The 72,089-nt window shown below is 42.0% G+C and overlaps 2 protein-coding genes across 3 annotated transcripts; both read left to right on the forward strand.

The window, feature by feature from the left end:
• The first annotated feature begins 12,013 nt into the window (after nucleotides 1–12,013).
• LOC139376151 (dual specificity protein phosphatase 22-B-like) lies at nucleotides 12,014–17,250 on the forward strand. Its single transcript, XM_071118397.1, has 7 exons — nucleotides 12,014–12,136; nucleotides 13,157–13,190; nucleotides 13,380–13,462; nucleotides 14,297–14,346; nucleotides 15,433–15,507; nucleotides 15,898–16,069; nucleotides 16,710–17,250. The coding sequence occupies exons 1-7, from the start codon at nucleotides 12,116–12,118 to the stop codon at nucleotides 16,860–16,862; spliced, it is 588 nt and encodes a 195-aa protein (XP_070974498.1). The 5' UTR covers nucleotides 12,014–12,115; the 3' UTR covers nucleotides 16,863–17,250.
• Nucleotides 17,251–18,055: 805 nt separating this feature from the next.
• LOC139376150 (interferon regulatory factor 4-like) lies at nucleotides 18,056–28,989 on the forward strand. 2 transcript variants are annotated; one of them, XM_071118396.1, is made up of 9 exons: nucleotides 18,056–18,162; nucleotides 18,669–18,868; nucleotides 19,272–19,458; nucleotides 20,142–20,227; nucleotides 20,380–20,566; nucleotides 25,832–25,924; nucleotides 26,416–26,814; nucleotides 27,295–27,407; nucleotides 27,758–28,989. In XM_071118396.1, the coding sequence occupies exons 1-9, from the start codon at nucleotides 18,153–18,155 to the stop codon at nucleotides 27,905–27,907; spliced, it is 1,425 nt and encodes a 474-aa protein (XP_070974497.1). In that variant the 5' UTR covers nucleotides 18,056–18,152; the 3' UTR covers nucleotides 27,908–28,989. The 2 variants fall into 2 exon arrangements, with proteins under 2 accessions (XP_070974497.1, XP_070974496.1); XM_071118395.1 differs by lacking the exon at nucleotides 18,056–18,162 and having other exon boundaries at nucleotides 18,653–18,868.
• Nucleotides 28,990–72,089: the final 43,100 nt, after the last annotated feature.

Genomic DNA, 72,089 nt, shown 5'->3' on the forward strand with positions numbered 1-72,089 from the left:
ACCGTTGCTGGACCAGAAAGGACTGGCAAAAAGTTATCTTCACTGATGAGTCGCGGTTTTGTCTCAAAAGGGGTGATGGTCGGATTTGCGTTTATCGTTGAAAGAATGAGCGTTACACCGAGGCCTGTACTCTGGAGCGGGATCAATTTGGAGGTGGAGGGTCCGTCAAGGTCTGGGGCGGTGTGTCACAGCATCATTGGACTGAGCTTGTTGTCATTGCAGGAAATCTCAATGCTGTGCGTTACAGAGAAGACATCTTCCTCCCTCATGTGGTACCCTTCCTGCAGGCTCATCCTGACATGACCCTCCAGCATGACAATGCCAGCAGCCATACTGCTCATTCTGTGCGTCATTTCCTGCAAGACAGGAATGTCAGTGTTCTGCCATGGCCAGCGAAGAGCCCGGATCTCAATCTCATTGAGCACGTCTGGGACCTGTGGGATCGGAGGGCTAGGGCTAGGACCATTCCCCCCAGAAATGTCCAGGGAACTTGCAGGTGTCTTGGTGGAGGAGTGGGGTAACATCTCACAGCAAGCACTGGCAAATCTGGTACAGTCCATGAGGAGGAAATGCACTGCAGTACTTAATACAGCTGGTCGCCACACCAGATACTGACTGTTACTTTTGATTTTGACCCCCCTTTGTTCAGGGACACATAATTCCATTTCTGTTATTGACATGTCTGTGGAACTTGTTCAGTTTATGTCTCAGTTGTTGAATCTTGTTATGTTCATACAAATATTTGCACATGTTAAGTTTGCTGAAAATAAACGCAGTTGACAGTGAGAGGACATTTCTTTTTTTGCTGTGTTAATATATTTAAAAGTTTGTGAGGGTTTTAGATGCCAAGCCAAATTTCTTCAGCCTCCTGAGGTTATTTTCCTGGCACCACACTCCCAGGGCCCTCACCTCCTCCATGTAGGCTGTCTCATCATTGTTGGTAACCAGGCCTACTACTGTTGTGTATTCTGCAAACGGGATAATTGAGTTGGAGCTGTGCGTGGCCATGCAGTCATGGGTGAACAGGGAGCACAGGAGGGGGCTGAGCACACACCCTTGTGGGGCCCTATTGTTGAGGATCAGTGAAATGGAGGTGTTGTTTCCTACCTTCACCACCAGGAAGTCCAGATGGCACCAACAGATAGGGCAGCCGTGCTTCTAGTTCCTAGGCAACTTTGCAGTATTTTGTTTTTATCTGTTATTTCATAATTATTAGCTCAGATTTTTTGGGGTGTAATTACATACAGCCGGAATAACTTTTAGATATCAGAGCAGAGGTAACTCACCAGCATTACAACCAGGAATACGACTTTCCTGAATCGGATCCTTTGTTTGTACCACTCAGGGAAATTTAACTGATTCGAGAGGCTGATCTAAAATACTGGCAGCGGAGAAGAGGTATTCGGAGTGGACTTCTAATCCACCGCTTCCAAGTATATTACTCGCTAATGTTCAGTCTCTGGATAATAAAGTTGATGGGCAAGGATCTCCTTCCAGAGAGACATCAGGGATTGTAACATACTCTGTTTCACGGAAACATGGCTCTCTCAGGATATACTCTCTGAGTCCGTACAGCCAGTTGGGTTCTTAGTTCATCATGCAGACAGAAATAAATATCTATCTGGGAAGAAGAAGGGCAGGGGTGTATGTTTCATGATTAACTACTCATGGTGTGATTGTGATAACATACAGGAACTCAAGTCCTTTTGTTCACCCAACCTAAAATACCTCACAATCAAATGCCGACCGTATTACCTCCCAAGAGAATTCTCTTCGGTTATAGTCACAGCCATGTATATTCCCTCTCAAGCCAGTTGGATGACGGCCCTCAAAATAACTTCACTGGACTTTATACAAACTGGAAACCACATATCCTGAGGCCGCATTTATTGTAGCTGGGGATTTTAACAAAGCACATTTTAGGAAAACGCTATCGAAGTTCTGTCAACACATTGACTGTAGTACTCGTGCTGATGAAACACTCGACCACTGCTTCTCCAACTTCCGGGATGCCTACAAGGCCCTCCCCTGCCCTCCCTTCGGGAAATCTGATCACGACTCCATTTTGCTCCTCCCTTCCTATAGGCAGAAACTCAAAAAGGAAGTACCAATGCTAAGGACTATTCAATACTGGACTGACCAATTGGAATCCACACTTCCAGATTGTTTTGATCACTCAGACTTGGATATGTTCCGGGTAGCCTCTGAGTATAAGATTTACGAATACACTGATACGGTGGTGACTGAGTTTATCAGGAAGTGTATAAGAAATATTGTACCCACTGACTATTAAAACCTACCCTAACCAGAAACCGTGGATAGATGGTAGCATTCGTGCAAAACTGAAAGTGCGAACCATTTCCTTTAACTATGGCAAGGTGACTGGGAATATGGCCAAATAAAAGCAGTGTAGTTATTCCCTCCATAAGGCAATCAAACAGGCAAAATGTCAGTACAGAGTCGCAATTTAACAGCTCAGACACAAGACGTATGTAGGCAGGGTCTACAGACAATCACGGACTACAAAAGGAAAACCAGCCACGTCTTCCTTCCGGACAAGCTAAACACCTTCTTTGCCCGCTTTGAGGATAAGACAGTGCCACGCTTTGAGGATAACACAATGACACGGCCCGCTACCAAGGACTGTGGGCTCTCCTTCTCCGTGGCCAACGTAAGAAAGACATTGAAGCATGTTAACCCTCCTAAGGCTGCCGGGCCAGATGGCATCCCTAGCCGCGTCCTCAGAGCATGTGCAGACCAGCTGGCTGGAGTGTTTACGGACATATTCAATCTCTCCCTATTCCAGTCTGCTGTCCCCACATGCTTCAAGATGTCCACCATTGTTCCTGTACCTTAGAAAGCAAAGGTAACAGAACTAAATGACTATCGCCCTGTATCTCTCACTTCTGTCATCATGAAGTGCTTTGAGAGACTAGTCAAGGATCATATATTTTCTACCTTACCTTACCTGACACCCTAGACCCACTTCAATTTGCTCTCTGCCCCAATAGATCCACAGACGATGCCATCGCCATCGCACTGCACACTCCCCTGTCCCATCTGGACTAGAGGAATACCTATGTAAGAATGCTGTTCATTGACTACAGCTCAGCATTCAACACCCTCCAAGCTCATCGTTAAGCTCGAGACCCGAATAGGAGTCGTGACAGAGACCCTGGGTCTGAACCCCGCCCTGTGCAACTGGGACCGTGACTTGCTGACGAGATGCTTAATCGAGATTTTTTAGATAGTAGATCTTATATATAGGATATGTTTCTTCATTTATAACACTGTGTCGTGATTTCCATGTATGTTACAGGATTCAGCACATCAGTTAGGCTACACATTCTGTGTGTGGGTGTGTGTGTCCATGTCCTGTTTTGGACAATAAATATAAAATGTACATGTTATCTGACAGAGTTGATAATATTGTGGTGCTTTTGTTCTGTAATAATATGTGTAATTGGGGGGGGGGGGGGGGGTTACCTACTTTTCTTTATCAACTTTTTTTTACCGACCTCAAGACTCCCTCCATGTGTCTATTGAACTACATTGATTGGTTGGGGTATATTGGTGGCCCTGATAAGGGCCTACATTTCTTACTGTAAGGGATCTCGTCCTCCTCTTCCGTTGTAAGTGTCCATAATTTAATGAAGCAAAATGAACACTGAACAAAAACAATAAACAACAAACGAACAGTCCCGTAAGGTGAATGACAAAATACTAAACAGGAAATAAACACCTACAAAACCCAGGTGGGTTTTAAATCCAAGTTTTATCTGGAACTGATATGCCTCCCTCCTATTTAGCTATTGAAATTAGAATAAAATTACTGCATGCATTATGTTAATTGCTTAAAAGCTACAAGGGAAAAAATAATAGTCATGATAGTTATTTAGTCAAGATTGTGTAAATTCTGGTGGATTGTTGTAGGATATTGAAATAAAAGACAGAGGCCTGCATGTTATCTGTTAAATTCTAAAAACAAATTGAGTTAATCAGAATAGAACTTCAAAACAGCATTCATTGGAACAGAAGACAAGGTGCAGCACAATAAACAGTACAATTAGCTAACACACATAAAAGATGACCATCAGAAGCCAACATCAAGCGATCCGATGTCATTAATTAAACAACCATTATTTAATTGTACTGCAGTTTTACTGTATTTTAAAATGGCAGTGCAGTTTTTGTAAATGTATCCTGTATTATTGTGCATGTTTATCTTACATGTTGGTAGCCTAGAACAAATGTTATGGAAGTGAGTGTGCCCTTTTTAATTGGGTGGACTGCAACTACGAAAAACACCGGCATAGCCTGTAGCAAAAGCAAAAGCATTTATAGCATCAGAGATTTTCTAAATGAGGGACCATCTCTGATAGCTATAGGACCATAGAGACTGTCACAAATGTTGTGTTTTTAATGAACTAGCAAATTCCATGACTTGGGGGTGAAATATATCACATTTCTTTGTTTGAAAAAAATGGGTATTTCAACACCTGCCGAATAAAAGCCTAAAATGGCCCTACTCCTGAAAAATATGATTCTGCCGGACCTTGGTCCGCATGAAGCGCCCCGAGTCCCCCAAGTCTCAGATTTATCCCGTTGTGTTGACTGGGTACGTTATGCCACGATACCCTAATCTGCTTTTGTTGCACTCTGCCAGCTGATGTTTGCCAAGTGCTGAATCATACAAACCCTGCTGAAAAATAACTTTAATAATTGTAATGATTCGAGTGTCTTACATGCAATGGGTGTATGGCCCACGAACAATATGCCCGTGTTTATATAGATTGATGTCTATTAATTGAACAGCATTTATATAACTGGCCAGATGTTCAATCATATTTCAACCAGAAACCAGATATCAACCAAAAATACGTCTTGATCTGTTTGTGATTGCTTATAAGACTTCCAGACCAGATTTCAACCATGTATTTTGGGTGGTTTATGTTAAAGTGTGAATGCAGCTGAACATTTTGGTTAAAGACAGACTCTTAGCCTGTGCAGTAGGCTAGGTTACACACAATGATGTCACAGTTAAGACAACTTTTTTTTGTTCCAAAACAATTCACATGTTCATGGAATTACTTAGCTATGGATGTTCTTGCATATGTTGAGTCTTGACAGTGTTTGCAACATATGTAACAAATGTTGTTACAATCCGAATATCTGTGACTGATTTATATGCATTAATGTGCATCATCCATGTGTATATTTATTGATCAATAGCTGCCATGTTGTTTTAGGTACTAGTCTGGGAAATATTGCTTTGAGAGATGTGTCCTTAAATGACACATATCAATTGTCATGCAGAGCCGTCATTCAGTGCCAGAGGAGTATCGTTTTAAGTATTTTTCACAAAATAAAAAATTGCGGAAAATCCATCATGGCGGACCAGAGGCAAATATGTTCCTTGTGAGGAGAGGGATTTATGTACTCTGTGTCCTAACCTTAGATCAAATGGGGTGAGGGGAGTTATAGCGCCCCTATCTGGCCAGTCAGTGTAAATGTTGTAAATGCCAGATCTCTATGACTGTTTTTTGTCTAAATCGGGACAGTGCTGTCTGAGCTATTGTGTCATCCACAGTCTCCTTCCCGATTTGATTGTGGGGGACAATAAAGATAGCCCAGTAAAAATAGACCACTATCACCACCTACTGGTGGAATACATTTTCTCACAATTAATCTACCAAAGAGAATATAACGTCTTACTACATAGGCCTATGCACAACCACACACCTCCTGACTATTGGGAGTTGCACATTATAGGGTGATTGTCATTCTAAAGATCTATCTTTTTCTAAGTATTACAGCATGCTGCTTCAAGTCACCTCTCCAGCCTACAGTATAACAGAGAGTGTTGTGTGGCACTTCCTGTTGCTGCAACATCATATTGTTAGGGAGCTTAGAAGACCTGTTGGCGCTGACCGCAATGATATTTTGTGTGTGTGTGTGCGTGTGTGTGTGAGAAAGTGTGTGAGTGTGTGAGTGTGTGCGAGAGAGAGAGAGAGAGAGAGAGAGAGAGAGAGAGAGAGAGAGAGAGAGAGAGAGAGAGAGAGAGAGAGAGAGAACATGCATACACATACAGTGCATTCGGAAAGTATTCAGACCCTATACCTTTTTCCACATTTTGTTGCAATACAGCCTTGTTCTAAAAAGATTTCCCATCATCAATCTACACACAATACTCCATAATGAGAAAGCAAAAACAGGTTTTTAGAAATGTTAGCAAATGTATTACAAATAAGAAACAGAAATACCGTACATAAGTATTCAGACCCTTTGCTATGAGACTTGAAATGATGGTCACTCTGACAGAGCTCCAGAGTTCCTCTGTGGAGATGGGAGAATTTTCCAGAAGTACAAACATCTCTGTAGCACTCTACCAATCAGGTCTTTATGGTAGAGTGGCTAGGCGGAAGCCACTCCTTAGTGAAAGGCACATGACAGCCCACTTGGAGTTTGCCAAAAGGAACCTAAAGGACTCTCAGACCATGAGAAACAAGATTCTCTGGTCTGATGAAACCAAGATTGAACTCTTTGGCCTGAATGCCAAGCGTCACGTCTAGAGGAAACCTGGCACCATCCCAAAAGCATTGTGGTGGCAGCATCATGCTGTGGGGATGTTTTTCAGCGGCAGGGACTGGGATACTAGTCAGAATCGAGGCAAAGAATAACGGAGCAAATACAGAGAGATCCTTGATGAAAAGCTGCTCCAGAGCACTCAGGACCTCAGACTTTCAGTATGTATTTATTTTCTGAAATTTGCTAAGATTAAAAAATATATATATATATATATTTTTTTTGCTTTGTCATTGTGGGGTATTGTGTGTAGATTGTTGATGATTCTTATTTTTTAAATCCATTTTAGAATAAGGCTGTAATGTAACAAAATGTGGAAAAAGTCAAGGGGTCTGAATACTTTCCAAATGCATTGTAGAGGAAATATTGATTGTGTGCATGTGTCTGTCTGTGAGACAGTAGGCTAGCCTAATTCTTGAAACGTGTACCATCCAATATGGATGTGAAGATTGTCTTGATTGCTCAGAGAGAGAGAGAGGGTCATGGTCATCTGAATCACGTAGGCCACTTTACCACAGCCTGGCTGTTCCTGGAAGTCAATGGACATTGATATATAATGGGTCATGCTGCGCAAGCATACAGTGTATCAGCCATGGCATTGTGAAAGACAGACTGCACTAGATTGTTTTTTTATAAGGATCGTTACCAGAAGGTTTTGTTTTTGGACACCGTCTCAGTTTGACTTTTTTATGACTACTTTAACCTTTTCGACCTATCAAGTAATGACATACAGTATATCAACAACACTTATGACAGTGAAACACACAGGCAGCAAATGTCATATAATAATACAACATAAAAATAGCAAACCCTAAAATTACCAGATTTTTTTTAAAGAATCTATTTCAGAGTACTTTACAGACAGTAAGAAATACCCGACAAGACACTTTCACTTACCTTCAAAATGACTCAACACAGCCAAATCACACTGAATTAAAAAAAAAAACGCAGTCACAAAACAAGAGAGATTATGATCCATTGATAAAATAAGATTTTCTCTGAAACCAGGATGGGAAACCACCTGAATTGTAGCCCATCTGACTGTGTGGGTGACATGTGACTCGACTGAAACATGCGAAGTTAGACCTAGGCCTAGATCTGGAGTGTGATGTACGCTGTAAACGCCCCCTACCTTAGCTTCATTCTCTTTCTGTCCCCACACACTAAAGCCACAACAAAGTATTTCACATCATCATTTGCTATGGCTCTGGGTTCTCTTTCATGAGTCATGGTCATTACGGTAACCCTGACGTTCCACTGTTTTACTGGATCTTATCATCTGCCATATGTAACAGAGTTAATCAATTTGGTTTAAAGACGCACAATGCAGAAATCGCTCTGCCATTTCCTGGTTGCTAAAATTCTAATAGATCGCCTAATATCAGTTTATGTGACCAACAAGCAAGTATAGTGTAGAGAATCCTTGTACTTTCTAAACTGATGTGAAATATATTTTCCATAAACAAAAATCTTGTATTTTCAGCTGTTTGAAGCTGGTGTATAAAACAGAAAGTAAAAGACGCACAAATTAAACTTAAGAACAGGCAGCATAGAAATAGTGCACATAGAACAAATCTAACGCTTCTTAGACTTGCTTTCAATGAGAATGACAGATACAGTATATAACACACATTTCTATGTGAATTTGGTCGGGTTGCCCAAAAAGTTACATATTGCAGCTTTAATCAATACAATGCCTTCAGGAAGTGTTCTAGCCCCTTTACTTATTTCACATTTTGTTGGTCTGGTCTCTGTGGTTGAACCTTTGTTTGAAATGTGTGGGGTACAGATATGAGGTAGTCAATCAAAAATCATGCAAAACACTATTATTGCACACAGTGGGTCCTTATTACTTATTATGTGACTTGTTAAGAGTATTTTTACTCCTGAACTTATTTAGGCTTGCCATTTGTATAAGTCAGCATTTTAACCACTTCGGCCCACAGCAAAGCTCTTAATACGTTTGGTAAGCATTTGATTCAAAGCAAATAACCCTCAATATGTGTTTAAGCTTCTGGTCATGATGTAATTACAATTATCACACAATATATACACAGAGTACAAAACATTAGGAACACCTGCTCTTTCCATGACATAGACTGACCAGGTGAATCCAGGTGAAAGTTATATTCCCTTATTGATGTCACTTGTTAAATCCACAATCAGTGTAGATGAAGGGGAAGAGACAGGTTAAAGAAGGATTTTTAAGACTTAAGACAATTGAGACATGGATTGTGTATATGTGCCATTCAGAGGGTGAATGGGCAAGACAAAATATTTAATGGCCTTTGAACGGGGTATGGCAGTAGATGCCAGGCGCACCGGTTTAAGTATGTCAAGAACTGCATCGCTGCTGGGTTTTTCATTCTCAACAGTTTCCCGTGTGTATCAATAATGGTCCACCACCTAAAGGACATCCAGCCAACTTGACACAACTGTGGGAAGCATTGGAGTCAACATGGGCCAGAATCCCTGTGGAATGCTTTCTACACCTTGTAGAGTCCATGCCCCGACTAATTGAGGCTTTTCTGAAGGCAAAAACGGGTGCAACTCCATATTAGGAAGGTGTTCCTAATGTTTTGTACACTTCGTGTACATTAGTTGTCTCATATTAAGATAGAGAAAGACATTGGCAGCATCTCACTACTTTCCACATCTCCAAAATAATAAGTCATTTAATTAAGAGTGATAAACACATACGTAGAGTTAGTGGCTTTTAACAAAAATGCATTTGTATGTTGTGAAATTGGAAAACTTTTGTTTTGACACTGTGTTGACACGTTCATTCATTGGTTGAGAGATCTATGACTGTATAGGTATGGCCTACCCATAGCGTCTATGGCATAAACGGTAAACAAAAAGTGAGTAAGAGTACCGTCCTTAATTTGCAGAGCGCAGACCTCTCTAGATAAGAAAACACTACATATCCCAGGAAGCATTGGAAAGATCGGGAGCTTTGGCACTGGTGATGGGCATTCCGGCTCCTAAACTGCTCGTTCAGCAAAATATGTTTTGTATTTTATCAAGTCAAACAGTTTGCGATAGTTTGTCTATGATTGGTGTTAAAGCAATTCTTAAATTAAATTATTAAATGAAATCATACTCTACCTTAACCACAATGTATTTAAAAATGCATGGTTTGTTATGAAAAAGAATGCTATTAAACATTTGCATTTAAAGTTGAACTTTTTAATGTATATAAATATAAACAAACTGCATTTAAATCTAACACACTCAAAACTAATACAATCTGAAGAGCATAATAGAATATTGCACCATATCAAAGAAAAATAAAGAACAATGTGCAAAACTGCAGCATCCCACGTAAAACATTAAACTGGTCCCTCTTTTCTCTCTCTTCTTTATTGCCATGTTATAACCAGCAGCACACAGCAATGCTGACCATATTTAGCTTTTATGAGAGATTTGCATTCAGAAATGCAAGCTGCCTCACTTTCGAGGGGCTGATGCGGTTTCTTCTCTCGGTAATTATTTGTCCCGTTTTCCAGAAGACCCTCTCAGAGGGAACGGATGTGGCCACTATGCAGAGTCTTCCTGTCATGACTATAGTAACCCATGGGTAGACAGAGGCTTTGCTCTTCCATCAGCTCAGAGGATCTGCAGATCTTGGAGGGGCTCCTCCAAATAGGATCGCACCTCCATTATGGCATCTGCTGAAGGATTCCTTCATGCTGCATCCCCAGTTGCTCTCTCGTCAAACAGCATCCAAACAGAAGACGTTTGTGGCACTACTGCTGGTGCTTCTGCTCCATCTGATCCCTCTTCTTCCTGTTGCCCTGGTGCCTGAGCCAGCTGACTGCTGGGGCTGTCCCTCCCTGCTGCTGAGGTTATTCTTTGAAGAGCCTCATCAATCGCTCTGGCATCACTGAAGGCTAACTTCTTACACCTGGGGTCAAGTGCAGCGGTTTCTGATTGCACATGATTATATTCCATTCTGTACAACTTTCTGTCTATTGATGGACATAGGGTGTACATCAACTCGGTCACATGTCCTGTGGTTACATTTGCTTCTCTCTGGCAGCTGGCTGAGATTCGCTGCAGACCCTTACACAGGAGTATCAATTTTGAGGCTGTCACATAGCTGAAAAGAGAGAACAGTAACTTATTAGTTAATGTTTTGTCTACTGATACTATATTCTCATCTACTGCTCATATACAGTGGGGAGAACAAGTATTTGATACACTGCCGATTTTGCAGGTTTTCGCTAACACGACAGAACACTTTTCCATCTACTTGCCATTCTCTGGCCTCTCTCAACAGTTCCTCTGCCAAGTTATCTGAGGTGTGTCTGTCGCTGACCTCAGTCCAGAAGACCAGAAGACAGACAGCTAGACATAAAAAAAAACCTTAAATGAAGTGACATGTAACCAACATGTAAGAAGTGGTTACCCTTGATGTCCAGCAGTCAGTGGTAAGGCAAACTGCAGTCGCTTTTTGTACTCTTTCCTGCACTGAAACCTGTGTGCTCTCTACAGTTGTGGAATAGGTGATTTTGAAAGGGGTTTCCTGCTTGGAATTGTGTACCTTTGATTTAGACTATTGCTATAATTTCTAAAACCTGTCCTCCACAATCGAAAATGGCTGAAAATCGGTGGCAATCATTTTTAGCCAATGCAATATCAATTTGGCCTTGTTTTGCTACAGACATAGACTTTGACAAGAACTGGTCCATAGAAGACTGAGTTGCTGTGGGTCGCGGAGTAGGCCTCCTTGACTGAGTGGATACATCTCCACCTGTGGAGGTGCTGGCTCCACCACTATCACTAGCAGGCCCGCTAGTTTCTCGAAGCTCCGCTACAGCTAGCTTCACAGTTGGGTGCACAGTTCGCATATGCCGGTGTAGGTTGTGCGTAGAACCAGCTTTATATGAGATTTTGTTTTGACAAATTCTACACTTTGCTCTAACATTGTCTACATTATTAAAATGCATCCAAATGCTACTGTGCTTCCGAATCATTTTCCAGCTGTTGTTTTCACAGCTGTCCTTCCTCTCTCTCCTCAGCTGCTAAGTGTGTGACTGTGAGTGAGTTGGCTCGGCCCTCCCTCACGCATCTTTGGTTCATTGGTTGACACTGCGTGTCTGATTGACAGGAACAACAGATTCTGAGCACAGTCAGAAAGAATGTGTGTGCGCATGAGCATTTAGGCCTATATTATTTTATTTATTTTTTCGATCTTTGAGTTAGTTAATTCTATTCATTTAAATATTTTGATTATTCATATATATTTTTTTAAATATATATTTTTAGAAATAGATTCGGCTCTTCTGATATGCGAGCCAGCTTCCAACGTTCACCTACAAGAGCCGGCTCTTAGAGCCGTTCGTTCGTGAAAGACCCATCACTATTTGGCACCACCACGCTAATTGCGGACTGTGTGAGGTACTCGCTCGCAATTTGGGGAGCTTTTGGGAAAGCCTTTGGAGAACTACTTCTCGAGACAAGAGTGCAAGAATATTTTACGTAATTTTCCTTCCATTCGTTGGTTTTACAGACGTATTTGATTTCAATGGGTAATGGGCTCAATAAGGTATGTTATTTGTTGAAATGTAGCCTACGTGCATGCGCTCATATATACTCGGTCTTCGCGTACACTAGTTCGGTAGACCGCAGGTTTCAATTAATTATACGATGTCAATCAAGAACGCGTAGTCAGCTGTGTTTAATGTGTGTGTTCTATTGCTGCAGTAAAAACATATTACGCCTAATGTATTATATTGAATCAGGTATACACTTGCGTAATATCATTTCCACTTTATGCCATAAGATTGTCACTTTGCTGCTCTATGTACTGTACACTGTACACTTGAATTAATCTAGGTGTCTTTCAAAGCAGCTTTCACACACACCCGGTCTGTAGGCGTTGTACTTTTAAATTCCAACTCCTTGGCTCCACAGTGGACAAATTCCATCGAAAACAAACCACATGGTTTGGTGATATTACTTGTTCTGGGTGTAATGCATTGCTGTGTGTTATCGCATACTGTAGGCTACATGTCATGAATACTTTAGCGATTGACCTTTTCAAAAGTTGGCTTGGTACTTGTTGTACACAACAGGCGTCATCAACTCATTTCAATTGGAAAATATTTCTGCAACCCTCATCAGTGTTATTCCAGCTGCGGGATGAGGGATAAAGACTTTTACCACGCACACGCACGCACACACACGCACACACACACACACACACACATATCCCCATTAACATTTCTTATTATCACCATTATTTTGTGCGGAGTCAGAGTGACACGTATCAGTTGTCTGAGCTCACTCGCCTCTGGTATTTGGTGTCAAACTAAATATACTGTCCCTGCACCTCCACATTGTCTTTCCTGGAGTACACAGGCTATATATTTGAGTTTCGTCTTTGATGTCAGTAATGGTAGAATAAGCCAGGGGGCTTGTATTTTGACTAGTAATATGGTTACCTAGCCTAGCTATTTGGGTAATGATTTTAATGCGTGTTGTAATTATGTTAGGTTTATGTACACCAGTGAATGAATGTAAACAAGAGGTCACACATTAATATTCTATGCTTACCTTCCCATAGGTCCTGCCTGACTTGTACTTGGGAAACTTCAAAGGTATGTGTTTCTTCCCCCCACTCTGCTGGTCAAAGGCTTGAGCTAAGGACAAGACAAGCGTCATCCGTCACTGTTTTCCCCTTCCAGTACATTTCAGTGGCACATTCATTTTGAGAACGTTCTATGAATATTTCAAGATTCTAATGGATATTTCTAGTTTGTCATTCGATACCTTTTTTTCTCTCGCAGATGCGAGGGACAGGGAACAGTTAACGAGGAACAACATCACACACATCCTCTCCATCCATGACAGTGCAGCCCCTATCCTGCCGGTAAGAAAACACTTCCCAGGGCGCCATTTACTAGAACGAAGCTAAATACCACCTCAGAAATGTTTTACGCATGAGGCTATTATATGAATGAATGTACACGTGATGTAATGATAGCCGACGCATGCATTTACACACGTTCATTCATGCTTATCCCTTATCATGCACGCTTAAAATCCAGTTTTGAAAAAAATCCAATTTAGATGGATGTCAAACATATCAATCATGTTTATACCATCGAAATATGCGCGCACAGTTTGTTTAAGGAAATGAATTGCATGTATGACAGTCATGGGAAGAGTATGGTGCGTGTTTGCCCCTGGACCTGTCTGTCAGGTAATTCCAGACTGCAGTATGAGAGGCTTAGCGTGTAGCATTAGACTATGCCCCATCCCAAACCAACCAGGTTCCCATGACTTCAATAGAAATCATCTGTTGGAGCCTGTATGAGCTCTGTGGGAGAGTGTAGGCGGGGGATTAGGCAGAGAGGAGTTTCATTTGAGTTTCTGACCCGGTGCTATCGCTCGAGCTTGTGTGGAACTCGGTGCTCTCGCATTCTACTACTCCCTCTAGCAACTAGCAAGGTCTGTCCCCTTCCATCACTTCCTCACTACAGCTGCAATCACACCTTCACAAACACAGCCTATAGGCAAGGCCCTTGTGTGTAAGCTTACATAATGGTTATTGCTGTTTGCAGAAACACTTGTAAGACTGAGGATTCAGCATGGATGTAATAGTGTGTAGTGAGTGGTGTTTCCAACGATCCTGTTGTCCGACTTTGCCTATTAGATTGTGATTGTGTGTTAGACCGTTTAACAGTTGGCCGTTGTCCTGCAGGGGATGACTTATCTGTGCATCTCAGCAGCAGACCTGCCCACACAAAACCTGTAAGTACCCAAATACACAGCACCACACAGTGCTCAAGGCTACCGGGTACAGAACAGAACAAACAGCACAGGACTGAAGCGAGGTAGACCATTAATATCCATTCTATCCGGCAGATACACTCTGTGTGGGCGTCTCTAGTTCATGTTCTATTGGTATGAAAATGATTCTCACATTCTCACCATTTAGCTGTGAATCAAAGCACTGAATAAATTACTAGATGACAAGGTGATTCAGCTTCTTATTTCTTATTGAGAAATCATGGAGGGATTTTTTACACACTAAGATTAAGACACAAACATATACAGAGATGTACTGAGCACTCATAACAACATATATTATACATACATACATAGATAGGTGGATAGATAATGCTGAAACACACGCACACACATTTACTCTGGTTAAGTGCGTAGAATGCAGGAGGTCTGGTCCTCTGATATGCAGGAAGGAACAGGAAGTCTATGGTTCTGTACTGCAGTGTTGCCTCGTCCATCTGCACTGTGCCTCTATTTTTATAACACTCCCCAAAACGCACGCACGCACGCACGCACACACACACACACACACACACACACACACACACACACACACACACACACACACACACACACACACACACACACACACACACACACACACACACACACACACACACACAGATGTCGCTGTCATTAACCCCTGTTACCCCCACGCCTCGACGCTCCAGCGCGGTGTGAAACCTGCAGGCGAAATACGAAACTGGCCCTGACTAACCAGAGATGGAGACAGACAACAGTTTCTCATCCTGGTCTTGTCAGGAGGATAGATGGATGGTCCTAGAGCCTAGTAGAACACACCCATCCTCACCCCTATGGCCCTCTCATCACGCATACCTCATCGCTCGCACACACTTAACCACTCATCACCCCAGTTTTTATGACTAGGGAGGGGCACGTTTTTTTGGCGACTTAAGTGTTACTTGTCCTATGTGCTTTCTTTTCCACAACTGATACAATTGTGTTACCATTATGGGAATAGCAACTGGTTTGTAACTTTTTTATGACCTGCTTATGCCCTTACATAACCTGTATTTGTGTCATTCTCAGGAGAATGCACTTTAAACAGAGCATCATGTTCATCCACGAGTCCCGTCTCAAAGGAGAGGGTTGTCTGGTCCACTGGTGAGAAACTTTATCAAATACAAAACAACTTTATTTGTCCAACTGCTACTGTATCTCTGGGTTTAACTGAGTGCTCACAAGTGAACCCATGTGTGACGATGGTAAGCAGAAGACAGCTAGATAACGCAGAATGCTATTCTTGAACTTCCCCAAACAACAATCTTGATTTGAATGTATTGTGTTTGTTAAGCTATCTGAGGTATATCTGGTGAGGTTGAGGGTCTTCTGAGAAATACAGAGGATATTCAATCTCTAATGTTGCCTCCACAGCATACCCTCCTTTGTTTGACTTCCAATTCAATGTATTGTCTTTTAATATGGCCTTCTGCTGATGTCCTTTTATCTCTATCATGGCCATACCCACTCCCATCCATCCCTCTCTCCATGGAGTCTGGCGGGTGTGTCTCGGAGTGTCACCCTGGTGGTGGCCTACATCATGACGGTGACAGGGCTGGGCTGGCAGGAGGCTCTGGCTGCTGTGAGGGTGGCTCGGCCCTGCGCTGGGCCCAACCTGGGCTTCCAGCGCCAGCTCCAGGAGTTTGAGACCAATCACGCTGACCAGGTCAATACAGAGGGGGATAGAGGAAGGATAGATGGGAAAATGTCATTCTTGGAGGAAAATGGAAGTTCTATAAAAAGTTACTTATCATTAAAAAGGAATGTGTTAAACTTCCAATGCAGCCGTTTTTTATCTCAATATCAAATCATTTCCGGGTAACAAGTCGTTTCCGGGTAACAGTTAAGTACCTTACTGTGATTGTTTTCAATTAAAATGGTCAAAAAGGATCAAGAAAAGCAATTCTACACATTTTGCTATCACATGCAGTCCGGGTGTCTGTTTGGTAATCTGGCCATGTTTCGAACACTCTTTCTTATTTGTCTATTAACTCATTTACCGCCTGGTGATGTCATCAAAACTCCATCCCACCAAAATAGGCTGATAATTCAGGCGGTCTTTTCAAACCGCTCTTACACTAAAAGGGCATTATCACAAGTTTCACAATTTCACCGTATTATTCCAGCCTCATAATGTGGAATAAAAAACACAGGAACATTCCCATTTTTGACTGCACTGGGCCTTTAAGCATTAAAGCCTTCAGAACGAGGAGTCAGACTATGCTGTAGTTACTTTAGAAAGAGAATACACCTGCCTCAATAGACAATAATATTGACATACTGTATTTTGTTGTATGTCTCTGCAGTTCAGGGAGTGGCTTTGGCAATTATACAAAGAGAGGCCCTTCAACGACGAGGATGACATTCGCATCCTGTTGGCCAAGAGTTTCAAACCCAATGGGGTGGGGGTGGAGGTGAATGTTGAGCCGTCCACCCCTCCAGGATTGCAGGGTACCTGAGATCCCTTATCCAGGTCTGAAGGCTTACACTGTGGGATGATATCACTCTGGCCCCTAGAGGGTGGGTGGGTGGGGGGTTCTTTCTCTGTCGGTACGCTGTTAGACCAGTCTCTCTCTCTCTGTTGTTGTCCCTCTACTGGAGAAGACTGGGGGAGGATGGGTCGATGGATGCACCATTTTGAGAATGTTTATTGATGTTTTATTATGGCTAATACCACTGGTTTTATTACCCCTAATTTATGTACAGTGTTTAGTTATGTATGGCACGTTCAGCATTTGTACTTGTTTTTCTAAACCTCGAAAATGTATGATATTGTTGTCATGTCATTTGTTCCTACTTGAAGCCACGTCAGCTTTTTGTGCATTAATAAAAGGATTAAAGATGAAATTATGACTGAGATGAAATGGTTATTAACTACCGGTAGGTCTGCTATGCTGTCAGATACAATGTGATGAGAGACAGACATTCTCTGCTCTGTTTACCTCTGTTTCTGGGTCTATTTCCTGTTTGTGTGTTAATGCAAAGGAAGCCTTGCATGACAGCAGTAAAAACAACATTTTCATCCCCCTCTGTCAGCATTGGAGGGATACAGAGAGCTGGGCATGAGTGCCACTGGCTCTGAAAAGGGATGCATTTGAATTTGTCTGTTGCCTACCTACCCACGCACCTACATATAATGTAGCCCTTCTCCAATAGATATAGCATGCAGCCAATGAATTAGACCCAGTTGATATTAAAGGTTATGTGCATGACACAACCACTGGAGGGCAGCAGTATAACCACAGTAAAACAAATTGAGGCTATATTGTATATGTGAATGAAATGAAAACACACTCCACTAAAATGTCCCATATTTTCATCAATGTCATAGGCTACTGTAATTAACTTGCATGAGGATTGAGTACATTTTAATTGCAATATAACTACATTATGAAAACAACAGCACAAGAACAATTCTATTTTTGGACTTTATAAAACAGTATTTAAAGCATAAACATATAATGGTAATGGAATCTATTGACATAATTACGATTTTAGGGAGTTTCTTTTTTGATATTGACACAGGTAATTGTTCCATTCCATGGTGACGTTTGCTTCCTGTGTTTGCCACTCGAGAGGGATTCCCCTTCGACTGTAGGTTGTTCTCGATAAGCTTCAGAGAACTGCAGCTCCTCCCAGTCGCGGCACCGACACATCAAGATGTGACTGACTATATGAATAGGGCACCCGATGCTCTCACTTGAGAACTGTCAGTGAAATCGATTTCATCACTTGTCAGAGAAGCTCACATGGTTAGAGGTAAGGAGTTTATTCTCACTCACAGTAGGCTATAGGAAACATAAGAGAGGGGAACGTTCTGAAGTTGATGCAGTGATGTTGATGCACTTAAAGACTATTATGTTATTTATTTTATGCATGTGATTATAACACTGTTTTTCTGATTTTACTTATGAGCCTACAAAATATGAATTCCATTGTCTTTGAATTAAAATAACCCAAAAGGGTTTCATTCTTAAATTAAGGCCTACCTATTTTGTATGTGATTTATTTTATGCAATTCAAAAATAAATCATAATAAATGTGTTAGTGCATATTTAATCAACAAATATATACTATCAAATAAGTTGTGATATTAAAGCTTAATTTCATGAAAGCATGGCATTTTTTACATTTTTATAAAAGTGTGACTTCCCTGATAACATTAACCTTCATCACTCAGCACCAATTGACATTGTTTTGCATTGCATGATAACGGACTTATTGCAACGCACATTACCTACCTTATTGCATGTGCTTTTTGACAGAGATGAACTTAGAGGGGGACAGCGGTCTGTCAGTGAGCTGCGGCAACGGGAAACTTAGACAGTGGCTGATCGATCAGATTAACAGCAGTAGCTATCCCGGACTGGTTTGGGAGAATGGCGAGAAAAGCATTTTCAGGATCCCGTGGAAACATGCGGGCAAACAGGACTACAATCGAGACGAGGATGCTGCACTCTTCAAGGTGCGTTTGGACCCACACACTCACTTCACCATACTTCTCTACAGTTTTTTTCTTCTACTTTTTAGTTACTATATACAACGGGTGAATATTGAATATAGTGTGCAGGTACCCCATGAAGTATTGCTAACTCAATCATATTCAGTCACTCAATTCACTCTCCTTGTCTACTTGGATAGGTGTAATTTACATTATTTTCTATAGACTACCTGTTGTTGTTTTTTTGTACAGTATAACAAGTGATCATCTTTGTTCAAGGCAATGGATATTTGTTCAAGGCAAAGACCAATGCATGTTGATTTTGATGCAGGCCTACTAATGCCTTACTTATTGCCAGATACATTTAAATTGAATGCAGAGAGAAAGTATAAATCAAGTCAATTTATTATGCTGTTGATTATTGCAGGCTTGGGCATTGTTCAAAGGGAAACACAGGGAAGGAGTGGACAAACCAGACCCCCCCACATGGAAGACTAGACTGCGATGTGCTCTTAACAAAAGTAATGACTTTGACGAGCTGGTGGAGAGAAGCCAACTTGATATATCAGACCCTTACAAAGTCTACAGAATCATACCGGAGGGAGCTAAGAGAGGCAAGTTTTGTTCATCTAATGGCTGTATTTCCAAAGTCAAGTCCATGTCACAAGTGTAATCTGCTGTCAGAAATGTCTACTATACCATAATTAATTTATATAGGCTACTGGCAGGTGATGTCACAGATTTCATATGTCAAAGGTAATGAAAACACTGTCTAACTCTAACATACCCGAGCAGACACACATACAGCCAGCAATGTTTCATTTTGCCACCATCGTCTAATGAGGCAGGAAGCCGAGAGGAAGCCGATGCATCGACCAAAAAGGCCTCTGAGCTTTTTTTAGAGGGCTTCGGTTTACCCGTGCAGAATGCACAACATACACACTTAACCTTGCATAACGAAGGCTGAAGGCTAGACAGAAGACCCCTTTGTCACTCTCATATGGCAGTCTCAGGAGTGACTCTTAAAGACCAAACCTGCAACCTGGGGGTTCAAACACTTGAATCAAAAGTTGTTATCGCAAGCTTGTATAGTTGTTGTGTTCAACTGTTTGAAGGGGCTGAATAGCATGTGAGCTCTGTTGAAACAGCTCTAATAATGTCGACTATAGTGACATGTTTTTTATTGAGGATTACACACATTTCTGAGGGACCTCCACATCATTTGGCATTGTGCATTGTAGATTGGAATATAGAGAGTTCTATGTGTGATGTCTAGTGTTACATTTCCGTTATGTAGGGATCAAGATGGCAGAGACAACGTTACATATGAGCTCAGAGAGCAACTACCCCATGCACTCTCTGTACCCAACTCTACACAGCCAGGTAACATCATTTGTTTACCCCTGCAACATGTACCTTCAAAGGTCTTCAGATCTTCAAAGTTCTTCACAACTCTCTCTTCCTGCTGTGTGTGGATCAGGAACCCACCACTATCTGACTAACAGCTGTCTCCTCTCCCCCTGGCTTGTCCCAAGGTGTCTGGCAGCTACATAGTTCCCCAGGAGAGGAAGGAGTGGAAGGAGTACAGCCACACACAGGACCACCAGCAGCAACCTCAGCCTCAGCACCATCAGCCACCCCACGTTGAGCTGCAGTATAGCCAGTGCCACTACCCATCGCCACTCAGCCGACTGTGGCACACCGGGCCACACACAGATAACGGTGAGACATGGCATAGCATGGCCATGGTTATGGGGTGGGCACTGATTACAGGAAAGAACAGATAATGGAGAGAAGTATACACATTATATTTATTTGTATTTATTCATTTAACCTTTATATAAACGCAACAAGGAAAAATGTCAACGATTTTACTGAGTTACAGTTCATATAAGTAAATTAGTCAATTTAAATAAATTCATTAAACCCTAATCTATGGATTTCACATGACTGGGAAAACAGATATAAATCTGTTGGATCAGAAAACCTGTCAGTATCTGGTGTGACCACCATTTGCCTCATGCAGCGCCACACATCTCCTTCCTATAGATTTGAGCAGGCTGTTGATTGTGGCCTGTGGAATGTTTTCTCACTCCTTTTCAATGGCAGTGCAAAGTAGCTCTATATTGGTGAGAAGAGAAATACGCTGTCGTACATGTCGATCCAGTCCAGAGCATCCCAAACAAGCTCAATGGGTGTAATGTCTGGTGTGTATGCAGGCCATGGAAGAACTGGGACATTTTCAGCTTCCAGGAAATGTGTTCAGATCCATGCGACTTGGGGCCGTGCATTATCATACTGAAACATGAGGTGATGGCTGCAGATGAATGGCACAACAATGGCCTCAAGATCTCGTCACGGTATCTCTGTGCATTAAAATTGCCATCGATAAAATGAAATTGTGTTTGTTGTCCATAGTTTATTCCTGCCCATATCATAACCCCACCGCCACCATAGGGCATTTGAAGAATCTGGATGTGGAGATCCTGGGCTGGCGTGATTACACAGGGTCTGCGGTTGTGAGGCTGGTTGGACGTACTGCCAAATTATCTAAAACATTCAATTTTCTGGCAAGAGCTCTGGTGGGCCTTCCTGCAGTCAGCATGACAATTGTACGCTTCCTCAAAACTTGAAACATCTGTGGCTTTTTGTTGTGTGACAAAACTGTCCATATTAGTTAGTGGCCTTTCATTGTCCCCAGCTCAAGGTGCACCTGTATAATGATCATGCTGTTTAATCAGCTTCTTGATATGCTACACTTGTCAGGTGAATGGATTATCTTAGCAAAGGATAAATCCTCACTAACAGGGATGTAAGCAAATTTGTGCATACAGAACATTTCTGGGATCTTTTATTTCAGCACATGAAACATGGGACAAACACTTTAATGCTGCATTTATATACTTTTTTCAGTGTACTGTGTACATATATTTATAAACTGGGTGTTTCAAGCCCTGAATGCTGATTGGCTGACCACGGGCATGACAAAACATTTCTTGTTAATGCTCTAATTACTTTGGAAACCAGTTTATAATAGCAATAATGCACCTTGGGGGTCTGTGGGATGTGGCCAATATTCCAAGGCTAAGGGCTGTATCCAGGCGCTCCGCATTGCGTTGTGCATCAGAACAGCCCTTAGCCATGGGATATTGGCCATATACCACACCCCCCCTGGCCTTGCTGGATTAAATCCCCAAGCTGACAAGGTACAAATCTGTCTTTCTGCCCCTGAGCACTCCTGAGTCCTGAGCACTCTGGAGCAGGTTTTCATCAAGGATCTCTCTGTACTGTGCTCTGTTCATCTTTCCCTCAATCCTGACTAGTCTCCCGATTCTTGCCGCTGAAAAACATCCCCACAGAATGATGCTGCCACCACCATTCTTCACCGTAGGGATGGTAACAGGTTTCCTCCAGACGTGATGCTTGACATTCAGGCCAAAGAGTTCAATCTTGGTTTCATCAGACCAGAGAATCTTGTTTCTCATGGTCTGAGAGTCCCTTAGGTGTTTTCTGGCAAACACCAAGCAGGTTGTCATGTGCCTTTTACTGAGGATTGGATTCTTTCTGGACAGTCTACCATAAAGGCCTGATGGGTGGAGGGCTGCAGGGATGGTTGTCCTTCTGGAAGATTCTCCCATCACAGAGGAACTCTGGAGCTCTGTCAGAGTGACCATCAGGTTCTTGGTCACCTCCCTGACCAAGGCCCTTCTCTTCCGATTGCTCAGTTTGGCCGGGCGACCAGCTCTAGGAAGAGTCTTGGTGGTTCCAAATGTCTTCCATTTAAGAATGATGGAATGATGGCCAGTGTGTTCTTGGGGACCTTCAATGCTGCAGAAATGTGTTGGTACCCTTCCCCAGATCTGTGCCTCGACACAATCCTGTCTCTGAGATCTACAGACAATTCCTTCGACCTCATGGCTTGGTTTTTGCTCTGTCATGCCCTGTCAACTGTGGGACTTTACATAGACAGGTGTGTGCCTTTCCAAATCATGTCCAATCAATTGAATTACCACAGGTGGACCCCAATAAAGTTGTAGAAACATCTCAAGAATGATCAATGGAAACAGGATGCACCTGAGTTCATTTTCGAATCTCATAGAAAAGAGTCTGAATACTTATGTAAATAAGCTATTTCTGTTTTTTATTTGCAAACATTACTGAAAACCTGTTTTCGCTCTGTTATTATCGGTTATTGTCCGTAGATTGATGAGGAAATAGTTAATTTAATCCTTTAGAATAAGGTTGTAACATCACAAAATGTGGAAAAAGGGGTCTGAATACTTTCCAAATGTATTGCATATATATATATATATATATATATATATATATACAATAACAGTCGAAAGCTCTCATCTCAATTGGGTTGAGGTTGGGTGATTGTGGAGGCTAGGTCATTTGATGCAGTACTCCATCACTCTCCTTCTTGGTCATTTAGCCCTTACACAGGCTGGAGGTGTGTTGGGTCATTGTCTTGTTGAAAAACAAATGATAGTCCCACTAAGCGCAAACCAGAAGAGAGGGCATATCGCTGCAGAATGCTGTGGTAGCCATGCTGGTTAAGTGTGCCTTGAATTCGAAATAAATCACAGACATTGTCACCAGCAAAGCACCTCCACACCATCACACCTCTTCCTCCATGCGTCACGGTGAGAACCACACATGTGGAGATCATCCGTTCACCTACTCTGCTTCTCACAAAGACACGGTGGTTGTAACCAAAAATCTCAAATTTGGACTCATCAGACCAAAGGGCAGATTTACATCAGTCTAATGTCCATTGCTCATGTTTCTTGGCAAAAGCAAGTCTCTTCTTCTTATTGGTGTCCTTTTGTCGTGGTTTCTTTGCAGCAATTCAACCATGGAGGCCTGATTCACGCAATCTCCTCTGAACAGTTGATGTTGTTACTTGAACTCTGTGAAGCATTTATTTGGGCTGCAATTTCTGAGCCTGGTAACTCTAACGAACTTCTGCAGCAGAGGTAACTCGGGGTCTTCCTTTCCTGTGGCGGTCCTCATTAGGGCCAGTTTCATCATAGCGCTTGATGGTTTTTGAGACTGCAAAAACTTTCAAAGTTCTTGAAATGTTCATGATTGACTGACCTTCCTGTCTTAAAGTAACAATGGACTGTTGTTTCTCTTTCCTTATTTGAGCTGTTCTTGCCAAAATATGGACTTGGTCTTTTACCAAATATGGCTATATTCTGTATACCACCCCTACCTTGTCACAACACATTTGATTGGCTCAATCGCATTAAGAAGGAAATAAATTCCACAAATGATCTTTTAAGAAGGCACACCTGTTAATTGAAATGCATTCCAGGTGACTGACTATCTCATGAAGCTGGTTGAGAGAATGCCAAGAGTGTGCAAAGCTGTTATCAAGGCACCGGGTGGCTACTTTGAAGAATCTTAAATGTAAAATATATTTGAATGTGTATGTGTGTCCAAACTTTTGACTGGTATTATATATATATATATACAGTGCCTTGCGAAAGTATTCGGCCCCCTTGAACTTTGCGACCTTTTGCCACATTTCAGGCTTCAAACATAAAGATATAAAACTGTATTTTTTTGTGAAGAATCAACAACAAGTGGGACACAATCATGAAGCGGAATGACATTTATTGGATATTTCAAACTTTTTTAACAAATCAAAAACTGAAAAATTGGGCGTGCAAAATTATTCAGCCCCTTTACTTTCAGTGCAGCAAACTCTCTCCAGAAGTTCAGTTAGGATCTCTGAATGATCCAATGTTGACCTAAATGACTAATGATGATAAATACAATCCACCTGTGTGTAATCAAGTCTCCGTATAAATGCCCCTGCACTGTGATAGTCTCAGAGGTCCGTTAAAAGCGCAGAGGGCATCATGAAGAACAAGGAACACACCAGGCAGGTCCGAGATACTGTTGTGAAGAAGTTTAAAGACGGATTTGGATACAAAAAGATTTCCCAAGCTTTAAACATCCCAAGGAGCACTGTGCAAGCGATAATATTGAAATGGAAGGAGTATCAGACCACTGCAAATCTACCAAGACCTGGCCGTCCCTCTAAACTTTCAGCCCATACAAGAAGAAGACTGATCAGAGATGCAGCCAAGAGGCCCATGATCACTCTGGATGAACTGCAGAGATCTACAGCTGAGGTGGGAGACTCTGTCCATAGGACAACAATCGTATATTGCACAAATCTGGCCTTTATGGAAGAATGGCAAGAAGAAAGCCATTTCTTAAAGATATCCATAAAAAGTGTCATTTAAAGTTTGCCACAAGCCACCTGGGAGACACACCAAACATGTGGAAGAAGGTGCTCTGGTCAGATGAAACCAAAATTGAACTTTTTGGCAACAATGCAAAACGTTATGTTTGGCGTAAAAGCAACACAGCTGAACACACCATCCCCACTGTCAAACATGGTGGTGGCAGCATCATGGTTTGGGACTGCTTTTCTTCAGCAGTAACAGGGAAGATGGTTAAAATTGATGGGAAGATGGATGGAGCCAAATACAGGACAATTCTGGAAGAAAACCTGTTGGAGTCTGCAAAAGACCTGAGACTGGGACGGAGATTTGTCTTCCAACAAGACAATGATGCAAAACATAGAGCAAAATCTACAATGGAATGGTTCAAAAATAAACATATTCAGGTGTTAGAATGGCCAAGTCAAAGTCGCAAAGGTCGCAAAGTTCAAGGGGGCCGAATACTTTCGCAAGGCACTGTATATAAAAGACAGTGCACTATTGTATAGGCTGAGGTCATTGTATGACAAACACAAATGTTGTAAAAAAAGCTTTTGGTTGACAGTGAAGGCTTTGGTGGCTGCCACTTCTACAAAATATTGAGGGCTTTATTTGACATGCTCTCGTCAGGTTCCTCCTGAGATAAAATCATGACGACAAGGTGTAGTGCATTATCCGCGATGAAATGTACTCTGTAAACACTTATTCATCGGTCAATAACAATACTCCTTTCATCTTTTCCTCCCAGGTTATCAGTTCACTGGCTCCTTCTATTCATACTCCTCCTCAGAGTCCCACCCCACAGCATTTACAATGGACCACAACATGGCCACCCTTTCTGGTAAAGACATATGTATTCTATTACTACTACATTACTTAGTTACTACTGCTGCTGCTGCTGAAGCTGCTGCTACTGCTACACCACCGAACATTGCAATGACAGCTGGACACAAAGGGCAGGAGTAGTAAGATGTAGTGGAGTGTACTGAATTGTTATCTCTTGTTACCAACCACTAGAAACTAGAAGCTATTTATAGGACAATTACTTCCCTAATCTGGGTTTTAATAAGGTTAGTTGTTTGTTCTCATATTAAGTGTATTCTATGAGTATACTGTTGATGTTTTAGATGGGTAACTGTAGAGACCACTACAGTTAAAGTACCCTGATTATGAAAGTCGTAAAGTTCAGTCGTTTGCTAACTTCCCTCATTCACTTTCTTTCTACATACACTGTTTATACATTTGTTTTCAGACAGCTGTCCGTCTTGTTTTATTTGGAATACTTCTACTCGCTTGTTTATTCTCTAACAACCTCCCCCCTCTCTCCTCCAGACTTCCGACTGCATGTGTCCCTGTTCTACCGTGAGGCTTTGGTCAAGAAGGTAACCACCTCTGGTCCTGAAGGCTGCCAGATCACCTCGTCTTCCTCCTCCTCTTCCTCGTCTTCCTCTCCGTCCTCCCCCTGCCCTGGGGACAAGCTGTACAGCGGTGCAGAAGTGGTGCTGTTCCCGTCCCCTTACCCCGAGTCACAGAGGAGGGGGGCGGAGAAGCTACCCAACGTCCTGGAGAGGGGCGTGCTCCTGTGGATGGCGTCAGATGGGCTCTATGCCAAGCGGCTTTGCCAGAGCCGAGTGTACTGGGAGGGCCCGCTGGCCCCGTACACGGACAAACCCAACAAACTGGAGAAAGAACAGACCTGCAAGCTGTTTGACACTCAGCAGTTCCTCACTGGTGAGAAACAGTATTTTGATTGTGATGCTTATGATGACGCTGATTATGATGATGATAATGGGGGTGATGATGATGATGAAGATGATCGGAGGAGACGTACTGTAGAATGTAAAGTCCCTCTCCATACTGTGGTATCAGTGGGTAAGAGACTTGTCACGTTCTTAGCGGCGGCCTATCCGTGGTGTCTCTCCATGAAACACCCCCCGTTTTCAGGTTTATCACTCATTTTTCACACCCAAGGACTTCCTTGCAAATGACTGGATTTTTTTTTAACTGACTCCTCTTTCTGATTCTGTGAACCTTATACTCTCAGCATAGCATATTCCTTGCAGTGCTACTGTATCACAATACCCAACCTCCTTCAGCTGAAGGTGCGTCCTTCATGAGCAAAATAGCTGTTTTCAGCTGTTAGAGGGCAAACTGATGATTTGGGGTGAAATAAAGTGAGAAACTCTTTGTACACTCCCTCCCTCCTTCCAGAGCTGCAGGGGTATGCCCAACATGGCCGTCCCATGCCCAGGCACCAGGTGGTGCTGTGTTTCGGTGACGAGTACCCAGATCCCCAACGCCAGACCAAGATGATCACAGCACAGGTACAGTACACTACATACTTCCACTGTTCTAATGCATTTCAATAACAGTCCAACATGAGAAAGGTTTAAACTAAATGACATCTCTATAGCCTGCCTAGCCTTGTTAGTCATGATGTGAAAGAAAGGACTCTATCAACCGGTTCCAAATCGCTCCCTCCCCCTTGACCCCAACTCATCAATGTTTGTAGATCTGCAGGGTCCGGATTGATATAAACAGTGCAGTGCATATTGCTTACACCTTACAGATTTGCAGAAAGTAGAGGGAGAGGTAGGGAGAAATTTGGTAAATATGAGCAATCTTTATTCATTGTCATTCATCATTCATAGTGTGACCTCTGTATGTGTTGCAGGTGGAGCCAATGTTTGCCAGGGAACTGTTGTACTTCACCCAGCAGAACAGCAGTCACTACCTTAGGGACTATGAGCTCCAGGGACACACAGAGAGCTCCCCTCCAGCTCCAGGAGACTACCAGAGGACCCTCCAACACATGCAGGAGTAACACATACAAACATGCTTCAGGAGCCATGGACATGCATGTAGATAGACCAATGAGCTTAACTTCACAACTACTGTAATGTATATGGTATACTCAGGTCTTGGACTAAAATGCCTCACTGTGATTTCAATGTAAGACTGGACTGTGCCTCCATCATCAGTGTCAACAGTTTGAGCCAAAGATGATCAAAGATGAAAGTATCTACCCTAGTTTGTACAGCCTTACAATTATGTTTCTAATCATCATTTATTTGTCTTTTTTAAACAATATGAAAAACTTATTAAGTATTTTGATTTGATCTGTTGTAATAGTTTTGTTTCAATATCACATCTGGATGCCAGTGTCTAGGTGAATGTGTTTGATTGATTGGTTGATTTTGCAAAACCTGCTCAAGGTAGCTGTAGATAATTGAAGTGATTGGTTTTAGGCTGACCCTAGCATTGGTTCCCACTTGATCCTTGATACATTATAGCTACAAAGTGTGTGGTGTGTGTAGGCTTATCACAAGAGATAGTGTGTTTTCCGGTGACATCTGTAGGAAACCCACAACACCCTCTGACCTGTGGTAGTGGTGTGGTGGGCGGAGGTAGCGTGCCCCTGTCTCTCTCTCCCCATCTCGCTCTCTTTCTTTGTCTCCCTCTACATTTTCTCTCTTGCTAACACTTGCTTTCAACGAGAGAGGGATGCATGTGTTTGTGTATGTTTGTGTGTATGTGTGTGTGTGCGGGCGTGCATGTATGTGTCTGCATGTGAGATTGTGACAGTGTATAGGATGCGGTTTGAGGGGACGAGGACCAATGTGAAGCAGAGGGTGACTGACAGAAGCAGGAAGCAGTCACAGGTGCACAGGAAGTGGAGTAGCCCTCAGGAGAAAGGGAGAAAAGGCTTAATGTGACCCATTTCCAGAAGCTAGGCATATATTGAACATCACTACTTCACAGGAGAGGCATTTTAAGGAAAAACATTTTTTTTTATATCAAAATACTTTTTGGGGCAGAAATGCATTTTGGAGCATATGAACTTTCATGTGCCTTAATAACAAACTTGTATGCCATCTGTAAATACAAATAAAATGGTTAAATTACGAGCCTAGTTGGTTTAGCCACGAAAAAAAGACAGGAACCTTCCGATAGCCATGATTGGCTGAGATATGCCGAGAGGTGAGTTCGGATTGATCTGCCATGAAGCACGCTTCTGTCCATAACATAAACTGCTCAGTATGTGTTGATAATCCATGCTACGGCGGCCTTTTTGAAATAGATAACATTAGCCATGGAGAACTGCAAAAGGGTTGCTACTGTTCTCAACAACATTGTTGCCCTGAATTTAGCAGGCACTATAGACAAGATCTGTGGGAAAAAGTTGTGATGGACTACTTTCTGCACACGGTCAGTGTGAACCAGAGTGACATGACACAACGAGCCAAATAAGCTGTAGCTAGCTACAAATAAAATGGAAAAGACACAGGATGTCTTAGTTAGTTAAAGTGGTTCCAGTCTGGAGTGAAGCGTTCATCCATGTATGCGATAAGTGTCTAGCTACATTTTTCAGGTATTTTACTTTTCAAACTTTTCATTGCAAGTTAAAGCTTATTTTTTGCTAGCTAGCAAAAATTAGCTTACTGTCTCGCTACCTAATGTTACGTGTATGATCTGTATAGTAATATTATTTGTATCTCAGAAATCCATTTGCATTGCTAGTTATAGCTTAATGTTAGTTGGTTAGCGTTAGCTACCTGCAGATTCATACTACAGTCACAGACAGACCAATGAGACAGATATTTCACCGGATGTATAAATGTGAAGCATCCGGTTGGCGTTTCCACTGTCTACCAAATATGTGACCCGTTTCAGGAAACTAGGCATATGTCGCGCGACGGGTCACTACTTCACATGAGAGCCATTTGAATGTAATCTTTTTCTATTTTTATCTAAATGCATATTTTGGCAGAAATGCATTCTGGAGCTTGTGAACTTTCATGTGCCTTAATAACAAACATGTATGCCATCTGTAAATACGAATAAAATTGTTAAAATACAAGCCTAGCTGGTTTAGCCAGAGAAAAGACAGCAACCTTCCCGCTACCAATGTTTGGCTGAGATAATGAGTGTGCTGGACATGCTGAGAGATGAGTTCGGATTGGTCTGCCATATACCACCCTTCTGTCTATTTGAGCTAGTTAGTATGTGTAGGTAATCTTGTCTAACGCAGCTTTATAAAAAAATATATTGCTTAGTAGTACTGCATAAGTGTTGCTCACCACTTTCTGGAGGACCGAGTTTAGAAATCAGTGGAATTAGAGTATGATAGCTAAGGAGATGGAGAAAACACAAATCTCTGGATTAAATCTGCAAACCAAGGGCAACCATGGCATCTGTGACAGGGAGAAGCGTTCAACCATGATGTATACGGGTAAGATATTCTAGCTAGCTACATTTCCAGATATTACAGGTTTCACATTTTTAAATTTCAAGTTATTCAAGTGTACTCTTAGCTAGCTAGCTAACGTTACCTGGCTAGCTCGCTAGCTAACATTACGTGTATGGTCTTATTATTCGTATCTCAGAGCCATTTGTTTGGCTAGTTATAGCCTAATGTTAGCTAGCTAACATTGAACCTGGTTGGTTAGCTACCTGCAGATTAATGCAGAGTAGTAACATCATGAGTTGAGATTATGGTTCATTGTTGCGCTAGCTAGCTCCATTATGCAAGTATCCATTTTAAGAGAATGTTACTGAGACAACTATTGACAACAGTAGGCTGGACAATAGAACGAGTCAAAATTCACCCAAGGCTTAAAAACGGCTAAAGAGCGTTGGCTGAGCTGGAACACTAGCGTGAGGCCATAGCAAATTAATTGAAAAAAACCTTTGCAGATCCTCTTCTGACTGCTGATGCTTAGAATTCCACTTCCCCTAAATGGCACCAAAAATGTATCCCTTTTTATTTTACCACTACAATCTGTTTTTAGGACAAAAATAAATAAATAAACTAAACATCCGCACCTCGATGGTATAGTAGGGAAAAAATTAAAACTTCTGACTATTTCTGGTCTAGTGATCCATGACAACCGAGCATACTGCCCTGACTTACATAATTACAAAGAGGAGATTCTTCAGATTAAAATGGTGTAAAAAGCTCTCCCTCGCCTTCCATTTTGCAAATCTGACCATAATTCTATCCTCCTGATTCCTGCTTACAAGCAAAAATTAAAACAGGAAGCACCAATGACTTTATCAATAAAAAAGTGGTCAGATGAAGCAGATGCTAAGCTACAGGACTGTTTTGCTAGCACAGACTGGAATATGTTCCAGGATTCCTGAGAAGGCATTGAGGAGTACACCACATCAGTCATTGGCTTCATCAATAAGTGCACAGTGAACCTACGTACATACCCCAACCAGGACATGTACTGCGAGCATGCGCTGACCAAGTGAAGACTTTTTCAAATTCTCCATGGCTGAGTCTGTAATACCAACATGTTTTAAGCAAACCACCATAGTCCCTGTGCCCAAGAACACTAAGGTACCATGCCTAAGTGACTACCAACCCATAGCACTCACGTCTGTAGCCATGAAGTGCTTTAAAAGGCTGGTCATGGCTCACATCAACACTATTATCCCAGAAGCACTAGGCCCACTCCAATTTGCATACCGCCCCAATAGATCCACAGATGATGCAATCTCTATTGCACTCCACACTGCCCTTTCCCACATGGACAAAAGGAAAGCCTATGTGAGAATGCTATTCATTGACTACAGCTCAGTGTTCAACACCATAGTGCCCTCAAAGCTCATAAATAGTAAACAAACATTCCCCATTCCGCAGGTTCAGAGTTAAAGGGCGGGATAATCCATGGTATTCTTCTGAGCTGTCTTTTGTTATTCATAAACGTAATCTAGCCTGGGCTAAAGCAAGGAAATCATGTTCTGATGCTGATTTGCTTCTTTTTAGGCCGTTCTTCTTTTCTCAGGAAGGCCAAGTCTGAATATTTTATGTCTGTCACAACTGATAACCTGAATGACCCTAGAAGGTTTTGGAAGGCTAATAAGTCTATGTCTGGAAACAGTAATGTTAACGAATTACCGTCATGTGTATTGAAGGACTCTGTTGCTGTATATGACAAAACTGAAATGCTGAATTGTTTCAATGAGCACATTGTATCATCTGGTAGGCTGTTGGATTCAGTGTCCTCTGTCTCTGTACAACCCTGTGTGGATGAACCAGCGAGAGCTGGTCAAACTTTAGATTTTTGCCATTCTCAGTGCAGGAGGTACATAGAGCCCTGAAATCCTTAGATCACAGAAAGCCTGCAGGTCCTGAACTTCTTGATCCCTGCTTTTTAAAACAGGCAGCTGATTTCATAGCTGAACCACTTACATATCTGTTCAATCTAACCCTGGAATGTAATGAAATTCCAAAGATCTGGAAATCAGCATTTGTCCTACCACTTTTGAAAGGGGGAGATCCAACTTTTTAAAATAATTATAAGACAATCTCAAAGCTGTCACCCCTGGCGAAAATACTTGAAACCCTTGTTAGTGAACAGATAAAAGAGCTTTTATATACTATCTCTATTTTATCAATGTACCAATCGGGCTTCAGGAAGAAGCATAGCACAATTACAGCAGCCATTAAGGTTTTAAATGATATCACTGAAGCTCTTGACAAAAAACAGCATTGTGTCTCACTTTTTATTGATGTCTTTGAGGCTTTTGATACAGTTGATTATGCTATACTGAGGCAGAGATTGTCGATGGTAGGTCTTTCGGAGCTTGCAGTTGCATCTGTTTGATAGAACAATTTGATGGGCTCATGTCTGTTAAATTGTCTGTCTGTAATGATGTGCCCCAGGGCTCTGTACTTGGTCCCCTCTTAGACCTCTGAACCTTTCACCTAATACTACCTTTCAGGGCAATGAGATTGAGACTGTAACCTCATATAAATATCTTGGATATTTAATTGATGACGGCCTCTCCTTTAAATTGCATATTCAACCATTTACAAAAATCTTTAAGCTGAAGTTGGGATTTTATTTTAGGAGCCAGAAGGAGGCTAGGATCAGCTACCTTTACTAGACTATGGGGATATTTTATATATGAATGCTTCCTCTCAGTGTTTGAGATCAACGTCCATGATGGCGTAGCAGTTCAGACGTCTTTGTCTTGTTGTGTCCTGTGTATATATATATATTTTCCTTCATATATATTTCGCATATATTATTTTATATTTTTAACCTCAGTTTCAACATACTCTCCTGCAACCCGCCTCACCCAATGTGGTATGGATCTGCTATTTTCTATACTTTAGAACTGGAACCCCCAACAGAAGCTTGCCAGCTAACTAGCTAGTAGTCAGTTAGCCACTACTAGCGGTCATCAGCTAACCTTAGCCCGGTCAACACCTGCCAGTCTGCACAGCGCGATTCAACCCATAGCATACCGGACTGCTTTTTCTCCACATCTCCGGTTTCCTACCGCAAGCTCAGAACTTTTTCACCTGGCTCATCGCAGCTGCATCTGCTATCCGTCTATGGCTAACGTCTCTGTCCCGAAGCAAGCACCAGTGAGCTGGAACTACCCTCGTGCTAGGCCCATCTCCCGGCTAGCTTAAGAGGTCCATCATACACTCCTTGGGCTACAATACATATTTTGCCAATTAGCCTGGACCCCTTTTACTGCCGACACGGAGCCCTGCCAATTCAATCACAACTGGTCTACCGACGTTATCCACCCGATGGGTTTCAACAGGCTCCTCCATCGTGATGTCCCCTGAAGGCCCATTCGCTAGCCTGCTAGCCGCGGCCTGCTAGCTGTCTAGTGCATATTGGAATGTTAGATGAAGAGGACCATCAGCCAATTTCTTGGGCTACAATACCTATTTTGCCAATTGGCCTGGACCCTTTTACTGCCAACACAGAGCCCTGCTAAACCTATATCTATTGTACCATGCCCGCCCGTCCAGCATCACTACTCTGGACGGTTCTGATTTAGAATATGTGGACAATTACAAATACATAGGTGTCTGGTTAGACTGTAAACTCTCCTTCCAGACTCATTAAGCTTCTCCAATCCAAAATTAAATCTACAATTGGCTTCCTATTTCGAATAAAAAGCATCCTTTACTCCTGCTTCCAAACATACCCTAGTAAAACTGACTATCCTACAGATCCTTGACTTCAGCAATGTCATTTACAATATAGCCTCCAACACTCTACTCAGCAAATTGGATGCAGTCTATCACAGTGCCATCCGTTTTGTCACCAAAGCCCCATATACTACCCACCACTGCGACCTGTACCCAAGAAAGCGAAGGTAACTGAACTAAATGACTATCGCCCATAGCACTCACTTCTGTCATTATGAAGTGCTTTGAGAAGCTAGATAAGGATCATATCTCCTCTACCTTACCCGAAACCCTAGACCCACAGCAATTCACATACCACCCCAATAGATCCACGGATGATGCAATCGCCATCGCACTGCACACTGCCCTATCCCACCTGGACAAGAGGAATTCCTATGTAAGAATGCTGTTCATTGACTACGGCGCAGCCTTCAACACCATTGTACCCTCCAAGCTTAACATTAAGCTCGGGCCCTGGGTCTGAATCCTGCCCTGTACAACTGGGTCCGGGACTTCCTGATGGGTCGACCCCAGGTGGTGAAGGTAGGCAACAATACTTCCGCTACGCTGATCCTCTACACAGGGGCCCCACAAGGATGCGTGCTCATTCCCTACTGTAGTCACTGTTTACACATGACTGCGTGGCCACTCACGCCTCCAACTCAATCATTAAGTTTGCAGACGACACAACAGTGGTAGGTCTGATTACCAAGAACAACGAGGCAGCATACAGTGAGGAGGTGAGGGCCCTGGCGGAGTGGTGCCAGGAATATAACCTCTCCCTCAACGTCAACAAAACAAAGGAGCTGATCGTGGACTTCAGGAGAAAGCAGAGGGAGTACGCACCTATCCACATTTACGGGCCGCAGTGGAGAAAGTGAAAAGCTTCAAGTTCCTCTGCCTACACTTCACTGACAATCTGAAATGGTCCACCCACACAGACAGTGTGATGAAGAAGGTGCAACAGAGCCTCTTCAACCTCAGGAGGCACCGTGGTGCGGTCAGTCCAACACATCACCGGGAGCACACTGTCTGCCTTCCAGGACTCTACAGCACCCGATGTCGCAGGAAGGCGAAGAAACTCATCAAAGGACCTCAGCCACCCGAGCCACAGACTTTTCACCCCGCTATCATCCAGAAGGCGAGGTCAGTACAGGTTCATCAAAGCTGTGACAGAGACACTGAAAAACAGCTTCTATCTCAAGGCCATCAGACTGCACCCTGCCCTGAACTTAGTCTCTGTCACTAGCCGGCTACCACCCGGTTACTCATCCCAGCACCTTAGAGGATGCTGCCCTATGTACAGTGCCTTCAGAATAATTCAGACCCCTTGACTGTTTCCACATTTTGTTAAGTTATAGCCTTATTCTAAAATGGATTAAATATATTTTATGTGGTAGAGTGGCCCAACGGAAGCCACTCCTCAGTAGAAGGCACATTACAACCTGCTTGGAGTTTGGCGAAAGGCACCTAAAGATTCTCAGACCATGAGAATCAAGATTTTGTGGTCTGATGAAACCAAGATTGAACTATTTGGCCTGAATCCAAGCGTCACGTCTGGAGGAAACCTGGCACCATCCCTACAGTGAAGCATGGTGGTGGCAGAATCATGCTGTGGGGATGTTTTTCAGTGTCAGGGACTGGGAAACTAGTCAGAATCGAGGGAAAGATGAACAGAGCAAAGTACAGAGAGATCTTTGATGAAAACCTGCTCCAGAGCGCTCCGGACCTCAGACTGGGGCGGAGGTTCACCTTCCAACAGGACAATGACCCTAAGCACATAGTCAAGACAATGCAGTAGTGGCTTTGAGACAAGTCTCTGAATGTCCTTGAGTAGCCCAACCAGAACCCGAAACATCTCTGGAGACCTGAAAATAGTTGTGTAGCAACGCTCCCCAACCAATCTGACAGAGCTTGAGAGGATCCGCAGAGAATAATGGGAGAACCTCCCCAAATACAGGTGTGCCAAGCTTGTAGCGTCATACCCAACAAGACTCAAGGCTGTAATCGCTGCCAAAGGTGCTTCAACAAAGTACTGAGCAAAGGATCTGAATACTTATGTAAATGTGATAGTTCAGTTTTTTATTTTGATAATTTAGCAAACATTTCTAAAAACCTGTTTTGCTTTGTCTTTATGGGGTATTGTCTGTAGATTGATGAGGAAAAATAACAATTTAATCAATTTTGGAATATGGTTGTAACCTAACAAAATGTGGAAAAAGTCAAGGGGGATGAATACTTTCCATTCCTAATATTGAGTTGCACTCCCTTTTGCCCTCAGTACCACCTCAATTCGTCAGGGCATGGACTCTACAAGGAGTTCCACAGGGATGCAGGCTCATGTTGACTCCAATGCTTACCACAGCTGTGTGAAGTTGGCTGCATGTCCTTTGGGTGATGGACCATTCTTGATGCACACGGGAAACTGTTTTTCATGATAAAACCTAGCAACATTGCAGTTTTTGACACACTCCAGTGCACGTGGCACATACCCCGTTCAAAGGCACTTAAATATTTTGTCTTGCCCATCGACCCGCTGAATGGCACACATACACAATCCATGTCACAATTGTCTCAAGGATTTAAAAAAAAATTCTGCCTCCTCCTCTTCATCTACACCAGCGTTTCTTAAAGTATGGCCTTGTTAATGGTGGTTCGCGACGTAAATGTACTTTTATTTCATTAATAACTGGAATTGATTTGGCCAAGTGCAACTGCACTCTCGGTTCGTTGCGCTCTGTGCTTAGCAGCGATCTCTGTTCAGTTTGGCAGCTGCGAGTGGGTGTGAGAGAGGGAGATGCCCGTGTGCTTCGCGGTTTACCGGATCTTTTTTTCTGCAGTTTTCTTGAAGATCGCTCCGCGTCACACGCTGCAACGTTGACGTCCAAGCCACTGACTTGTCATTTCCACTCGACATTACTCACCGCTGTCATGAATTGGACTCATGCTAGCCACAAGTTCTGACAGCTCAATCGTCATGAAACGCAAATATAGTGATGACTTTTTGTCTCTTTCATACAAACTTTGAGAATAACGAGGAGCGCCCACAATGTGTTTTGTGTGGGGAAGTGCTTAGTAATGAGTCTCTCAAAACGAACAATTTAATAAAACGACACGTCCTGACCAAACATCCAGGCACAACATAACGGTACACTCAGGGAGTTCTTTCAGAACAGGGGAGAATGCTTCAGAAAACAGTGCTTCGAAAGTAGAAAAGTAAGTCAACTAGCTGGGCATTGTTGTAATTTTATAACAGGTGATGGATGATAAGCTGAAATGAGCGACTATTGTCTCTCATAGTAGTAGATTTGAGTTTCTCTTTCAAACAATCCCCTAGCCTTGCAATTTACACAGCTAATAGCTAACGTTAGCCAAAGCAAGCTAACTAGTTACTGATAGTGCAACCCTAGAAACAGTGCAGATGAAAAATGATCAGGCCTACTGTACATTTTACTGTAGAAATTATTGTTGAAAAGAAGTCTAGGTTGGAACTGTTGCTGTTAAAATACAAGTAATATTTTTTATTCTGAACTGGAATAAACTGATTGAAGCAAGATGCTTTTTGAGTTAAACACACACAGTTCTGGGTTGCTCATCTGCAGCAGGAAGCAGTCTCCTGCCTGACTGAGAAAGCAGTAGATGTTCTGATCCAGTTTGGCACCACATGCCTATGCAAATCAGGAAACAGTGTCAATTGACACTGTACAGAAACAGTGTCAATGCTGAGCATGACCTCAGAGTTGCACTGTCAAAAACTGAGCCCAGAATAGGCATGCTTGTTGAAAACTTAAACCAGCCACACACCTCTCATTAGGACTGGGTGTATGTGTTTGTTTTCTGGTCTACATCTGTGTGATTTGATCAGTCAGTTTATTCCAGTTCAGAATATATTTTAACAGCAACAGTTTCAACCTAGACTTTCTATCAACAATAATTTATACAGTAAGATGTACAGTAGGCCTGATAAATGTTTTTCTGTACTGTTACTTAGGGTTGCACAATCAAAAAGCCTGTGTGTGTGTGTGTTCTGTTATACATCTGTGTGATGTGATCAATCCGTGTATTCCAGTTCAGATTGAAATTATTTATTGCATTTTAACAGCAAGAGTTCCAACCAAGACAGGTATGTAAGAGTGTTTTTAGCTGGGAAAAATAAACATGAAAAGATATTTATGGGTATTTCATTGTTATTTGTTTTCGTCTATGTTGCATTTTTTTTTAGGCATAAGGGCAATGAAAGGTATCGATATTTACATATAGTTAAATATTTTCCTAAGCTTGAGTCCCAGGAAAACACAGAATTTCAAATTTGGGTCCCAGGCTGAAAAAGTTTAAGAAACCCTGATCTCCACTGATTGAAGTGGATTTAACAAGTGACATCAATAAGAGACCATAGCTTTCACCTGGATTCAGCTGGCAGTCTGTGTCATGGGAAGAGCTGGCAGTCTGTGTCTGTGTCATGGGAAGAGCAGGTGTTCCTAATGTTTTGTATATTCAGTGTTTTACGAAGTGGTTATTATAATTTCACATGTAAGAAATAACTGTCAGGACAGGATTGTCAGGAAAATGTCACCATTGTCACTTCACTGGTGGGAAGAAACCACACCTGTTCCCCATGACTCGAAACTGGTGGGTAGGCTAATGGGAAGGGAAACTATCTGTGGTCTCCATTTACTATAGGGCCAGGCCAGCCAAGACAGGAGCTTTCAGGTTGAACCACTCTGAACTAGCATCACACAGGGAGATGCTTCCATGTTGCAAGTCCACAGACATGCAGTTCACATGCTACTGCTAGTCTATTGATAGTTTGTTGAGCACCTATAGATGGACTATCCAACTAAAGTGCAGTACAGATTAAATCTAATGTTATTGGTCGTATACACATATTTTGCACATGTTATTGCAGGTGTAGCGAGTATGTGGATAGAACATGTACTGTATCTGTAGATTACGCAGGATAGAATAGTATACAGTGCCTTGCGAAAGTATTCGGCCCCCTTGAACTTTGCGACCTTTTGCCACATTTCAGGCTTCAAACATAAAGATATAAAACTGTATTTTTTTGTGAAGAATCAACAACAAGTGGGACACAATCATGAAGTGGAACGACATTTATTGGATATTTCAAACTTTTTTAACAAATCAAAAACTGAAAAATTGGGCGTGCAAAATTATTCAGCCCCTTTACTTTCAGTGCAGCAAACTCTCTCCAGAAGTTCAGTGAGGATCTCTGAATGATCCAATGTTTTTTAACTTATTTTGTACACAATGTTTCCGCTACCGTCTCTTATGACAGACAATAACTTCCGGACATCAGGACTGCAATTACTCACCATGGACTGGCAAAATCCTTTTTTTCCTTTAACGAGTCTGACGAGCTCGACGTGAATGATTTACTGCTCTTCAGGGAACAGGCCCAGATCCCTGCGATTTGAGTGAAGAGAAGGCGGAATATGGACCAAAGGGCAGGCTTCCTTCTGAGAATTTGTAGGCAAACGAATAAACCCCCACTTCCTTCCATTCTGCTCGCAAACGTGCAATCTTTGGAAAATAAAATAGACGACCTACGTGGAAGATTAAACTACCAACGGGACATTCAAAACTGTCATATCTTATGCTTCACAGAGTCGTGGTTGAACGACGACACTATCAACTGGCTGGCAACTATCAAGCCAACTATCAACTGGCTAGCTGGTTATACGCCGTACCAGCAGGATAGAACATCGGCGTCTGGTAATGTATGGCGGACTATGTATTTTTGCAAATAACAGTTGGTGCACGATATCTAAGGATGTCCTAAGCTATTGCCCGCCTAAGGTAGAGTATCTCATGATAAGCTGTAGACACTGTCTAACACTGTCTAACTAGAGAGTTTTCATCTGTATTTTTCATAGCTGTTTACAAACCACCACAGACTGAGGCTGGCACTAGACCGCATTGAATGAGCTGTATTCCTCCATAAACAAACAAGAAAACGCTCACACAGAGGCGGCGCTCCTAGTAGCCGGGGACTTTAATGCAGCGAAACTTAAATATGTTTTACCAATTTTCTATCAGCATGTTAAATGTGCAACCAGAGGAAAAAAACTCAGGAACACCTTTACTCCTCAGACAGAGATGCATACAAAGCTCTCCCTCTCCCTCCATTTGGCAAATCTGACCTTAATTCTATCCTCGTGATTCCTGCTTACAAGCAAAAATTAAAGCAGGAAGCACCAGTGACTCAATCAATAAGAAAGTGGTCAGATGAAGCAGATGCTAAGCTACAGGACTGTTTTGCTAGCACAGACTGGAATATGTTCAGGGATTCCTCTGATGGCATTGAGGAGTACACCACATCAGTCATTGGCTTCATCAATAAATGCATGGATGATGTCATACCCACAGTGACCATAAGTACATACCCCAACCTGAAGTCATGGATTACAGGCAACATCCGCACTGAGCTAACGGCTAGAGCTGTCGCTTTCAAGGAGTGGGACTCTAACCCGGAAGCTTACAAGAAATCCTGCTATGCCCTCCGACATACCATCAAACAGGAAAAGTGTCAATACAGGACTAAGATCGAATCATACTATATTGGCTCTGATGCTCGTCAGATGTGGCAGGGCTTGCAAACCATTACAGAAAACAAAGGGAAGCAGAGCCGAGAGCTGCCCAGTGACACAAGCCTACCAGACGAGCTAAACTATTTCTATGCTCGCTTTGAGGAAAATAACACTGAAACATGCATGAGAGCATCAGCTGTTCTGGAAGACTGTGTGATCACGCTCTCCACAGCCGATGTGAGAATGACCTTTAAACAGGTCAACATACACAAGGCCACAGGGCCAGACGGATTACCAGGACGTGTACTCCGAGCATGCGCTGACCAACTGGCAAGTGTCTTCACTGACATTTTCAACCTCTCCCTGTTCGAGTCTGTAATACCAACGTGTTTTAAGCAGACCACCGTAGTCCCTGTGTCCAAGAACACTAAGGTAACCTGCCTAAATGACTCCCGACCCATAGCACTCACGTCTATAACCATGAAGTGCTTTGAAAGGCTGGTAATGGCTCACATCAACACCATTATCCCAGAAGCACTAGACCCACTCCAATTTGCATGCCGCCCCAACAGATCCACAGATTATTTTATTTTATTTTATTTTATTAGGATCTCTTTTAGTCCCCATTTGGACTAATCTTCCAAGAGTCCTTAACATTAAAATACAATTTATAATACAAACACACTTTCACATATAACACACTATTACAAACATACATAATACACTAGCATAATGACCCAATAAATACTCAATCTGGAAAATAAAACATTTTAAAAAATTAAAAATAAAATATATTGATTCTTCATCTACTATAGTCCTACAACATTTCTATATACTATATTTAAATTGTTTTTAAATAATTGTTAAACTTATATATTGAAAGGTTTCTAGTTTGCTCAGTTAATTTATTCAATTTCTTTAATGCTCTAAATCGGAATGTTTTTTTGCCCATTTCTTTTTTCTGTCTGGATAACGCATAGATGGTGGACAATCTATTCCTAGTATATACGGAATGTCTGTCTCTTACCAACTGAATACCATTGTGAATAGAACTTGGTCGTTTTAAATTATGTATATTATAAAATAAGATAAGCATGTTTTTTTCAATTATCTTGTCGATTGATGACCAACCAAGAACACTGCGCATGACTGCAACAGAAGAACCATATGATGCAATCTCTATTGCACTCCACACTACCCTTTCCCACCTGGACAAAAGGAAAACCTACGTGAGAATGCTATTCATTGACTACAGCTCAGTGTTCAACACCATAGTGCCCTAAAAGCTCATCAATAAGCTAAGGACCCTGGGACTAAACATCGCCCTCTGCAACTGTATCCTGGACTTCCTGACGGTCCGCCCCCAGGTGGTAAGGGTAGGTAACAACACATCCGCCATGCTGATCCTCAACACAGGGGCCCCTCAGGGGTGCGTGCTCAGTCCCCCCCTGTACTCCCTGCTCACTCATGACTGCACGGCCAGGCACGAGTCCAACACCATCATTACATTTGCCGATGACACAACAGTGCCTGATCACCGACAACGACGAGACAGCCTATAGGGAGAGGTCACCTGACCGTGTGGTGCCAGGACAACAACCTCTCCCTCAACGTGTTCAAGACAAAGGAACTAATTGTGGACTACAGAAAAAAGAGGACAGAGCACGCCCCCATTCTCATCGACGGGGCTGTAGTGGAGCAGTTTGAGAGCTCAAAGTTTTTTGGTGTCCACATCACCAACAAACTAACATGGTCCAAGCACACCAAGACAGTTGTGAAGAGGGCACGACAAAACCTATTCCCCCTCAGGAGACTGAAAAGATTTGGCATGGGTCCTCAGATCCTCAAAAGGTTCTACAGCTGCACCATCGAGAGCATCCTGACTTGTTGCATCACTGCCTGGTATGGCAACTGCTCGGTCTCCGACCGCAAGGCACAACAGAGGGTAGCGTGTGTGGCTCATTACATCACTGGGGCCAAGATTCCTGCCATCCAAGACCTCTATACCAGGCAGTGTCAGAGGAAGGCCCAAAAAATTGTCAAAGACTCCAGCCACCTTATTCATAGCCTTTTCTCTCTGCTACCGCACGGCAAGCGATACCGGAGCGTCTAGTCTAGGTCCAAGAGGTGTCTAAACAGCTTCTAACCTCAAGCCATAAGACTCCTGAACATCTAATCAAATGGCTACCCAGACTATTTGCATTTATCCCCCCTTTTTACACCACTGCTACTCTCTGTTGTTATCATCTACGCATAGTCACTTTAATAACTGTACCTCAGTACATATTACCTCAATTACCTTGACTCACCGGTTCCCCGCACATTGACTCTGTACCCTTACTACCCTGTATATAGTCTCGCTATTGTTATTTTACTGCTGCTCTTTAATTACTTGTTACTTTATTTTCTTATTTTTATTTTTTTCAACTGCATTGTTGGATAAGGGCTCGTAACTAAGCATTTCACTGTTATATTCGGTGCATGTGACTAATACAATTTGATTTGATTTGAACATGAATTTAGATAGCAGGAATTAGACCGTTCTGTTCACTAAAGTGTGAGTAAAGATGAGGGTCCTGTTTTTTCTCTCTCTCACTGTCCAGAGTTTCGGTCCCTGCGAGTGACTTCCCTCACACTTCAACCACACTACTTTCACTGTGGGCCCTCAAAACCAAAACCACGGATGATTTGGTGTGAATTAAAAAGTCCAATCCCTCCCACCTCTTCCAATCACTCTCCCTCAATCTCTTGGCTAAAATAAAAGGTTATTTATTTCATATTTGAACTAGACTTTCTTGTAGAATTACCCAGTTACATGACCTTACATGAACCACAGCCGTTTGACTCATGTAAACTCATATTGTTCTTGTAAAAGCCACAGTGTTTGAGTCTGACCCCCAGTCAGTGAGTGTGTGTGTGTGTGTTTGCATGTGTGTGTGGGGGGACCACTAGCACGACTCTAAGGGCTTGACATTTGAGGAGACATGAGAAAACGTGACTCCCCCACCTACACGCTCTGTAATAACCCGGTTACTTCAGTAACTCATACACACACAGACAAAAGGTCTGACTCCTCACACATACACACACTAATTAATTTACTGTAAACCGATCCCATTTGGAATATCCCCCCAAAACAGTATTACTGACTCAAAAAGAAAGAGTTACAGACTCTCCAGAAATGACTGAATGTCTTCAAGAAGAAGAAAAAACGATCAAATGATGATGGAGCATGAGAGGATTTAACTGAAATTCGAACATACTTGACATAAATACACCTTATTTAATATTTTGTTTTTATTTTCCACATTATCTAATGATATCCAGAGCTAGTCTACATTGCAGAGCATGAGTGAAGTCAAGATAGCATTTAGTAGATTATTAAACAAAGAGAGAGGGGCTTGAAATACAACAACAGCAATTCACAAGTTTTGCCATGGTACCCCCCCCCCCCCCTCACAGGAAGCAGAGTCTAACATTTCAGTATTTCCATCTATGAGCTGTTATTCAGCTCTCACCTCACCAAAGGCTTCTGAGCAGTGGAGAAAGACAGGGTACACGGTATTAGCATGAGAGAGACCAGAAAGCTGTCCCACCATCAACCATTAGTCCTTACACAGAAACGAAACTATCATGAAGGCGTGGGCTCTAACCAATGACTGTTAATAATGCCAATTACTCAAAGAGAAACATATCATAATAACAAAATAACGATTGCCTTAGAAAACGAGAAACAAAGGCAATGACAAATTACCTGATACTATGAAATTATGTGATAAAGTGCCTGGGTATTCTTTGTTACAACATGTTTTCTTGATTCATAAAATCCCAATGTAATAAAACGGTGAATTATGTAAGCTACTAAATTTAGTTAATATGTAATTGCCATTCTTGAATGTAATTTATTAGAAACTATCATATAAATTGCTGACCTAAATAATGTAACCAAAAATAGGTATCTGAGTTTTTTATTTGCTGAAAATAGTGACCTTATGGTTTTACTGAAAAAAAAAACAAGGATTAGAAACAAAAGAAAATTATGGTGGTACAGATAAATCAGATTTTGTTCAAATTTAGTTTGTACCTTACTGACCTCTGCTGGACATGACAAACGATCTCTGCTTGGAGATCAAAGTGGTCAAAGCTGAGAAACTCCTGTTTTTTTATTTTACGAAATACTTCCCTAAGTGTTTGTAAAAATTACTTGAACATCCAAAAATGTATTCTAGGGGAACACGTGTGTGTGTGTACAGCATGTCTGTGTATGTGTAGGAAGAAAGGCATCTTACTGGGTGGCTTGTGTATAATTTTAATACCTCCATGGGTGGTCAAAACAGCGGTAAAACACTTGGCAAATTAAAGAGCTGCATGGGGACATGCTTTTTACCCTGTGGTATCCGCCATCTGGACTAGACTGGACTCTCAGTTTAACCACATGAATGATAGGTGAGAGAGAGAGAGAGAGATGGGGGGGCTGTCATTAAGTGAGATTATACTTCAGTTACAGGAACTGTAGGTAAAACAATAAACAAAACTCCCAGATCTGTTATAGCTGAAAACCAAGTAGCCAAGTGCCTGAACTGCAGGCGTAGGCTACACCAGCCACACACACACACAAGTACAATGGACCTACAGCAAAAGAAGAGGGAGGTCTGGACCTCTTCATGTTGGATAACTAGACACTCAAACTCAAGGTACAGCTGGAAGTCCTCTCAGTGTCTATAATAGATTATCAGTGTTTCAGGAAAGTCAGGACAACCAAACCAAAACAACCCCTGGGACCATGAATCTGTCTCTGTCACATGTAGGATGTACCTTCTTCCAAGCACACTCCCTAACACACTCATGTACACAAATATAAAAGTACAGATACACACAAATGTTCGCCATAATGTTCGGGCTCAGTCTAGACAACTGGATCTCCATTTAGTTTTGTTGAGCCAGGACGTCCATTTGGGATGTTTTGATCCTGGATTGCCATTTAGCTGTGTTGATCCCAGATTATCATTATGGCTTTATAATTATGGCATTATAATACATACCTACATGTACCCCTTGGATGAATGAGAATGTATGTGTCTGAACACTTGTGTCACTAACCTCTGTCTGTTTAGGATCGATGAAAAGCGAGACACTTCTCACTGTTTCGTGTCCAGGGTGCTGAGAAAATGGTCAATCCCCTCTAAGCCCAGAACAGTCTGTTTGACCCCCATCTGACATTACATACACCCCTGACAACACCTACCAGTCAATCACAGATGTCCTGCTCCCAGGAAGCAGTGGCTGATGGGTAATGTCATTATATTGTAATTATACTATATTGTAATTACTTTGCCACCATGGCATATTTATTGCGTTACCTCCCTTATCTTACCTCGTTTGCACACACTGTATATAGACTTTTTCTAATGTATTATTGACTGTATGTTTGTTTATTCCATGTGTAACTCTGTCTTGTTGTATGTGTCGAACTGCTTTGCTTTATCTTGGCCAGGTCGCTGTTGTAAATGAGAACGTGTTCTCAACTAGCCTATCTGGTTAAATAAAGGTGAAATACATTTTTTTTTTAATTATTAAAATGTGAGCTGTTTGACATCACTGCAGTGGTTATCAAATTGATATTTAACTTAAAGTACCTGTAAAAGTACCTTTTTTTTGCCTGTATGTCAAGCTCTGAGTGGCATGAGAATAGTCTCTGCCACTTTATTATGAAGTCACTAAAAACGGGTAAAAAATGTTATCGGCACAATTAATCAGTTGCATTGTTATGTAGACGCTGATTATTTATCTGACCCTCCTCAGATAACAATGAAAGCAAACCACTGCACTGCAACGGCAGGAAAGCAGTAACAGTTGTCGGATGATAATAAGAAACAGTAAAGTAATGGGAAACATGACCACAGGCCTGCGTGTATACAGATGTAATGATAGTAAATCAGAACAATTACTCTAGACCGGTCTACCTGGCAGTGAGAGGTGCAGACTGGGTCTGGCTCCTGCCTGTTTAGGGCTTGGAAGGGGATGGTATGGGGGGTTTGGAGGAGGAGAAGGACGTCTCTCTAAACACTATGGGAGAAATATGTGGGTCAATTGAGGCCAGTGGAGAGCTTGGAGAGAGTTACTGGGTGATATCAGAAATTAATTCATCTACATCAATTAACCAATAAATAAATAAATAAAATGTATTTTTAAATCCCTTTTTACATCAGCAGATGTCACAAAGTTCTATACAGAAACCCAAGAAAAAAAAACCTCTTTGGAAAATTGACAGAATATTACTTCAAACTCCAGATGCAGTAATGAAGGAATTTAGACAGACACAGAGAAAATGATTGTCTCAACAATGAATAATGAAATCAATACCTGAACCCTACATCAGCTCTACCTTTTATTTGGTCAGCAAGTATTTCATCCTGCTTTTGTTTAACTCAGGACTGTTAGAGAAGAATGGTGCAGTACACATTACCGCCAGCAGGGAGTGATACAGTATGTCATTAGTCAGTTGTAGTAAAAGAGACAACTGTACTTTTACTTAAGTAAAAAAATACTTTAAAGTACTACTTAAGTTTTTTGGGGGAGTATCTGTACCTTTCTTTACTAATGATATTTTTGACTACTTTTACTTTACTACATTCCTAAAGAAAATAATGAACTTTTAACTCTATTAATTTTCCCTGACACCCAAAAGTACTTGTTCAATTTTGGTGGCTCAGCAGGACAGGAAATTGGCCAATTCACGCTCTTAAAGAGAACATCCCTGGTCATTCCTACTGCATCTGATCTGTCAGACTCACTAAACACAAATGCTTAATTTGTGAATGATGTCTGAGTGTTGAAGTGTGCCCCTGGCTATCCGTAAATACATTTAAAAAAATAAAAATGTGTCGTCTGGTTTGCTTAATATAAGGAATGTGAAATTATTTATACTTTTACTTTTGATACTTAAATATATTTTAGAAATTACATTTACTTTTGATACTTAAGTATATTTAAAACCAAATACTTTTAGACTTTTCCTCAAGTAGTATTTTACTCGGTGACTTTCACTTTTACTTGAGTCATTTTCAATTATTTAAGATATCTTTACTTTTACTCAAGTATGATAATTTGGTACTTTTTCTACCACTGGAAACAAGGACCCCTGGAGCAGAATGAACACCATGAGTGCCTACGCTGCGACCGACAGAGCCCCACGATAAACGCATTTACACAGCCTCTGATCTCTGCTAGTGACCCATAGCCCTGCCTCTACTAACACCCTGACCTCCAACACACACAAGTGCACAAGTACGTACACACAGTACTGTAGTTATGGTAGTAATATAACTAACACCTCCAATAAAATGATACTGCAACATTTATATTCAAATGTCTAATTTCTAATATAAATTCTTAAATTAGGTTTTTTTTTCTTCAAATTAACATCTCTTTAAAGTAAGCTGTCCACGCACATATAAACACATCACAGACATTAGCATCTGACACTTAAAATACATTTTTGGCCAATGGTTGTGTATTTGTTCTTGGTCCACGAGTCAAGTAAAACCACTCACATGTGACCATGAAGCATTGAGAGAAAGAAAGGACCAAGAAATCAATCAAGAGACAATGTTCTCCTGTCAACACTACAGCTCTGTTCAGGGCCATATTTGACATGCTTGACATTTTGCGAGCAGAAAATCCCAACCCAACAACTTCACTGGACTGATTAATCTTTTTTTAAAAATGTGTAATAACCACAGAAATACCTATGACTACTACCTTTCTGTTCCTCTGTGTTTAAGAGTGTGTTTTAGAGTATGTGTGTGTGTGTGTGTGTGTGTGTGGGGGGTCAGAGTGACAGCTTGCGGACTGTGTTGCGTGAGAGGGCCTTGGGCCGAGCTCAGACTCTGTGTGGTCTGGCTGTGTGGTCTCCAGCTGACGGGCAGGCTAGGGAGGAGGATGGGAGAGGGGAAGAACCCCAGTGTGTGTGAGTGTGTGTTTACTTTATCCAGAGCCCGGCCCAGGCACTCGGCAGCCTCAGCCCCAGTGGAGAGCCCTGCTTTCAGCCACTCAGCAGCAGCAGCAGCCCCTGGTCCTGGCACTGCTTTAGTACAGAGGATAAATATACACAGAGTCCTACACACATACTGCCGCCATTCTCACATGGCTCTTCTCAACATAGCTTTCAGTCCTGGACCTACAGGGCCTATGGGCCGAGGCTTTGGAGGGAGCATATACACTACAGTATAATACCGTGGACCTCTGGTTATAAGAGAGATATGGGGTAGAATCTGGAGAAGTTAGTTCGCTGTATTAAAGTAATGCACTGTATACTAAACAAGGCCAGTCAATAACCCAATATAGAACCCCTCATTTAAAAAAAAATGTCCTTCTACAGTGCCTTGCGAAAGTATTCGGCCCCCTTGAACTTTGCGACCTTTTGCCACATTTCAGGCTTCAAACATAAAGATATAAAACTGTATTTTTTTGTGAAGAATCAACAACAAGTGGGACACAATCATGAAGTGGAACGACATTTATTGGATATTTTCAAACTTTTTTAACAAATCAAAAACTGAAAAATTGGGCGTGCAAAATTATTCAGCCCCCTTAAGTTAATACTTTGTAGCGCCACCTTTTGCTGCGATTACAGCTGTAAGTCGCTTGGGGTATGTCTATCAGTTTTGCACATCGAGAGACTGAATTTTTTCCCCATTCCTCCTTGCAAAACAGCTCGAGCTCAGTGAGGTTGGATGGAGAGCATTTGTGAACAGCAGTTTTCAGTTCTTTCCACAGATTCTCGATTGGATTCAGGACTGGACTTTGACTTGGCCATTCTAACACCTGGATATGTTTATTTTTGAACCATTCCATTGTAGATTTTGCTTTATGTTTTGGATCATTGTCTTGTTGGAAGACAAATCTCCATCCCAGTCTCAGGTCTTTTGCAGACTCCATCAGGTTTTCTTCCAGAATGGTCCTGTATTTGGCTCCATCCATCTTCCCATCAATTTGAACCATCTTCCCTGTCCCTGCTGAAGAAAAGCAGGCCCAAACCATGATGCTGCCACCACCATGTTTGACAGTGGGGATGGTGTGTTCAGCTGTGTTGCTTTTACGCCAAACATAACGTTTTACATTGTTGCCAAAAAGTTCAATTTTGGTTTCATCTGACCAGAGCACCTTCTTCCACATGTTTGGTGTGTCTCCCAGGTGGCTTGTGGCTAACTTTAACCAACACTTTTTATGGATATCTTTAAGAAATGGCTTTCTTCTTGCCACTCTTCCATAAAGGCCAGATTTGTGCAATATACGACTGATTGTTGTCCTATGGACAGAGTCTCCCACCTCAGCTGTAGATCTCTGCAGTTCATCCAGAGTGATCATGGGCCTCTTGGCTGCATCTCTGATCAGTCTTCTCCTTGTATGAGCTGAAAGTTTAGAGGGACGGCCAGGTCTTGGTAGATTTGCAGTGGTCTGATACTCCTTCCATTTCAATATTATCGCTTGCACAGTGCTCCTTGGGATGTTTAAAGCTTGGGAAATCTTTTTGTATCCAAATCCGTCTTTAAACTTCTTCACAACAGTATCTCGGACCTGCCTGGTGTGTTCCTTGTTCTTCATGATGCTCTCTGCGCTTTTAACGGACCTCTGAGACTATCACAGTGCAGGTGCATTTATACGGAGACTTGATTACACACAGGTGGATTGTATTTATCATCATTAGTCATTTAGGTCAACATTGGATCATTCAGAGATCCTCACTGAACTTCTGGAGAGAGTTTGCAGCACTGAAAGTAAAGGGGCTGAATAATTTTGCACGCCCAATTTTTCAGTTTTTGATTTGTTAAAAAAGTTTGAAATATCCAATAAATGTCGTTCCACTTCATGATTGTGTCCCACTTGTTGTTGATTCTTCACAAAAAAAATACAGTTTTATATCTTTATGTTTGAAGCCTGAAATGTGGCAAAAGGTCGCAAAGTTCAAGGGGGCCGAATACTTTCGCAAGGCACTGTAAATGTTGTTAGTGAAAAACACTCGTTCCTAATAGGTCATGAAATTTCATCAGCCGGTGATTGTCAAGCAAGTAACTGTCGGTCTCACAGTAACTGACCGTTAACTAACAAAAACATATAGCATCCCCTGGCTTCCACGCATAGCCTACAAGCCACTGATGCAGACCTTTGGAACATCTACATTTTAAAAAGTATAATAAATGAATTTAATATAGTATACACTATCACAATAAATCCATCATTTATTTTAGACAGGTCTAAAGAAACATGATATGAAGAAAATGTCGTCTATTTCAGAAGAACAGAATAGCACACTCTGAGTTGTGCTTATGTTAGGCCCTGACCTTCATATGTCGAATGGCTGTGGGCTACACTGTATTTGCTTAGAATTCTGTGGCATCATTGAATAATATTTGATAGTATGAAGAACACAATACAAATAAAATAGAAAGGATATTTTCTCCAAACAATTTCTGAGGGATTACATACAGTTGAAGTCGGAAGTTTACATACACCTTAGTCAAATACAATTAAACTCAGTTTTTCACAATTCCTGACATTCAATCCGAGTAAGAATTCCCTGTCTTAGGTCAGTAAGGATCGGCACTTTATTTTAAGATTGTAAAATGTCAGAATAATAGTAGAGAGAATGAAAAATGTCAGCTTTTATTTCTTTCATCACATTCCCATTGGTTCAGAAGTTTACATACACTCAATTAGTATTTGGTAGCATTGCCTTTAAATTGTTTAACTTGGGTCAAAAGTTTTGGGTGGCCTTCTACAAGCTTCCCACAATATGTTGGGTGAATTTTGGCCCGTTCCTCCTGACAAAGCTGGTGTAACTGAGTCAGGTTTGTAGGCCTCCTTGCTCGCTCATGCTTTTTCAATTCTGCCCACAAATTTTCTATAGGATTGAGGCCAGGGCTTTATGATGGCCACTCCAATACCTTGACTTTGTTGTCCTTAGGCCATTTTGCCACAACTTTGGAAGTATGCTTGGGGTCATTGTCCATTTGGAAGACCCATTTATGAACAAGCTTCAACTTCCTGACTGATGTCTTGAGATGTTGCTTCAATATATCCACATAATTTCCTCATGATGCCATCTATTTTGTGAAGTGCACCAGTCCCTCTTGCAACAAAGCACCCCCACAACATGATGCTGCCACCCCCGTGCTTCACGGTTGGGATGGTGTTCTTCCGCTTGCAAGCCGCCCCCTTTTTCCTCCAAACATAATGATGGTCATTTTGGCCAAAAAGTTATATTTTTGTTTCATCAGACCAGAGGACATTTCTCCAAAAAGTATGATATTTGTCCCCATGTGCAGTTGCAAACCGTAGTCTGGCTTTTTTATGGTGGTTTTGGAGCGATGGTTTCTTCCTTGCTGAGCGGCCTTTCAGGTTATGTCGATATAGGACTCGTTTTACTGTGGATATAGATACTTTTGTACCTGTTTCCTCCAGCATCTTCACAAGGTCCTTTGCTGTTGTTCTGGGATTGATTTGCACTTTTCGCACCAAAGTGCGTTCATCTCTAGGACACAGAATGCGTCTCCTTCCTGAGCGGTATGACGGCTGTGTGGTTCCATGGGGTTTATACTTGCATACTATTGTTTGTGCAGATGAACGTGTTACCTTCCGGCGTTTGGAAATTGCTCCCAAGGATGTACCAGACTTGTGGAGGTCTACATTTTTTTTCTGAGGTCTTGGCTGATTTATTTTGATTTTCCCATGATGTCAAGCAAAGAGCCACTGAATTTGAAGGTAGGCCTTGAAATACATCCACAGGTACACCTCCAATTGACTCAAATGATATCAATTAGCCTATCAGAAGCTTCTAAAGCCATGACATAATTTTCTGGAATTTTCCAAGCTGTTTAAAGGCACAGTCAACTTAGTGTATGTAAACTTCTGACCCACTGGAATTGTGATACAGTGAATTATAAGTGAAATTATTTGTCTGTAAACAATTGTTGGAAAAATTACTTGTGTCATGCACAAAATAGATGTCCTAACCGACTTGCCAAAACTTTTGTTTGTTAACAAGAAATTTGTGGAGTGGTTGAAAAACGAGTTTTAATGACTCCAACCTAAGTGTATGTAAACTTCCAACTACGTTACCAGCAAAAATATTGTAATCAGATTCCAGATACTTTTGAAAAACTAGTTGATTACTTCGAGGACTACTTTTAAATTCAGCTCTAGAAAAAAATATTCGAGATTTACGTACCTGTTTTCTCAATTCAAATCAGCATTGAAAAAAGGCGCAAATTTAAGTTTGTTCCATCTGAGCGAGTCTGACCACTATTCAGAGACCACTGTGATGACACACCAAATGGGCTTGATGGATCGTGGGAAAAGAGCATGAATAAGATTTTATAGGCTACAGTCCAAGCTATGTCTTCTAATGGTGCGACTGCTGTTGGCATCCAAAGATTATCCAATTTGAGTAATTGCATGGAGGTAAGGATGACAACAGTGGTGTAGTCTACGGCGATATGGATATCTACATAGTGCATTGATGTGAATCACACTGCTGCTCTCCCATTTAACTATTTGCGTTTTACGGATTGTGGTTGTTGTGGATGGCTGTTCACAAATCTAAATATGTATTTGAACCCAATAATGGTTGAATTCAAGAAGTTTAAGCTGCGTATCAATCATTGTTTTTGAAACTGGTGGACAGCCAGTAAAAAATGCGCTCTTGAAACAGCTGCATAGGCCAGATCCCGGCCTATGGAATAAAACTGTTTTTTATTGCTCACTCAAGTCAAATTTGAATTGCACCGAATATTGTGAAATGCTTACTTACAAGCCCTTAACCAACAATGCTTTAAGAAGTTTTAATAAAAGTAAGTGTTAAGTAAAAAATTGAAAATAAAAAATAAAAGTAACAAATGATTAAACAGCAGCTGTAAAATAACAATAGCAAGGCTATATACAGGGGGTACCAGTACAGAGTCAATGTGCAGGGGCACCGGTTAGTCAAGGTAATTGAGGTGATATGTACATAGGTAGAGTTAAAGTGACTATGCATAGATACCCTCCCACTCCTGGGCCAGACTACACTCAATCATATGACCCACTGAAGAGATGAGTCTTCAGTAGAGACTTAAAGGTTGAGACCGAGTAAACTATAGGAGAAAGCCCTGCCTCCAGCTGTTTGCTTAAAAATTCTAGGGACAATTAGGAGAGCAGCAAAAGCGTATCCGGGTAATTAATTTTTCTGCATCATTTTTGGACAGAAAGTTTCTGATTTTTGCAATGTTACGTAGATGGAAAAAAGCTGTCCTTGAAATGGTCTTGATATGTTCTTCAAAAGAGAGATCAGTCCAGAGTGTTTTATTTGAGACGACTGTACAACCATTAAGATTAATTGTCAGATAGCCCAGCCATTTCCTTATGTCTGAAACACATTCTTCTAGCAAGGGCAATTTTGGGGCTTCACCATGTTTAATTGAAATGTACAGCTGTGTGTCATCCGCATAGCAGTGAAAGTTAACATTATGTTTTCGAATGACATCCCCAAGAGGTAAAATATATAGTGAAAACATTAGCACCGAAATTTACAGTTGATTTGTCAGAGGACAAACCATTCACAGTGATATCTTTCCGACAGATTGTGGTGATCGATGGTATCAAAAGCAGCACTAAGGTCTAGGAGCACGAGGACAGATGGAGCCTCGGTCCGATGCCATTAAAATGTCATTTACCACCTTCACAAGTGCCGTCTCAGTGCTATGATGGGGTCTAAAACCAGACTGAAGCATTTCGTATACATTGTTTGTCTTCAGTAGAAGATGTTAACCTTTTGGACCTCAACTTGGTGCTCCGTTACCGCTTGCCGTGCTGCAGCAGAGAGAACAGTCTATGACTAGGGTGGCTGGAGCCTTTGACAATTTTTAGGGCCTTCCTCTGTCACCGCCTGGTACAGAGGTCCTGGATGGCAGGACGCTTGGCCCCAGTGATGTGCTGGGCCGTATGCACTACCCTCTGTAGTTCCTTGCATTCGGAGGCCGAGCAGTTGCCATACCAGGTAGTGATGTAATCAGTCAGGATGCTCTCAATGGTGCAGCTGTCTGAGGACCCATGCCAAAACTTTTCAGTCTCCTGAGGGGGAATAGGTTTTGTCATGCCCTCTTCACGACTGTCTTCGAGTGTTTGGACCATGACAGCTTGTTGGTGATGTGGACACCAAGGAACTTGAGGCTCTCGACCTGCTCCACTACAGCCCCGTCAATTAGAATGGGGGTGTGCTCGGTCCTCATTTTCCTGTAGTTCACAATCATCTGCTTTGTCTTGATCACGTTGATGGAGAGGTTGTTGTCCTGGCACCACTCGGCCAGGTCTCTGACCTCCTCCCTATAGGCTGTCTCATCGTTGTCAGTGATTATTCCTACCACTGTTGTCATCCGGAAACTTGATAATGGTGTTGGAGTCATGCCTGGCCATGCAGTAATGAGTGAACATGGTTGAACATGTGTTGTTTCCAACCCTTACCACCTGGGGGCGGCTCGTCAGGAAGTCCAGGATCCAGTTGAAGAGGGAGGTGTTTAGTCCCAGGGTCCTTAGTTTAGTGATGAACTTTTAGGGCACTATGGTGTTGAACGATGAGCTGTAGTCAATGTAGTCATTCTCACATAAGTTTTCCTTTTGTCCAGGTGGGAAAGGGCAGTGTTGAGTGCAATAGAGATTGCATCATCTGTGGGTCTGTTGGGGCGGTATGCAAATTGGGCCTAGGGTTTCTGGGATAATGGCGTTGATGTGAGCCATGACCAGCCTTTCAAAGCACTTCATGGCTACAGACGTGAGTGCTACGGGTCGGTAGTCATTTAGGCAGGTTACCTTAGTGTTCTTGGGCACAGGGACTATGGTGGTCTGCTTGAAACATGTTGGTATTACAGACTCAGACAGGGAGAGGTTGAAAATGTCAGTGAAGACACTTGCCAGTTGGTCAGTGCATGCTCGGAGTACACGTCCTGGTAATCCATCTGGCCCTGCGACCTTGTGGATGTTGACCTGTTTAAAGGTCTTACTCACATCGGCTATGGAGAGCGTGATCACACAGTCGTACGGAACAGCTGATGCTCTCATGCATGTTTCAGTGTTACTTGCCTCGAAGCGAGCATTGAAATAGTTTAGCTCATCTGGTAGGCTTGTGTCACTGGGCAGCTCTCGGCTGTGCTTCCCTTTGTAGTCTGTAATAGTTTGCAATCTATGTCATATCCGACGAGCGTCGGAGCCGTTGCAGTACGATTCAATCTTAGGCCTTAGGTATTGACGCTTTGCCTGCTTGATGGTTCATCGGAGGGCATAGCAGGATTTATTATAAGCACTTTGAAAGCGGCAATTCTACCCTTAACCCATTGATGCACTTGATGAAGCCAGTGACAGATGTGGTGAACTCCTAATGCCATCGGAGGAATCCCGGAACATATTCCAGTCTGTGCTCGCAAAACAGTCCTGTAGTTTAGCATCTGCTTCATCTGACCACTTTCTTATTGATCGAGTCACTGGTGCTCCCTGCTTTAGTTTTTGCTTGTAAGCAGGAATCAGGAGGATAAAATTATGGTCAGATTTGCCAAATGGAGGGCGAGGGAGAGCTTTGTACACGTCTCTGTGTGTGGAGTAAAGGTGGTGTTGAGTTTTTTCCCCTCTGGTTACACATTTCACATGCTGGTAGAAATGAGTTAATACTGATTTCAGTTTCCCTGCATTAAAGTCCCTGGCCATTAGGAGCGCTGCCTCTGGATGAGCATTTCCTGTTTGCTTATGGCCTCCTACAGCTCATTGAGTGTGGTCTTAGTGCCAGCATTGGTTTGTGGTGGTAAATAGACACCAACTCTCTTGGTAAATAATGTGGTCTACAGCTAATCGTGAGATACTCAACCTCAGGCAAGCAAAACCTCAAGACTTCCTTAGATTTCGTGCACCAGCTGTTGTTTACAAATATAAACATTTCCAGTAGCGTACCACCCTGCATACCACTGCTGGCTTGCTTCTGAAGCTAAACAGGGTTGGTCCCGGTCAGTCCCTGGATGGGAGACCAGGTGTTGCTGGAAGTGGTTTTGGAGGGCCAGTAGTAGGCACTCTTTCCTCTGGTCTAAAAAATATCCCAGTTCCCCAGGCCAGTGATTGGGGACACGACCCTGCTGTCTTTCGGATGGGATGTTAAACAGGTGTTCTGACTCTCTGAGGTCATTAAAGATCCCATGGCACTTGTTGTAAGAGTAGGGGTGTTAACCCTGGTGTCCTGGCTAAATTCCCAATCTGACCCTCAAACCATCACAGTCACCTAATAATCTCCAGTTTACAATTGGCTCATTCATCCCCCTCCTCTCCCCTGTAACTATTCCCCAGGTCGTTGCTGTAAATGAGAATGTGTTCTCAGTCAATTTACCTGGTAAAATAAAAAAATAGACCACCACCTGTTGTCTTACCAGTGGCTGCTGTATGTTACCTGCCAACTGTATGTTATTCATGTCGTAGATCAGCCACGACTCTGTGAAACGTAAGATATAACAGTTTTTAATGTTTTGTTGGTAGGATATACGTGATCGTAGTTTGTCTCCTTTATTTTCCATTGATTGTATGTTGGCTAATAGGACCAATGATAAAGGGAGATTACCCGCTAGGTGTCGGATCCTTACAAGGCACCCCGATATTCGTTCCCGATATCACTGTGTCTTTCTCCTGCGAATGACATGGATGAGGGCCTTGTCGGGCGTCTGAAGTAAATCCTTCCCGTCCGACTCGTTTAAGAAAACCTTTTCCTCCAGTACGGGATGAGTAATCCCTGTCCTGATATCTAGAAGCTCTTTTCGGGTCATAACACAGGTGGCAGAAACATTATGTATAAAATAAGTTACAAATAACGATAAAAAAACACACGCGCAATTGGTTAGGAGATCGTAAAACAGCAGAAATCTCCTCTGGCGCCATTATCACCAATCTAATTAATGCTGATAAAAAATCATTCATAAGCCTACTGGACACGTGCTCAAACTCAAAAACTAAACTTTTGATAGACTTAAAGAGACAATCTGTAGTTGCTACATCCATTTTGGACTTATAAATTATATATATATATATATATATATATATATATATATATATATATATATATATATATATATACAGTATATCCATTGATTCTTGAAGAATATAACTTATAAATAAATGCCTCATGAGCTTAGTTCAACATGAGAACCCAAAATATAAGCTTGTTTTTCTCCAATGTTTGTAAACATTGTAAACATAAAGAAACACTATATAGCCTCATTACATGGATAAAACAATAATTGTGATATCATGGATGGTCAGTTCTTGCATAGCTCTGTATATTAATCTGAGAATGGTTACATTTCTCCAGGCCCATCCATCAGCTTTTTACCAAAACAGAGGCTGGGGGTCAGTTTTGTTATTGTTTCATCTGTGGATTTGCCCTTTAAACAGCTGCATGTTATCAAGATATCAAAGTGTCACCAACGAAAAGGTAAACAATAGGCCTATAGCAAATGCAGCATATGGCATTCATTTTTCACATGTAAATAGCACTTTTCAGTAGTGCTCAAAGCATAAGTCGGACCAATGAGCCCAATTAGTCCTCTATGACAACAAAATCATAAACAACAGAGTAGGGCTGGCAAATAAGTCCTTAGTTTTGGGGTTATGCTCAGGTAAAACAATATGGCTAACCTATACTTCCATATTTCCAAGTCCTATTCTTGAAGATCAGGGGGTATTACATTTATTGGAATGGCTGGAATTCTAATAGACTTTGGTTTTTAATGTAAAGATATAATTTAATTGTGTTATTATATGTAGTAGAAATCAATGGGTACAATGTAACATCCATATATGGCCAGCTATGTATACTTTAACATTGATTTATCCTGCAATAGGTGTTGTTGAATTGGTAACATACATTTGTGTCTTCTCTTAAGGGGAAAGTATTCTGAAAGTGGTGGAAGCTAATCAGATTATGTTACTGAGTTTGGGTAATCTGAAAGTTACGTTACTGAATACAGTTTTGGACATGTAACTAGTAACTGCAACGGATTACATTTATAAAGTAACCTACCCAACCCTGCACAAACGTTGGGTTAGGTTATTTATACATTCTCAGGCTGCATGATACGACTAATGATGATTGATGAAAAAATGATGAATGATGATGAAAAAAGTTGCATGAAAGAGATGAGCTCTGCTTTGGTTCTAGCGAAGGCCGCACACACTTTATCAGTCTCTCATTTACAATTTGACAAGCACTTGATAATACCTCGAATTTCCAGGTGGCACCCCCCTTGTATGGCCTTAATGCCCCCTAAAAAATCCATTCCTTTTGCGGTCAGTGGCTGTTGTGCCCTTAGGCTGAATATAATAATTGTAATTTCCTTCTTCCGGCTGGGTGCTCCAAAGCACCTCTCACTCACATGGATCTCTCAGATATCTCAATTCTTATTAGCCATTGCCCGTCATGTGATCGGGTCCTTCTCACAGCCATCTCAGCTCTGAAGTAGACTACAAGTGAAGACAGACACATCGGGGACACATTTGCACGTGTCCTTACCGAGTTCCAAGGCCCATATTGAAGATGTTAGAAGAATTGTCTACATGTACTTTTCCTCAGCCAACACGATGAGTAGGCCTAACCAACAGCGAAAACACTAGCCAATGTCAATCTACTATCCCCCAGTGTACAAAAGTTACTGGTCAACTTCTCCTTCTGTGTGAGAAATAAATATTCCAAACATAGTCTGGGACAGTTGTGGGATGCGATAGATCCCAAATAAATACAACCACTAGCATACAAAAACATTTTAAAAGCAATTAGGCTGATGCAACAGAGAACGTTTAGCTTAAAATGTCAATAAACTATTAGGCTATTATTTCTTCACATTATAAGCGCAGCAATGCACACATGGCAGTAGGATATAAGCGCGGGTAAACACCATTCTCAAAAGTGACCGTTAATACGATTATGCATGTAATGCTTTATTATCAAGCTGAATTTTTATGGCAACAATGATCTTTCCCAAACATGAAAGTCACGCACTGCCTATTTATGCCAGTTAGGCGCTACACCGGATGTAAAGCAGATTAAACACTTCTTCGGGATCAGTCTCCCTTCCATGGGACGGTTGAGCTAATGTAGGCTAATACGATTAGCATGAGGTTGTAAGTAACAATAACATTTCCCAGGACATAGATCTGATATTGGCAAAAAGCTTAAATTCATATTAGGCACATTTGGGCAGTCTTGATACAACATTTTGAACAGAAATGCAATGGTTCATTGGATCAGTCTAAAACGTTGCACATACACTGCTGTCATCTAGTGGACAAAATCTAAATTGCACCTGGGCTGGAATAATACATGATGGCCTTTCCCTTGCATTTCAAAGATGATGGTACCAAAAAAAATTCAAAAGAACGGTTGTTTTTTTCTTTGTATTATCTTTTACCAGATCTATTCTGTTATATTCACCTACATTCCTTTGACATTTCAACAAAGCTCAAGGGGTTTCCTTTCAAATGGTACCAAGAATATGCATATCCTTACTTCAGGGCCTGAGCTACAGGCAGTTTGATTTGGGTATGTCATTGAAAATTGAATAAAAGGGGCATATACTTAAGAGTATCATGGAAAAAGTTATTTGGCCACTTTAGTTGTGATACAAACCTTATCAAAACATATAGGCCTATGGGCTAGGCTACATGAGGTTTGCGACTGTGATTAGAAAAAGTCAACAACAAAAAAGGCATGTATTGTTTCTTGCCTTAACTGCCCACAACCTAGGCATCATTCACAAGTGATAATATATCATTCACAAGGGACCGGCTGATATTGTCACCGATCAGACTATTCTTGATTTAATCTTGTCTTTACATATGCTAAATCATACATGTGTGAAATTAGTTTTGATTTAGAATGGAACATTATCATTCACCTCAGAGCAAGGAAAAAAAATGTAGTCTATGCACTTAAATAGGAAATGGAGGACACTTTTCCCGATGGTTAATTTTCATGCCAGCCAGATAGGCTATACTCCTGCTGTAAAGCAAAGCAATGTGCGTAATATTAGGAAAGTTGAGAAATAAATAAAGTGTAGACCTAGCCTATAGAAAGCTGATGGGATCCTCCTTTTTTAATAGAGGCCATCAAAACTCAGTTTTCTCAAGCAATTGCATAGCCTATAGAAATGGGCTCATGGGCTCTCATGAAGTGTTTGATTTGATTTTCGATTTGCATTGATGTCAGAGTGAGGGACAATAGAGTGCTGAGTACCAAGCAGTTAGAAAGTTTGGTAGGCTACTAATGACCATCAGCAGCATCAGGAGCTTGGAGAAGCCTAGTTACCTGACTCATGACTCATGACCGCCTGTGTGGCGGTAATTACGGTCATCATAACAGCCCTAGTTCCTATGCTCTCTGAAAATGCTTAGTCATGTGGAGTCATCTGGATTATATTTGCAGGTGTCCTACAATATAGCCTGTTCTGGTTGCGGTCTCACTTTTCACAAAGTCAAATATTAGTATTCACCACAACCATTCCGGGAATCAGTCTGGCTATACAGGTGACAATGATCAGACATTGTTGCAACTTCATTACAATCATTATTACTCCCCCCCACACACACACACACATCCTCCTACTCCCTGACAGACACACATCGACCTAATCGAACCTAGTCCTCCCCTCCCTCCGCTGTGGCATCCCTGGGGAAGGCTCTGTAATGCTGCACTGCTGAGAACGCGCCATGAAAATATAAATACAACCTCGCCTTTCGCATTTATACCGAGTAAATAAACAGGGCCACCCGTAATTCTAATTAGAGCCAGTGGACGGCAGGAAATGGGGTAGGGAACAACGAACAACCCACACCCCCTTTCCTTCTCGATCCCGCCCCCCAAACAGTGTCCTGGGTTAGGGTCAGGGACATGGGACAGTAACAGGAAAGACGCTGAGCAGGAACGAGTAATCCCCGTCCCTAAACTCCCCAACCCCCGTCTCCCCCTTGCAATCCTCCCCCCTCCCTATTACCTGACCCCGTACCTGACCTTGGTGCTCCCCGTAGCTAGCTGCTTCTGGGTGATGATAGCTGGGCTCTCCAGACTTAGTAGGGCGCTCCAGTAAGTCAACACTAGCTTCCTGTGACATGGTCTACATTGTCACTCCACCACAGTCACCTCCCTGAGATATGCAGTGTTTAGGCCTTTCACATCCCTCTCTTGCATCCCTTTCTCCCCCAGATCATTTCAAAGAACAAGCCCGACCCTTCCCTTATCAATCCCATCAGATTTATCAGGTTATCCCTCTCGGTTTTAAATGAGCCATATTCACTGCATTTCCACTTGTTCTGGGAACCACCATTACAGAGGCTAAGCCTAGGACCACCCAAGCACTGAGACTCAGGTCCAGCTGAGCGATGCAGAGATAGAGTCAGTCGACAGAGTGCTTATTGCTTTGATAAGAAAGACAACCACTCTCCTGGGAGTATAGAGAGAGTGCTCTAATGCTGTTGACTGCGTTTGTCTGATAGGCTGACGGATCAAAGTCAGAATCAGATAGACTTGCATGGCATGGCATTCTCCCTGTGTTAATGTAATGTGTCCCTGACCCCAGGTCCCGACCATGGCTGGGTTCGAATAGTATTTGAAATCTCTCAAATACTTTTAGCGTTTGCTTTAGCATACCTGGATTGCCAGATGGGTGGGGTTTTCACTTTTGCGGACTATTCTATTGGCTCCATTACACCAGGCAAACTCAATCAAGCACAGCTTTAGTATTCGAAAGTAAACAAATATTATTTTAACCCAGGTCTGCTGTGGTTAGTAGAAAGGCATCATAGGGCCAGTTAGCGAACATAAACACACAACTTAGCATAATGACCCTAGAGAGTCATGGAGTTCTGTCATTAAAGGCACATTCACACCAAACACAGCCACAAAATACCAACAGGGATATTACCACCATATTGCTTAATGACCCAGACTCACACAGGAGGCAGTTCGGAATGATTTGTTAGTTTTGGTTCCCTTTCACCGATGCTAGGGAGGGATAACTGGGAAATTTGACATTCACATACATCTAGATTCTATAAGGAAACTCAATATTCTAGAGTGATTCTAGGAGCTCTCTAGAGTTCTGACACAGAAATCACTCTGGTGATCACAAAAAGCTACAGTAAGGCCTACAGTCCAGTTGCTGGATCCAACCAGAATTAGCTGAGGCATCATGGAGGCATGGCGTCCATCCAGCCGTCCTTGCATGGCACTGCCACAGATACACCCCAGTGGATGGGTCGGATCAGGGGTGGGGAGTGGGGAGTGTAGCCTAATCTCTTCATTCCTGAGACCATTGTTCAGTGTTTATGTTTGATTGGTTTGTGTCTGCTGTGTCTTCCCCCCATAGGCTCCTGTTCCTGACTAGGCAGCTACACAGGAAACAGGCAGTATAAACAGTGGACCAGTAGGGAGCCCTCCTTACCCTTTACTCAGAGCTACAAGAACAGAATGTAAACAGAGAGCGCGAGACTTTGCTGCGGTTCATTTTGAGCTTGCCCTATAGAAGTACGGTTTGCCAGTCAAAGTAAGAGGTGCCATTTTCATTGCTTGGATAGATTATTATGGGTATAATCAATTTTTAAGTGCTGTTACTTTTCAGTACTATAAATAGGACTTTCAGTACTACTACAGTGCCTTCAGAAAGTATTTATACCGCTTGACTTATTCCACATTTTTATGTGTTACAGCCTGAATTCAAAATGGATTAAATAATTTAAAAAATTAAAATTACATATTTTTCTCACCCATCTACACACAATTCCCCATAAAGACAAAGAGAAAACATGTTCTTTGACATTGTTGCAAATGTATTGAAAATGAAATTCAGAAATATCTAATTTCCAAAAATATTCACACCCCTGAGTCAACACTTTGTAGAAGCACCTTTGGCAGCGATTACAACTGTTAGTCTTTCTGGGTAAGTCTCAGCGCTTTCTACACCTGGATTGTGCAACATTTGCTCATTATTCTTTTCAAAATTCTTCAAGCTCTGTCAAATTGGTTGTTGATCACTGGTAGACAGCAATTTTCAGGTTTTGCCATACATTTTCAAGGAGATTTAAGTCAAAACTGTAACTCTGCCACTCAGGAACATTCACTGTCTGCCTGGTAAGCAACTCCAGTGTATATGTGGCCTTGTGTGTTAGGTTATTGTCCTGCTTAAAGGTGAATTAATCTCCCAGTGTCTGGTGGAAAGCAGACTGAAGCAGGTTTTCCTCTAGGATTTTGCCTGTGCTTAGCTCCATTCCATTTTTTTTTTATCCTGACAAAGTCCTGAACGATTACTAGCATACCCATAACATTAGGCAGCCACCACTACGCTTGAAAATATGGTGGCAGTCAGTATTGTGCTGTATTGGATTTGCCCCAAACATTAGACTTTGTATTGGGGCCAAAAAGTTAATTGCTTTCCCACATTATTTGCAGTATTACTTTAGTACCTTGTTGCAAACAAGATGCATGTTTTGAAATCTTTTTAGTCTGTACAGGCTTCCTTCTTTTCACTCTGTCAATTTGTTTGGTATTGTGAAGTAATTACAATTTGTTGATCCATCCTCAGATTTCTCCTATCACAGCCATTAAACTGTAACTCAATAGCGGTGCATGGGTAAAATCACTGGGGAAGCCTAGCCTGGAAGAAAAAAATCCATATTGCAACCTACGTGTTGTGATAATTGCGTTGTTTGCTTTATAACCTGTTAGTTCATATGCCTTGACACTGTGATATATAGGCATAAGGCAGAGTAAATAAGAAGACAGTGGCAGAATAAATTCAACCATACTTTTGTTTCATCACAAAACCGGAGAGCAACATCTGTCCTGTGAAGTTGACAAAGCAGATTGCATGTAACAAACAGTCACGTGACCTACAGCATGACCAAGCAAGTTGAGGTTTCCGCCATTTTCGGACTACTAAACAACTATTGATTTAGAACCACAGAGTTACCACAAGTCGCACAGCAAACGGGAGCTTTCTCCACTCTTCCAGCACCATTTCAACTTCAACATCAACAAATGACAAATGACCTATACGGATAATTAAGTAAAGCCATAAGTCCAAATCCCTATCTCCGTCCATAGCTAATTTAGGAAAGGGACAATTTTAGCTAGCTAGCTAGCCACCGGAAGACAACACAACGAAATGCAACAATTAAACTTTTTTTCAATTAATGACGTTTGGCTTTTTATGTGATTGGTGTGAAGTCAAATCCTAACTGTCTTCCCTTGACAGTTTTTTTTGATGCACCAGGACCATTCATAGTTGAGCTAGCTCAGTTTAGCTCAACGCTGATTAGTTATTATTTTATTTAGAAAAGATATCAAGGGAGAACAAATACTCACTGGCTTCCCTTGCATTCAATGCTATGGGCGGCAACAATGTCATACCTTTTTGACCAGACAGCATCAGATAGATGGGCTACACATACCAAGACAGAAGGGTGCTGTTTTGCTCACTTGTTGAGTTACATTCAGCCTCTTGTGAATCGAAGGAAAATTATGAAACACAGATAGACTAAAGATCTATCATTTTTCCCTTGGCATTCATGAATACACACCACTTCTGTAACATTATTAAAGTCACCATTGGACTCATGGGGAAATCCTTGAGTGGTTTCTTTCCTCTCTGGCAACTGAATTAGGAAAGACGCCTGTATCTTTGTAGTGACTGGGTGTATTGATTCACATCCAACGTGTAATTAATAACTTCACCATGCTCAAAGGAATATTCAAAGTCTACATTATTTTTTTACTCATCTACCAATAGGTGTCCTTCTTTGAGAGGCATTGGAAAATCTCCCTGGACTTTGTGGTTCTGTCCTCAAACTTTTCCCCTCTAAGGACTGGAACTGGAGAACATGTTCATAATGTCCTAGCACTAAGCTATCTGCTCTATCCAGTACAGTATCCTACACTCTCCCTTTACTGACAGCAGGAACTGCAATTTCATCATCTGCTATGTTGCAATCAAAGTCTATCTTTCTGTGTTTTTTGGACAGATTTGTCACGGTCGTCCTCCTCTTCATCTGAAGAGGAGAGGCGAAAAGGATCAGAGGACCAATATGCGGCGTGGTAAGTGTCCATGGTAAATCTTTAATAAAGAAAGTACTGAACACTGAAAACTATACAAAACCAGTAAACAAAATAACAACCGTGAAGCTAATGCGAGCTGCGCTGAAACAAGCAATCAACATAGACAATCACCCACAAACAAACAGTGCAACCCAGGCTACCTAAGTATGATTCTCAATCAGAGACAACTAATGACACCTGCCTCTGATTGAGAACCATACTAGGCCGAAACATAGAAATGCCCCAAAACATAGAAAAACAAACATAGACTGCCCACCCAACTCACGCCCTGACCATACTAAATAAATACAAAACAAAGGAAATAAAGGTCAGAACGTGACAAGATTACAATGAACAATTATGTGAAAGGAAGATGATTTCAGAGCTCCGCATCAAAATGTGGATTTCAGTCTGTATGACGCCTGGATCAAATCTGTACCCGATGACTAGCCACATAGATAGATGAGAGGAACCATGCCAACATGCTGTTGGAAGTCCTCAAAGAATACAATGGAAAACCTAGGTGGACAGCTCTGACTGAGAGAGCCCTTCACCACTGAGCCTGTTACATCACCAAGAGATACTATAACAGACAGACCAATCAGAAAGAGCCATAGTCTGGTCTTACACCTCATACCACCTCAGACAGCTGTGTGTGTGTGTGTGTGTGTGTGTGTGTGTGTGTGTGTGTGTGTGTGTGTGTGTGTGTCTGACAGCTCCGCACACAGCCTCCAATACGAACTTAGAACACAGCAAAAACATAATAAGGCAGTGTTAATACCTAACAGCACCGGGGGGAGATTCGCTCTCTTCGACGAGCAATAATGAAAAGGACACATTGCTGGCTCTTTCCACTAATATTGACCTTCCATTAAGTGAGACTTACAGCCTCTGTCCGGCTCAGCATTAAGACCACCTCTAGCCCTCTGGGAAACGTATTTTTCACAGAAACATGGAGGTTTAACAACCCTGGTTAGAACAATATATAAGCTGGGGCCTGGGCCCCTGGTGTGGTACTGGAAAGACCTGGTCCTGTCCCGGAGGTTTATATATCCCTGCTGAAACATCGTTGGGAACTAACCTTACACTCCCCACTGACATATGGTAATGGTTAGGTGAACATTGAGTGTGTTTGCTTACTTACAGTAGATTAATTTGCAGTGTGACAACCAGCTAGATTAGAGTAGAGCCCGGCTCTTATTTGATATGAATGGAGCAATTGTGTTGGAAGGAATTTGTATTATTTATATCAATTTGTTCTCAATCATCATTTTTGCTGGGAATATTTTGGCTATATTCTATAAGTGAAAACTTGGTGAATAGCAATAATGTGATATGCTTTAAATCAAATCAAATTGTATTAGTCACATGCGCTGAATACAACTTACTTACGAGCCCTTAACCAACAATGCAGTTTAAAAAAATACGAATATAAATATAAATAAATGTAACAATTAAAGAGCAGCAGTAAAATAACAATAGCGAGACTATATACAGGGGGTACCGGTACAGAGTCAATGTGTGGGTTAGTTGAGGTAACATGTACATGTAGGTAGAGTTATTAAAGTGACTATGCATAGATGATAACAGCAGAACGTAGCAGCAGTGTAAAAGAGGGGGGGGGGGGATGCAATGCAAATAGTCTGGGTAGCCATTTGATCAGGCGTTCAGGAGTCTTATGGCGTGGGGGTATAAACTGTTTAAAAGCCTCTTGGACTTAGACTTGGTGCTTTGGTACCGCTTGCCGTGCGGTAGCAGAGAGAACAGTCTATGACTAGGGTGGCTGGAGGGTTTGACAATTTTTAGTGCCTTCCTCTGACACCGCCTGGTATAGAGGTCCTGGCTGGCAGGAAGCTTGGCCCTAGTGATGTACTGGGCTGTTAACACTACCCCCTGTAGTGCCTTGCGGTCAGAGGCCGAGCAGTTGCCATACCAGGCACTGATGCAACCAGTCAGGATGTTCTCGAAGGTGCAGCTGTAGAACCTTTTAAGGATCTTTTGAGGATCTGAGGACCCATGCCAAATCTTTTCAGTCTCCTGAGGGGTAAAAGGCATGCTCGGTCCTCTTATTCCTGTAGTCCACAATCATCTCCTTTGTCTTGATCACGTTGAGGGAGAGGTTGTTGTCCTGGCACCACACGGCCAGGTCTCTGACCTCCCCCCTATAGGCTGTCTCGTCGTTTGTCTGTGATCAGGGGGGTAGACACTGTTGTGTCATCGGCAAACTTAATGATGGTGTTGGAGTCATGCCTGGCCGAACAGTCATGAGTGAACAGGGAGTACAGGAGGGAACTGAGCACGCACCCCTGAGGGGCCCCTGTGTTGAGGATCAGCATTACCGACCCTTACCACCTGGGGGGTGGCCCGTCAGGAAGTCCAGGATCCAGGATCCAGTTGCAGAGGGAGGTGTTTAGCTTATTCATGAGCTTTGAGGGCACTATGTTGTTGAACGCTGAGCTGACGTCAATGAATAGCATTCTGTTATATTACAATGATAAATTAAACAAATGTTGAATAAATAAAAGTTCACAATTCCGTATGAAACTTGACACTGTTGTATAGCAAAAATATTTGTGAAATCATTTCTGCCACACCTAAAATAGTGTCTAATGGCCAGAGAAGCACTTATGCACAGTTTTCATATACTAATCATGCTTGTAATGCCCAGTAGAGGGCATGTATGAACACTGTTATAAGACCACAGTGAGAGAACGAATCACTGCATACACAGATCACAGTATTGAGGCACACACAGACATTTCACGGTACAATAGTGTATATTGTGAAAAGTTGTATGACATTGCCACTCACTGACATTTGACATGACTAGATCAATGGCCTTAGGCTGGGAGAGATTGCTCATCCCCACCCACACTAGTATACACACTACAATCATGCATGTCACCAGAGGAAAATCTCTGTGGTTGATTTAGATCAGCTCTCTCTCCCACACACCCTGCAGCGTGTGTGTGTGTGTGTGTGTGTGTGTGTGTGTGTGTGTGTGTGTGTGTGTGTGTGTGTGTGTGTGTGTGTGTGTGTGTGTGTGTGTGTGTGTGTGTGTGTGTGTGTGTGTGTGTGTGTGTGTGTGTGTGTGTGTGTGTGTGTGTGTGTGTGTGTGTGTGTGTGTGTGTGTGTGTGTGTGTGTGTGTGTGTGTGTGTGTTTTATCATTATCAGTTAAACGGCCCCACAGTGACACTTTGATCCACCCACGGCCTGTCTTGCCCTGCCTCCAGCATCCTCCCTGTCTTCTTTAGCGGCACTACTGTACCTCTCTCCCTGGGAACAGCAAAGCCATATTCATTCATTTACATGGATTAGTCCAGACAATCTGAACATGACCTGGCAGCCTGTTTCCATCATAGCAGAGTGAAATCACACTAGGCTGGGTTGATCCATTGAAGTAGTGAAGAGGTGGATAAACTATAATGGATCTGTCATTATTATTAGAGGTGGATAATTATATTGTATCAGAACACCTGTGGGTGGATGCAAAATGGTAGGCTACTTTTATTATACTAAACACAATCAACAGAAATGTGACCTTGAGAGCTTCTATTTTAACACATCTTTTAACACATCATCAATCTTTCAACATTTATTGGCAAAGTTTTGGCCAGACGGTACTCATACCGTCTTTGCCATTATCTCATAGTTCCTGCCCATCTCCTTTAAACCCCAACCAGGCAGAGTGGAATGTTCCATTTCTTACTGGATCATGACCTCTGTGTGCATTAACGAGTGTTGTTTACTAGTGTGATACCATATACGAAAACACTATACATATTTTGAAAGCTGTGACAATGCCGTTTCAAGTAATATGACATACAATAGCACCCCATCAAAAAAATTGTAATCCGTCAAGAAATAACACCTGTGCAAATATACAGTGCCTTGCGAAAGTATTCGGCCCCCTTGAACTTTGCGACCTTTTGCCACATTTCAGGCTTCAAACATAAAGATATAAAACTGTATTTTTTTGTGAAGAATCAACAACAAGTGGGACACAATCATGAAGTCAAACTTTTTTAACAAATCAAAAACTGAAAAATTGGGCGTGCAAAATTATTCAGCCCCTTTACTTTCAGTGCAGCAAACTCTCTCCAGAAGTTCAGTGAGGATCTCTGAATGATCCAATGTTGACCTAAATGACTAATGATGATAAATACAATCCACCTGTGTAGAAATGCACCTGCACTGTGATAGTCTCAGAGGTCCGTTAAAAGTGCAGAGAGCATCATGAAGAACAAGGAACACACCAGGCAGGTCCGAGATACTGTTGTGAAGAAGTTTAAAGCCGGATTTGGATACAAAAAGATTTCCCAAGCTTTTAACATCCCAAGGAGCACTGTGCAAGTGATAATATTGAAATGGAAGGAGTATCAGACCACTGCAAATCTACCAAGAGCTGGCCGTCCCTCTAAACTTTCAGCTCATACAAGGAGAAGACTGATCAGAGATGCAGCCAAGAGGCCCATGATCACTCTTGATGAACTGCAGAGATCTACAGCTGAGGTGGGAGACTCTGTCCATAGGACAACAATCAGTCGTATATTGCACAAATCTGGCCTTTATGGAAGAGTGGCAAGAAGAAAGCCATTTCTTAAAGATATCCATAAAAAGTGTTGTTTAAAGTTTGCCACAAGCCACCTGGGAGACACACCAAACATGTGGAAGAAGGTGCTCTGGTCAGATGAAACCAAAATTGAACTTTTTGGCAACAATGCAAAACGTTATGTTTGGCGTAAAAGCAACACAGCTGAACACACCATCCCCACTGTCAAACATGGTGGTGGCAGCATCATGGTTTGGGACTGCTTTTCTTCAGCAGCAACAGGGAAGATGGTTAAAATTGATGGGAAGATGGATGGAGCCAAATACAGGACAATTCTGGAAGAAAACCTGTTGGAGTCTGCAAAAGACCTGAGACTGGGACGGAGATTTGTCTTCCAACAAGACAATGATGCAAAACATAGAGCAAAATCTACAATGGAATGGTTCAAAAATAAACATATTCAGGTGTTAGAATGGCCAAGTCAAAGTCCAGACCTGAATCCAATCGAGAATCTGTGGAAAGAACTGAAAACTGCTGTTCACAAATGCTCTCCATCCAACCTCACTGAGCTCGAGCTGTTTTGCAAGGAGGAATAGGAAAAAATGTCAGTCTCTCGATGTGCAAAACTGATAGAGACATACCCCAAGCGACTTACAGCTGTAATCGCAGCAAAAGGTGGTGCTACAAAGTATCAACTTAAGGGGGCTGAATAATTTTGCACGCCCAATTTTTCAGTTTTTGATTTGTTAAAAAAGTTTGAAATATCCAATAAATGTCGTTCCACTTCATGATTGTGTCCCACTTGTTGTTGATTCTTCACAAAAAAATACAGTTTTATATCTTTATGTTTGAAGCCTGAAATGTGGCAAAAGGTCGCAAAGTTCAAGGGGGCCGAATACTTTCGCAAGGCACTGTATATCTTATCCAAAAACCTATACTTTTTTTTCAAAACAACTGCCATTTATACAACTTTCTAATGAAGATAGAGAAATACAGCATATCAAGTCTTCCTTGTTCTGTAAGGTTTGAACATCGGAAATCAGAATAGAACTACATTTTACTGTGACAAAGTTAGAGATGTTTTAGTGACTGGTGGTATTTTTATTTAAATGTTATAGAATGTTCCTTGTTCAGACACTTTCTTATCTGAATAGTATACTAAACACAAATCTGCTTCATAACAAACTACACATAGCCTTTAGTCTTACATTTGATAAGGAAATACATGAACACGTAACATAATATTAATAAAACAAGAAACTTTATTGAAAAAAATAAGGTTAGGGGAATATATTGTCTCATTCAAACCTATAACTATCATAGCCATAATGTTTTATACAACACTCATCTCAGGGATATTGTTGTAACGAACCTCGTCCTCCTCTCCTGAGGAGGAGAAGCGAGAAGGATCGGAGGACCAATTTGCAGAGTGGTAAGTGTCCATAATGTTTATTATAATACATAAACTGAACACTACGAAAATACAAAACAATAAACTGACTGACGGCTCTGGCAGCTCCTGGCTGACTGACGGCTATGGCGGCTCCTGGCTGACTGGCGGCTCTGGCGGCTCCTGGCTGGCTGGCGGCTCTGGCGGCTCCTGGCTGACTGATGGCTCTGGCGGCTCCTGGCTGACTGGCGGCTCTGGCGGATCAGGACAGACGGGAGACTCTGGCGGCTCAGGACAGACGGGAGACTCTGGCGGCTCAGGACAGACGGGAGACTCTGGCGGCTCAGGACAGACGGGAGACTTTGGTGGCTCAGGACAGACGGGAGACTCTGGCGGCTCAGGACAGAGGGGAGACTCTGGCGGCTCA

This window comes from Oncorhynchus clarkii, chromosome 20 (assembly GCF_045791955.1).
Source record: "Oncorhynchus clarkii lewisi isolate Uvic-CL-2024 chromosome 20, UVic_Ocla_1.0, whole genome shotgun sequence".
Classification (NCBI taxonomy): Eukaryota; Metazoa; Chordata; class Actinopteri; order Salmoniformes; family Salmonidae; genus Oncorhynchus; species Oncorhynchus clarkii.

Bases quoted from the DNA above. Each gene is read 5' to 3' on its own strand.
- LOC139376151 (XM_071118397.1), top strand. From the start codon at position 12,116: ATGGGTAATGGGCTCAATAAG. The intron at 13,463-14,296 runs GTAAGAAAACAC...GTTGTCCTGCAG, and splicing joins GTGCAGCCCCTATCCTGCCG to GGGATGACTTATCTGTGCAT. The intron at 15,508-15,897 runs GTGAGAAACTTT...CTCTCCATGGAG, and splicing joins GAGGGTTGTCTGGTCCACTG to TCTGGCGGGTGTGTCTCGGA.
- LOC139376150 (XM_071118395.1), top strand. From the start codon at position 18,653: ATGTGCTTTTTGACAGAGATGAACTTAGAGGGGGACAGCGGTCTGTCA. The intron at 20,228-20,379 runs GTAACATCATTT...GCTTGTCCCAAG, and splicing joins ACCCAACTCTACACAGCCAG to GTGTCTGGCAGCTACATAGT. The intron at 25,925-26,415 runs GTAAAGACATAT...TCTCTCCTCCAG, and splicing joins CAACATGGCCACCCTTTCTG to ACTTCCGACTGCATGTGTCC.